The 54029-nt window shown below is 34.4% G+C and overlaps 3 protein-coding genes, 2 long non-coding RNA genes and 1 other non-coding gene across 7 annotated transcripts; 3 read left to right on the top strand and 3 right to left on the bottom strand.

Moving 5' to 3' along the window:
* The first annotated feature begins 3994 nt into the window (after positions 1-3994).
* Positions 3995-4519, top strand: LOC113728861 (uncharacterized). Its single transcript, XM_027253222.1, has one exon. The coding sequence runs from the start codon at positions 3995-3997 to the stop codon at positions 4517-4519; it is 525 nt and encodes a 174-aa protein (XP_027109023.1).
* A 6921-nt stretch (positions 4520-11440) lies between these two features.
* Positions 11441-13534, top strand: LOC113728860 (cytochrome P450 76T24-like). 2 transcript variants are annotated; one of them, XM_072081438.1, is made up of 3 exons: positions 11441-11931; positions 12175-12372; positions 12715-13534. In XM_072081438.1, the coding sequence occupies exons 1-3, from the start codon at positions 11488-11490 to the stop codon at positions 13336-13338; spliced, it is 1266 nt and encodes a 421-aa protein (XP_071937539.1). In that variant the 5' UTR covers positions 11441-11487; the 3' UTR covers positions 13339-13534. The 2 variants fall into 2 exon arrangements, with proteins under 2 accessions (XP_071937539.1, XP_027109021.1); XM_027253220.2 differs by having other exon boundaries at positions 11441-12372.
* Positions 13535-24073: 10539 nt separating this feature from the next.
* Positions 24074-28853, bottom strand: LOC140037253 (uncharacterized). Its single transcript, XR_011841172.1, has 2 exons — positions 28786-28853; positions 24074-24334 (listed from the first exon to the last, which is right to left on the bottom strand). It is a non-coding gene; the product is annotated as an uncharacterized lncRNA (long non-coding RNA).
* A 4474-nt stretch (positions 28854-33327) lies between these two features.
* LOC113728855 (uncharacterized) lies at positions 33328-35814 on the bottom strand. The gene is made up of 4 exons (XM_027253216.1): positions 34384-35814; positions 33966-34101; positions 33630-33851; positions 33328-33509 (listed from the first exon to the last, which is right to left on the bottom strand). The coding sequence occupies exons 1-4, from the start codon at positions 35812-35814 to the stop codon at positions 33328-33330; spliced, it is 1971 nt and encodes a 656-aa protein (XP_027109017.1).
* On the top strand, positions 35195-35301 carry LOC113733530 (small nucleolar RNA R71). Its single transcript, XR_003459042.1, has one exon. It is a non-coding gene; the product is annotated as a small nucleolar RNA R71 (small nucleolar RNA).
* A 997-nt stretch (positions 35815-36811) lies between the features above and the next one.
* LOC140037252 (uncharacterized) lies at positions 36812-40563 on the bottom strand. Its single transcript, XR_011841171.1, has 2 exons — positions 40274-40563; positions 36812-37304 (listed from the first exon to the last, which is right to left on the bottom strand). It is a non-coding gene; the product is annotated as an uncharacterized lncRNA (long non-coding RNA).
* Positions 40564-54029: the final 13466 nt, after the last annotated feature.

Below are 54029 nucleotides of genomic sequence, written 5' to 3'. Positions count from 1 at the left end.
AAAAAAGAAATCTAAACATAATAAAGAAAAGAAGGAGAACAAAACAGAAAAAATAACAAAAAGGACAATTTTCCTACAATGAAGGCATTATTGTCTTTTTTCTACCCCATAAATTTGACTTTTAATTATCAATGTTAATTTGTAAGTTCATAAATACAAGGGATTATTTATTACTAACCCATAATTAAAGGAGATATTTTGTATTTAAGCCAATAATTTTTTTTATGAATGATTAAGTCAATAAAAAATTAGTCCATACAAGCATGCAAATTACTCATGTATTTTAAGTTACTTTATACTAACACAGAATAAGTGTCAAGGGGTAAAGGGCAACCTTGGAAGGTGAAAAATGTTTCAACTAGGCCTACTATTCTTGAACTCATCTCTAAGTATTAAGTTGATATTAATTTTCTAAGTTTCATTTGCTTTAATTTGCTTTTATTAAATTCATCAACACAAAATTAAGAAATGAAAAGATCAAAATTACTAATTCAAAAGAGGGAAGAGAAAATCCAAGAGAATAGTAAGAAAATATTTGCATTTATAGTTATTTCAGTATGCTCCAAGTATTGTGGGTTTCTCCCCTAATTATCAATTGTCTTCTTTACATCCTTCTAATATCAAATTGTGGTAATTACTTAAAAATTCAATTAGAAAACATTAAAAATGATGTTTTATGTTGGTCAAAGAAATCAAACTCTTCAACATAGTGATTTCCTCTCCAAACATGTTCCCCATGGAAATGTCCATTAGTGCAGAGAAAAATATACCTATGTACAACTTGGGTTTTGCTTTCTTCCCGCCATTGTTATTACACTTGATTAGCTTAAACACTCGCACCTTTAGTTCTAAAGTACAGATTGCACATTCAACAATAGATTTGATCGTCAAAATAAATATTACTGCCAAGATGCAGTATCATCTAAATTAATTTGTTCCACCTTCCAAAGAATTCAAAATTGAGAAAGGACCACGTTCTTGGCAGTTATGTGCATTTTGAACACGGCGTAACTTTGTTTGCACATGATGTAACTTACTTTTAACCACGTGTAACTTTAGAACAAAATTTTGTAGGTCCCACACATGTTGTTAAAATCAAGATACAAGATGAAATCTGAGCCGTATAATTCTTTTTTGCCAAATCTTGGCCGTGAACTGTCCAGGGACGATCCTTCTAATGACCGTCCCTGCCCCGTATCCATTGAGAAACTACTATTATAATAGATTTGACAGCACTTGTAAGGATCAACCATTATCTATTGGTTATCTCTAATGTACTAACATTATCGGCAGGTGTCAGCTAAATGAATTTGCTTCAAACTGAATAATTGGTAAAGTTGCAGCTTTCTTCAACATGTACACGGCGGACTAGTTGATGTTATGGATTGTAAAGAGATAACACGTTAATGAAATATTTCCAAACTTCTCTTGCCAAAACAAACTTCAATAACTCAGGAAAATAATTACTCAATTTTCAATTTCATTAGTCTGCCAATATTTGACCCTATTCTTCAGTCTGTCAATTTTCAATTAAAGCCCCAAATTTGATTCTATTCTCCACCACTACATAATATTTTATCTATCGAAAGCAAGCAACTAAGCCCTCAAATTATTTATCAAAAACAAAAAGGTCGATTAGCTTCCAACAATTTTAATTCTACACTTTCAAAAGCTCAATTTTTCAAAAGCCCAATTTAGTAAATAATTTACTTCTACATGTTCTACATTTTTTTTAATTCTATTGAGCTGCGATGATAATCCCGATCACTTTGTTTAAGAGGATAAAAATAAGAGAAGACGAGGCATTGGTTAAATTATTTACTATTGATTGCAGAATATCTACAAAATAAATAAATCAAGTTGTCACCATTAGAGAATCAACAACAAATCTAGTTTTTATCTCTTAAAACCTAAAATAGTTGCTTTCACTTTTTTTCTTTTTTTTCTTCTTCAATTACGCCACTACTCCATCCCCCCTTATCTAACATTTTTCCCCCAACTTATATTATTTTTGCAACAACTAAATTTAATATCCCCAACTATCTTGTAATTAATTTTTTCGGCTCTTCCATTTCTGCATTCTTTATAGCATCTTGTACGACAGTAAATGAATGATTAAAATCAAGCAAACATTAGACAGGAATATGATTAACAAGCTCCAAAGAAATCTATACCTACTAGTATCTTTGTCTTGACGCCAAAACAGTTTGTTTGGATAGAGAATTATTAGTCAAAATTTATTTGCTTACATCATCATTACAATTTCCAACACACCTTTTTATTTTTTAAATTACCTTTTTATCTCACATACATCACATCACAAAAAGTGCTACAGTAAAAATATTTCAAATAATTTATAATCCAAACAGAGCTATATTACTTTCTTATCAACTGACCTTCTAAACTCTACTTAACCTGCAGAATTTTACATAAATAATTAAGTTCCTTACTGCCGTTCTCATATTCAATTATCATCCTCATGATATTGCGCATCCAAAAATAAAAAATAGAAAATAAATATAAACTGCCGAAAGTAAACTGTATTTGGTAAATGGAAAGTTGTAATAATAATTCATAAGCTTCTAGGACGTTTCTTGTTAAGTATAGTTTGATGGAAGTTAAAGCTTAAAACCATTAGTTAATAAGTAACTGTCTCTAATTTCCCCTTTTCAGCAAAATTCCTTTCAATTATCATTAGTTTAAAAGATGCCAATTATCAGGTTGCTTACTTTTTATGCAAACCATCCCTCTCTTCTTAGAATTTCAAAATGAGGAAAACACAACTTTCTCTAGTCTTCTCCTCTTCTCACTCCAAATTACAACCCCCAAAACCAGGCCCAAGACTTCTTTCTAGTTCAAGAAAGTATTAATTACCTGAACGCTTGCTAGAATGTTTATGTTAATTGAACAAATAAGCTAATGTTCTTTTTGGCTATTGTTTCTTCCAAGTTCTGTCATGCTGATTTTTGGAGTTATTTTATGCAATTTATTTTACTGATTAATTCTTGAATCAGAAGAAAATATGCTTGAACGTGGATTGATGATGATTTTATCTTGTTCATGAGTAGATTCCCAATCTTTGAAGTTAAGGAAAATGCACCAAAAGAAAAGAAAAGAACAGAAAAAGCATAGTACTTTGCTGGATCATGCATCGAGCGACCATTTACTTCATTAGCAATTTAAAAAGCTAATAGTACTTGGTATCCATATTTTTTTGGATTAATTTCATTTTGCACCCTTCACCTATATTCAAATTGACCCTCCGGAGAGTGGGGGAATTTAATGGAAGAATGGTGGGTTGCTTCCTCGGGCCTGAAGATTTGCTAATAAATTAATTTCATCCATGTTCTCCGGAAAAAAAAAAAGAATTATTAGAACACTGGCAAGCTAGCAATTATTGACATCATAGGATTCTTTGAGATATGTTCTGTTACCGTGTTGGCAAACAAAAGAAAAAAAAAAAAAGAGATTCTATGAGATATGAGATTTGAACTTGAGATACGAGATATGAGATATGAGATATGAGATATGAGATTCTATGAGAAAAAAAAGTCCATTTGGATTTGGCTGTTTTTAAGGGTGTTTTTAAAATATTTTATTATAAGCAATATAGGAGAATAACTTTTACTATATATGAGGTTATTTTTAGGTTATTTTTGTGTTTTTGGTGTTTTTTGAGGTTGTTTTTTATGTTTTTGGTGTTTTTAAAGTTGTTTTTTGTGTTTTTGAGATTTTTTTTGTGTTTTTGACATTTTTAAAGTTATTTTTGGTGTTTTTTAGATTGTTTTTGTTTGTATATAACAACAATATTATATATGAAAAATTTGTTTTTCAAAAAATGGCCAATCCAAACAGAGCAAAATCAAGAACATGGAATATGAGAAAATCACGTGGTTCTTGATTTGGGTATTGAGTCAAACTTCAACGACAAGATAAGCAAACAATAACCACCCAAGGGAACCACCCAAGGAAGGAGTGATAAGGATAAATACGGATGCGGCACTCTCAGCAGAAATGGGAACCACCCAAGGAAGGAGTGATAAGGATAAATACGGATGCGGCACTCTCAGCTACGATGATCCGGACAAGATTGGGGATCATTGCGCGAAATTGGCATAGAGAGATTGTGAAAGCTAAAGGCATCGTGGCGAGGAGGAGAGGAGAACCACCAATAGAGGAAGCATTGGCAATAAGGAGCGCGTTGGAAATGGCCACAATTGCAGGGTGGACTACAATAGAGGTCCAATCTGATTGCAAATTTGTAGTGAGCCTAATCAACTCAAGCAATGTACAGGATTGTATGATACAAACGGTCCTGGAAGACATTGAAGACTTGAAGAAGAACTTTGAATGCTGTTTGTTTTTGTTTAGTCCAAGGACTGCTAATAGGTGTAGCCATGCTTTGGCTCAATTTGCAGTTAAGTCAGTTAGGATAATTGAATGGGAGGGAACATTCCCATCTTGGTTATCAGAAATAGCTAGGAAGGATATGGGGGTAGTTACCCTGTTTTGTAATTAACTCTCATAATATCAAGTGTTAATATTTATAAAATTGGTATCGTTTGTCAAAAAAAAAAAATAGGAGTAGAGAAGAAGAAAAAAGAAATCTAAACATAAGAAAGAAAAGAAGGAGAACAAAACAGAAAAAATAACAAAAAGGACAATTTTCCTACAATGAAGGCATTATTGTCTTTTTTCTACCCCATAAATTTGACTTTTAATTATCAATGTTAATTTGTAAGTTCATAAATACAAGGGATGATTTATTACTAACCCATAATTAAAGGAGATATTTTGCATTTAAGCCAATAATTTTTTTTTATGATTGATTAAGTCAATAAAAAATTAGTCCATACAAGCATGCAAATTACTCATGTATTTTAAGTTACTTTATACTAACACAGAATAAGTGTCAGGGGGTAAAGGGCAACCTTGGAAGGTGAAAAATGTTTCAACTAGGCCTACTATTCTTGAACTCATCTCTAAGTATTAAGTTGATATTAATTTTCTAAGTTTCATTTGCTTTAATTTGTGATAAGTGAATATTTAACGTACATTTTGTATGAATTTGGCATTAATTTTTGGTATGTTCTGAGAAGATTAAGCCATATTTGAACTCTTTTGGTGATAATTGCTTAAATATTGATTAAGGTTTCAAAAAATTGATAAATGAGTGAATTAATGCGTTAATCTTGTGAATTTGTGAAGGTAATTGATGTATGAAATTCATGCACAAGTTCAAAGAAATGTAAGGGTCATCCAGAGGACAAAGTACACAAGAAATTAGGAGCAAAAATGTAGAAAAAAGAGAAGAAGTGAAAAACTGGAAATTGGTCAACACGGATCCGAGCTCGGATCCGTGTGCACAAGATGGATCCGAACCCTCGTCTGTACTTCTGGCGGAGAGCATCCGAGGTCAGGACGATCCGACCTCGGATCCATTACGAAATCCCTCGGATCCTGAAGATCCGAGCTCGGATCCATTTTCACTCCTCGGATCCGAGGCTCGGATCTGTCTCTCTCCTCAGCAAGTGCAACAGCCGTTTTTCTTTACCTTTTTCACAACTTTCCAGCTATTTTGAGGGACAGAAATCGGTGGCACATGCTTCTGCAACAAAAGAAAAGACCAAATGAGTATGGACAAAAGGAAATATCATATCTTTGACTTCTTTTTACAAAATCTGAGTGGAGGAAATTATGAAGTGAGAGGAATGGAATTTCTTCCACCTTTTATGCAGAAACACAGAGGAGAAGCAGGGGATGACCATACGTAGCTAGTTTTTCATTTTGTAACAAGTTTCTCTCTAGTTAGGAGTCTTGGAGAAGCATTTTGTCTTTGGAGTTTTTCACTTGTAATCAGATTGTGCAAGAGCATAGCAGGAATTAGAGAGCTTCACCTTCAGTTGGCTAAGCTTTCTTTCATCTTTCTTATACTTGTACTGTATGATGTTTTGCAGCAATAAACTTGTGATTCTGATTGTTGAATCATAAATGAGTAGCTAACTTTCTTCATCTAGGGAGTAGATGAAACTTATGGCTAAATAGTATAAATTGAATGTGATTTACACTTGTTATATCTTGTATTAACTTGTCTACTTGTGTAGCTGTGATTACTTGCTATTGATTGATCACCAATAGTTTGGTTATAGTTGTTATTGCTCAATGAGAATTGGTAATAACAATGGAAACACATGAGTAGAGCTTGAGTTGTATGTTCATGAAAATAGAGATACACGTAGGTGGATTACTTAGCATTTCATGAAATAAAACAGAGTAGTAGTAGTATTTCACCATGAAAATAGGGAAATCTATATTGCTTTAGGCCATTTCATCATGAAAATGAGTCTTGGAAACTTTGGAAATGAATCTGTGGTTAAGCAAGAATAATAGCAAGAAGTAAATCCATTCATTTGTATTGTTTATGCCATAAGTGGAATCTACATCCCTAGAATCTTCCTTAAGTGAAATTTCTCTATTTGCATTCAGCATTTGTTAAACTAGATTTGTATATCAGATTTGTAGATTACAGCATTAGATTTTCTCTGCTCAAATTAATTGTTAGTCTAAATAATAGAGAAAATAAGGGCTTAGTAATTGTTTGAATTGCTCCTCGTGGGATCGACCCGATATACATCTTGTACTACAATTGCGACCTGTATACTTGCAGTCCAACGGGTGTAAAATCGGAATTAAACTTGCATTGATACAAAATATCCCGTCAATTTGCTTTTATTAAATTCATCAACACAAAATTAAGAAATGAAAAGATCAAAATTACTAATTCAAAAGAGGGAAGAGAAAATCCAAGAGAATAGTAAGAAAATATTTGCATTTATAGTTATTTCAGTATGCTCCAAATATTGTGGGTTTCTCCCCTAATTGTCAATTGTCTTCTTTACATCCTTCTAATATCAAATTGTGGTAATTACTTAAAAATTCAATTAGACAACATTAAAAATGATGTTTTACCTTGGTCAAAGAAATCAACTCTTCAGCATAGTGATTTCCTCTCCAAACATGTTCCCCATGGAAATGTCCATTAGTGCAGAGAAAAATATACCTATGTACAACTTGGGTTTTGCTTTCTTCCCGCCATTGTTATTACACTTGATTAGCTTAAACACTCGCACCTTTAGTTCTAAAGTACAGATTGCACATTCAACAATAGATTTGATCGTCAAAATAAATATTACTGCCAAGATGCAGTATCATCTAAATTAATTTGTTCCACCTTCCAAAGAATTCAAAATTGAGAAAGGACCATGTTCTTGGCAATTATGTGCATTTTGTACACGGCGTAACTTTGTTTGCACATGATGTAACTTACTTTCAACAACGTGTAACTTTAGAACAAAATTTTGTAGGTTCCACACATGTTGTTAAAATCAAGATACAAGATGAAATCTGAACCGTATAATTCTTTTTTGCCAAATCTTGGCCGTGAACTGTCCAGGGACGATCCTTCTAATGACCGTCCCTGCCCCGTATCCATTGAGAAACTACTATTATAATAGATTTGACGGCACTTGTAAGGATCAACCATTATCTATTGGTTATCTCTAATGTACTAACATTATCTGCAGGTGTCAGCTAAATGAATTTGCTTCAAACTGAATAATTGGTGAAGTTGCAGCTTTCTTCAACATGTACAGGGCGGACTAGCTGATGTTATGGATTGTAAAGAGATAACACGTTAATGAAATATTTCCAAACTTCTCTTGCCAAAACAAACTTCAATAACTCAGGAAAATAATTACTCAATTTTCAAGTTCATTAGTCTGCCAATATTTGACTCTATTCTTTAGTCGGTCAATTTTCAATTAAAGCCCCAAATTTGATTCTATTCTCCACCACTACATAATATTTTATCTATCGAAAGCAAGCAACTAAGCCCTCAAATTATTTATCAAAAACAAAAAGGTCGATTAGCTTCCAACAATTTTAATTCTACACTTTCAAAAGCTCAATTTTTCAAAAGCCCAATTTAGTAAATAATTTACTTCTACATGTTCTACATTTTTTTTTTAATTCTATTCAGCTGCGATGATAATCCCGATCACATTGTTTAAGAGGATAAAAATAAGAGAAGACGATGGCATTTGTTAAATTATTTACTATTGATTGCAGAATATCTACAAAATAAATAAATCAAGTTGTCACCATTAGAGAATCAACAACAAATCTAGTTTTTATCTCTTAAAACCTAAAATAGTTGCTTTCACTTTTTTTCTTTTATTTCTTCTTCAATTACGCCACTACTCCATCCCCCCTTATCTAACATTTTCCCCCCAACTTATATTATTTTTGCAACAACTAAATTTAATATCCCCAACTATCTTGTAATTAATTTTTTTGGCTCTTCCATTTCTGCATTCTTTATAGCATCTTGTACGACAGTAAATGAATGATTAAAATCAAGCAAACATTAGACAGGAATATGATTAACAAGCTCCAAAGAAATCTATACCTACTAATATCTTTGTCTTGACGCCAAAACCCAAATGACATTACTTTCTTATCAACTGACCTTCTAAACTCTACTTAACCTGCACAATTTTACATAAATAATTAATTTCCTTACTGCCATTATCATATTCAATTATCATCCTCATGATATTGCGCATCCAAAAATAAAAAATAGAAAATAAATATAAACTGCTGAAAGTAAACTGTATTTGGTAAATGGAAAGTTGTAATAATAATTCATAAGCTTCTAGGACGTTTCTTGTTAAGTATAGTTTGATGGAAATTAAAGCTTAAAACCATCAGTTAATAAGTAACTGTCTCTAATTTCCCCTTTTCAGCAAAATTCCTTTCAATTTTCATTAGTTTAAAACATGCCAATTATCAGCTTGCTTACTTTTTATGCCAACCATCCCTCTCTTCTTAGAATTTCAAAATGAGAAAACACAACTTTCTCTAGTCTTCTCCTCTTCTCACTCCAAATTACAACCCCCAAAACCAGGCCCAAGACTTCTTTCTAGTTCAAGAAAGTATTGATTACCTGAACGCTTGCTAGAATGTTTATGTTAATTGAACAAATAAGCTAATGTTCTTTTTGGCTATTGTTTCTTCCAAGTTCTGTCATGCTGATTTTTGGAGTTATTTTATGCAATTTTATAATACTGATTAATTCTTGAATCAGAAGAAAATATGCTTGAACGCGGATTGATGATGATTTTATATTGTTCATGAGTAGATTCCCAATCATTGAAGTTAAGGAAAATACACCAAAAGAAAAGAAAAGAAAAAGCTTAGTGCTTTGCTGGATCATGCATCCAGCGACCATTTACTTCACTAGCAATTTAAAAAGCTAATAGTTCTCGGTTTCCACATTTTTTTGGGTTAATTCATTTTGCACCCTTCACCTATATTCAATGAGATATGTTCTGTTACCGTGTTGGCAAACAAAAGAAAAAAAAAGAAAAGAGATTCTATGAGATATGAGATTTGAACTCTTAAAAATATTTTGCAAGAACATGGAATATGAGAAAATCACGCAGTTCTTGATTTGGGTATTGTGTCAAACTTCAACGACAAGATAAGCAAACAATAACATGCTATCATTGGGTATCAAATATCATCCTTGTTTTTGCCAAGAACAATTTATTAAAACACAAAACTATCAACTACTGATATTATGATATCTAAAGAGATACCCTTGAAACTATTTTGCAAGAAGAAAGAAAGAGAGAAGATGATGGGGTTCTGATTCAGTCTTAAATTAAACTTCCACGAAAAGTAAGCAAATAAACAAATAAATCGATTGAGATCACCAATGCTTGTTGACTCACGTGAAACGAACCACTTGCTCCCAAAAAATTGTACCAAAACAAGGGTAAATTACATATAATCTCCTATGATTTTATCTATTGTTACATAATCCCTTAACATTTCAAAATAATCACTTCACTCCTCTATAATTTTATGTAAAGTGAAAATTTTGACAAAAAATAATCTATGTAACGTCATTAGTTGAAATATCAATAGTGCCCTTATTTAAATGATAAATCAATCGGTAGTATAACCACCTTGTAGAAAAATATGAAGAGATTACGTGAATAAATGCAAAAATCACAAGAAGATAAAATGAATACTTATACAAATCATAAGGAAGTTATATGAATATAAAATTTTATCATATGAGCTTTTAAAATACGTTTGGTATAAACACCATAATCAATTGTGCATTCTGCTCATTTTTTACTTTACATAAAACAGCAAGAGGGATATGTAGCTATTTTAAAACTATAGGGGGATCATCTGGCATTATATAAAATTATAGGGGTAATAAGTAATTTACCAAAAAAGGGGATAGAGATCAATTTGCCACCTTCCGAGTTCCAACGTAAGTTGTTGGACTTGAATTTAATTGGAGAGTACGGTGTAAGCAATGAACGTTTTATTTGTTTAATTTGATGCTCACGTTCATCCATAAATGCGTATACGCTAAAGTGTTACTATATTCAAACTACTACAAGTTACACTTCAACAGCGGAACAAGTAAACACAGATGCAATTCGATTGCGATCAGTTTGTCATCATCGAGTTCCCCTCAAGTTGACTTCCATCTAGTTTAAATCGGTTGATGTAATTCTTACCATTTTTAGGGTAAACTTGTATATACAATTTGAGTGTAATTTTGAATTTTTCAATTCATACTACTAGATTAGTCTATCCAGAATTATCTCAAAAGCATACAAATTTACACCAAATGTAGTTGAATTATACAAAATGAATTGAATTGGATGGAAGTCAACAGATGAGGATAGAATCCGTTTGTAAGTTGCCAGAGGGACAATTCGTCAATTTGGTGTAATACTATTCATCCCGAAACAGGTGCACCAGCAAAACTTTTGCAAGTATAATAACTTTCTTGTTGGGCTTGTAATTGGATGGACAACTATTCTTGTGATAACAAAAATGTATGTTTGGATTGCAATTTTTTGGAGTTTTTGTAGAAAATATACTGTAGCGGTTTGATATATGTGAGGTAAAAAAGTTATTAAAAAATGTGTTCACGAAAAATATAGAAATTTTTTGGGTGAAAAATCTCTTTCCAAACAAGGTTGGATCTGAAACTTTCCTCATTTGCTGTATTTGGCTTACTGCACTAATGATTTGATATATATAAGGTAAAAAAATTATTAAAAAATATGTTAACAAAAAAAGTAAAATTTTTTTTTTATGAAAAATCCTTTTTCAAACAAGGCTGGATTCAAAACTTTCCTCATTTGTCGTGCTTGGCTCACTGCACTAGCACATGGGCAAATATTTTTTTTTTTGGGGGTTCTAAAGAATATCTTGAGTCCTTCAAAAAAAAAAAAAAAGAATATCTTAAGGTCTTCTTTACCGAAAGAATCTATATTAAAAGTTTGGTACGTACAATCTTGTATATATAGGGATTGAATATGTTGCATTGTACGTCGAATATCCCACTTCCTTTCCTAGTATAGCTAAAGAAGAAATAGAGAGGAAATATCAATAATGCCTACTATCCTCTGCTTTTGGCTGATAGCAATCGCAGTTTTTCTGGTTTGCGGCCGGGGTCACAAACCAAGAAAGCTTCCTCCGGGGCCTTCTCCATTACCAATCCTCGGTAATCTCTTCCAGCTTGGTAGAGAGAAACTGTACCACAAAGCAGTAACAAAACTCTCTAAAGTTTATGGACCTTTGATGTCAGTGAAGCTGGGAAACCAAATGATAGTTGTTGTGTCATCGCCAAATCTTGTCCGTGAAATATGTCAAAAATATGATCATACTTTCTATAGAAGACTCGATTTAGATGCGTCCCGAGCACTCGACCACCATAAGTTCTCCATTGCGTGGATACCAACAGGCAAAAAATGGAATGATATTCGCAGACTGTTCAAAGAACAAATTTTCTCCTCAGAGCGACTCAATGCAAGCCAAGGGATACGTCAAGAAAAGGTGAAACAACTTTGTGATTACGCGCATGAACATAGCATTAGTGGGCAACCATTGAACGTATGTGCTGCTGCCTTCACAACATCTCTCAATTTCCTCTCCAACACTTTATTTTCCATTGATTTTGCTCATTATGACTCTAATTCATGCAAAAATCTCGAAGAAATCATATGTGGTTTGACGAATACTATGGGTAGACCAAATTTGGCGGACTTCTTTCCGGGACTCAAATTCTTTGATCCCCAGGGTATTAGGCACGAGACTGAGGTTTATTTTGTGAAACTGCTTGAAGCTTTTGAAGATATCATTACTCAAAGATTACAAGCAAGAGGCGCATCCCCCACTTCTGGTTCGGGGAAAAGTGACCTGTTAGAAGTTTTCCTTGATCTCTGTCAGCATCGTGAAGCAGGGTGGAGTTACAACGACGTGAAACATTTCCTTTTGGTCAGTATCTGCACTTAAATTTTCAGCAACATTAGGGTTTTGAATTCTTACAAGTATACATAATTTATCTTTCCAGTAAACTAATGATTTTGATACTCCCAAAAATATTCTAGGCAATCAACTATGACTTTTGCTATAATCAAAATGACTGAAACAGCCATTTTTATGTTACAAGATTGATCTTCTATATACAAGTTCTTTTGCTTAGTCCCAAAGAACTGACAACGGAAAGTTGACATGAAAAAGAATGTCCATATTCCACCAAAATGTTCATATTAAATTCAAAAGGGTAGTAGGAAGCAGAAAATAAAATGTTGATTGATAGTTCGATCTTTGCTTTAGGATTTGTTTCTTGGAGCAACAGATACAACTTCATCCACTGTGGAATGGGCAATGGTAGAATTACTAAGAAGCCCTGACAAAAAGGAAAAAGCTAGAGCAGAAATCAGGGAAGTCATTGGGCAAGGCAGATCTGTTAAAGAATCAGACATCTCAAGACTCCCTTACTTGCAGGCAGTTGTTAAAGAGACTCTACGGTTGCACCCTCCTGCCCCCATAGTACCTCGCAAAGCTGATACAGATATTGAAGTTGACAGCTACATCTTGCCAAAAGATTCTCTAATAGTGTTCAACCTTTGGGGCATGGGTAGGGATTCAAACCTGTGGCTTAATCCTGATTCCTTTGTGCCCGAACGATTCCTGAACTCCGAAAGTGATGATAAAGGCCAGCATTTTAAGCTCACTCCTTTTGGTACGGGAAGGAGAATTTGTGTTGGATACGCGCTGGCTCAGCGAATGCTGCATCTTATGCTGGCTTCTCTTCTTCATAACTTTGATTGGAAGCTTGAAGATGGAATTAAACCAGAAGATGTGGACATGAGCGAAAGGCCTGGATTGACAGTGCAGAAGGCAGTGCCTCTCATGGCTATTCCAATAAGAACATCAATTTGGAAAAGTCTGAAGTAACGATCGTTATGGTAGCGAAACTGTTTTTACCTGATATAGCAGGTAAAAACACTTTTAGCGACCATTTGATTACCTGTTGTACTGGTCATCTAAATAAAATAGTACCTAAAAATATGGTTAGTAAGTTTTACATTAAAAATAGTAAGTTAACTCAATAAATTAGTAACTTTTATGTCTCAAAAAGTAAATTTGAATAAATATGGAACTTACTTTTTTTTTGAAGTAACTTGCTACTCTATATCCGAAACTTACTTTTTGGAGAGTAAGTTTAGTTCAAGTAATAGTAAGTTTTTATAGATTAATAGTAAATATTGTTGATAGAATAGTAAATTTGGTTAATCATCAAAACTTACTAGTTTGTGGCATAAATTTACTATTTTACTTAAAGAAACTTATATGAAACAAGTATTAGGAAGTTTATTTGAAATAATGCTAAGATTTTTTTATTAATAATTGAAGCTTAGTATTATATTTAGTAATTACTCGCAATGTAAATATATGATACACAATTGTACGTATCATTTATAAATCTTATATGTTTGAAGCATTTTAAATATGCTATGAATTTTTTTTTATTTTTTGCATATGACCTTATAAAATATGTAAGAATAATTTGTCATATTTTAAATTTTTAATTATGGGAAAATAAACAACTAAGTTCCCAAAATATTTCACTTTTATTGTTTAAAAAATCTCAACTTGTTGGTTAAATTCAAAATAATTCTAGTGTCAAAAATATTTTTTCTCAAATTAACTTTCATGATTAGATGTGAGATACAAATATGGTAAAATATCCCTCATACATATGTCATGGATATTTTAGACTTTTAGTAAAAAAAAATTTTGTTGTTAAAATAACATATATCATAGTGTACTAATTATTTTAGGACCATTTTATAGGTGAACTAAATTTAATATAAATTATACAATAGATTATATATGCATGTGATTTTCATTTATAATTATTGGATCCTATTCTTATGAACAATCTCCCAAGGGAAAAAATCCAAATCATACTGATTTTCTTATATTAATTATTATACTAATTTTGTCATTTTTATTATTTTATTATTTTTCATTTTGTTTAGACTTTTACGCTTATTATTTCTTGTGTCTCAGAGTTAAATTTATTAAAACTTTATCATCTTATTATATTCATAGGTGTTAAATTATAAAAATTTTGATATATAAACAAGTAATATTCTATATATAACTAGGAAGATTTGTTGTTATTGTTATTCAAACTTTCAAACTTTTCAAAATTTAAAAATGATTAAAAGTTTATAATACAACAAAATTTTATTACATATTTTACCAGATTATGTGAAAAGTCAAACTAATTTTCATAGTAATTTAAAATATATAAGTAAATTTTTTAAATTATACCTATAATCATGTATTATACAGGTATATTATGCGTACTTACTAACTAAGGTACTAAGAATTAATCATTAATAAAACATCTTATCGTTATTTCAAATAAATTTCCTAATACTAGTTTGAAATATGTTTTAAAATAAAATAGTACATGTGTCCCATAAATCAGTAAGTTTTGATTATTAATCAATTTACCATGTTATTAATAAGAATTACTATTTATGTATAAAAACTTACTATTACCTAAATTAAACTTACTCGCTAAAAAGTAAGTTTGGGATATAAAGTAGTAATTTATTTATTTAAAAAGTAAGTTTAATATTTATTCCAACTTACCTTTTGAAGTATAAAAGTTACTAATTTATTACTGTTAACTTATTATTTTAGATAGAAAACTTACTTTCTTATTTTTAAGTGTTATCCTATTTAGGTGGATAGGCCTATCAAATAATCAAATGGCTACTAAAAGTAAATAAAAAATAAATAAAAAATGGTCATATAAGTGTTATCCTATTTATGTCTTAAAAAGTAAATTGAAAGAAAAATGAAAGTTACTTTTTAAAAAAAATAAATTAGTACTCTGTATTCGAAACTTACTTTTTGGAGAGTAAGTTTAGTTCAAGTAATAGTAAGTTTTTATAGATTAATAGTAAATCTTGTTGATAGAATAGTAAATTTGGTTAATCATCAAAAGTTACTAGTTTGTGGCATAAATTTACTATTTTACTTAAAGAAACTTATATGAAACAAGTATTAGGAGGTTTATTTAAAATAATGCTAAGATTTTTTTATTAATGATTGAAACTTAATATTATAGTTAGTAATTGTTGGTAACGTAAATGTATAATATATGATTGTATGGATCATTCATAAATGTTATGTGTTTAAGCATTTTAATAAATGTATGTATCATTTATAAATGTTACATGTTCTAATAAATTTATTTTCTAGGTCACAAGTATAAAAGTTAAATTTGTACTAATGCAGCATAATCTTTGAAAACTATAGTAAATTTACCCATATATTAAGTTTCGTGAGTTTCAAACATATTTTGTATCATTTACAATATGGATTTATATGCACATTTTTTTATCAAACTTACTTTTAATTGGCAAATAGTATGTAAATTATTATAAAATGTCATTTTATAATAATCATAATTTTTTATAGGTGAATGGTATATAAACTGCTAAAATTGCCAATTTATAAATGATCAAATCTTACTACTTTATGGCATATATTAGTTTGATCAACTAAAAAAATTATCGTAATTAAGTGTACGTTGGTTGTTGATTTGAAATTTGCACCCCTGTCACTATTTCGTTATTACTACCACAAGTATTTCTAATCAAAGTAAAACAAAGTCAAATATCTTTTCCTTTTGTATGTAGTATTTATATTTATTAAAAAATTAATGAACCATGATTACATTTCATAATTTCTAATGAAATTAGTAACATTTCCTAAATAAATTGGAATAATTTGTAAAATATGTTATTTTTTTTACCAATATAATTAGGGGTGGCAATCGTGTCCAAATCAGATTGGCGGGTCGGGTTGAGACCCAGGTATAATAGAAAACTCGCATACCCGAACCTAACCTGCCAACCCGAAACGGGTCAGGATATCTGACCCGAATATGAAAATTTCAGGTTGTCGGGTTGACGGGACGATCCGAATGACCCAAAACTTAATTTTAATTTATTAATTCACCACTGTAATTTCTAATTCGCACAAGACTAATTACATAATCAAGTAATAAAAATTTAAATAAATAATCCCAAACCAAATCTAAAATAAATTAAAAACAGCATAAAAGTGTTTTATTCCAAACCAAATATAAAATAAATTAAAGCAGTATAAAAGTAAAAAAATACTATAATACATTATTTGTCCAAATATAATAATTTCAACTTCAAATAAGTTAAATAAATTCATTTAGGATTAAGTGATTAATGCATTTGGAACAAAAGAATAACTTAGTTTAGTTTGATAAAATAATTTTTAATTCATAAACAGGGTATCGGGTCGTATCGGATCACCCACGGTTTGACCCGAATTTGACCCGTTGTCTTTTCGGGTTCGTCGGATTCGATTCGATTCTGATCCGAACCCGCGAAACCTCAATCTGAATCCATTAATTTCGTGTTAGGTTCATATCGTGTTTTTAGGTCGTATCGGAAATTACCACCCCTAAATATAATCAAAAGAAATTTGCACTATTAAAAAGCAAGTGGAAGAAAGGATGATTGCATAAGTATAAATGTGAGCAACTATATACATATCACACCATAAGTCTAGGTTTGATTTGTTCAAAACATAGGTAATTTATTCGTTAGTAGATATAAAATGCATATTATTTTTCTACAAATGGAAACTACAATTTCATATATACTAACCATTAACAGAATATGTAGTTTGAACACGATCAATTGAACTCATATTTCGTTTGTTTAGCTATCATTTATTTTGTTACTTAGGTTGAATATTTACATTTGAATGTTCTATTGATATGGGAACTTCAATTATTCTTAATGAACTTCAATTAAGTGTCAATGACAACAATTGCTAAAATATAGGTTTCTTAAAATTTTTTGAAAAATGACAAAAAAAATTACACTTTTTTGTGAACATATCAAATTGTTAATTCAATTCAAATTAATTTTATAATAAAAAATATTATTCCTCAAACTAGTTGCTTAATCCGTATCTATGCCCGTACTAGTGTCGAATGGATAACTAAAATAGGAAATTGCAACAAAAAAATAATTTTTACAGGAAAAGTGCAAATAAGTAGAACTTTTGCTAATTTTAACCCAAAATTAGAAAAAAAAGGATAGGCTTTCTTGTAGTTTTGAATTCAAAAGTGTCGTGGTTGTGATAGAATTCTTTATTAAAATTTGAAACGGTTAAGAATTCAAGAGATAAGAAACAAGGTGACTTTTATTAGCCATTAGTTCCAGTTAGAATAGGAAAGGTCGATGCACTAGTAATGCTTGAATTTCTTTATGCCAAAGAATTCATAGTACCTAAAGCTGGTAACTTTTTTCCAGATTCATTGAAGGTATTTATGAGACCCCCACCATTATTGTTTCCTCAGTTACGATAATGGACAAAAAAAGTTGAAACTAGTTCCCACCAACTAATCCAAAATTCTAATTCCCCCGCTGCTCTCTCCTTGTTTATTAATCAAGCACAAAAATTAGGTTCAATCTATATTTTTTTCCCCTCAGCCTATAACGAAGACAATAAATTGAATAGGAGCTAGCTAGCCAATTAACCACTTTCAGTCTCTGTTTGGTCCATCATCCTAGCTGCTGCCTCATCCGATGTGCTGTTTGACCCTTGCCTCTAGGATGTTGAAAGTACATCAGACGAAAGTCTCCTCCTCCACCACCACCACTAGTACTTGCTTGGGATAAGAATTTGTGAATTATGGATGAGCGGCAAATAAATGATGTAAGTAAATTATGGTGTGAGATTTTATGCTTGTAAGATCTTTTGTATATTTTATTCCCTCTCATAGGCATGTTCTATTATAGGTATTTTTTTATATTCACCATATTTTGTGAATATTTATTGCTAGATTTGCTAAAAGTTATTTCCGTTCTATTTCTTTTGGAAGCAAGGTGAAGCAAACAAACTCCTTTAAAGATAGAATTTTTTTTTTTTTTTTTGTAATGGAACACTGAGGTTAGAATTGTAGCATAATTGATGTCATTCATGGTAATGCACCCCATAATTGCAATAGGAGGTTAATATTGATTGGCTTAGAATATAATATGGTAACGCCCCCCATAAAGAGTTTAATAATTGTTGTCGTATCCGCATGTTTCCTTAATTTGCTGATAATATTATTGTGATTACTTTTCCTTATTCAATTGTAGTATGGAATGTTTTGACAATGGTAATATGATAATATTAATTTATGGATGAAATGTAAACAGAAAGGCAGAAAGACTTAGCACTACTTATAATAAATATATAATCAGCAGCACTTCTCGTGGCCAAGTACCCATAGTTATGGTATCACATGATTAAGTAGATTTTATTTCTGGGTTTTGGGGGAAGTTGGTAAAAATATTGCCATGGACTTTAATAACTGCAGTTTCCACGATAAATTTAAGTTACCTTGCTTAAGTTTTGTTAATAATGATATGGACACAATCTATGTTAAGTTTTGTTAATAGCATGGATTTTAAACGATATATGGACACTTGAAAATGATATAATTCATAAAAACAAAAAAGGAAATCCCATGTTCCAAGATGAAGTACTATATATAATATCAGCTGTGCATCTTTGTTTGCGTTTACTCCTGTGTTGCCTCGGTGACTCAGTGCACCGACCATGGTCTATTATCTAGTCAATGTTAAAATGATTAACCAACTTCTATGTCTGCTCCTTTATATTTTACGCACCCTGCCAGTTTCTTTTGTTTTGAAATAGTCATGAGAAATCCTCTTTTACTACGGAACACACCCATCACTCACATATGTGGAAAAATCCTGTGTTGAATGTGAATACAAGATCGCCCTAACTTTTTCACTTTTCTCATCATTTTTATGTGCGTGTACAACCAAAAAAGTGCCTAAATAGTATAAGTGTTTCAATAATATTTTCTTACATAAAATTATGTATAAGTGCCTCAATAGTATCATCAAACTTTTTATTTCTCGTAGCGTCTATTGTTTAATATGGAACTATGTTGATAATTATTATTGTTTTTTATGTAGGCTAAAGTTCTACGAGTTAAGTGGAACTCACTATCCGCTACAAAGAAATCAATGTACAAAGAGCGTCATCGAAAAACTAAAGTTGAATACATCGCAAACAATAGAGATGACAATGCCAAGGTAATGTAAAGATATAAATTATAAAATTACTTATTATTCTAGAAATTTGTAATACAATCTGCTAAAATATGTTATTAATCTTTCTTTGAAATATGTGGCATTGGTGATGGAATTTAGAGATATCACTTATTACTATGTTTCCATAATATCTTATGTTAGAGATTAATCATAGTTGTGCTATGTATTTTCAGTTAACTATTCCAGCTAGAACATCACTCCGAGGTGTACATGACATCATACAAAATCTAGTTCCGGAACAAAGAACCTTAATCATGGGAATTGGCATGGGAAGCTTACTTGAAATCAAGTGCAAGAACATTCATAATGCTTTATGTGAATGGTTAATAAATAGATTTGATTATAAAAATTGTACACTGAATGTTCATGAAAAGGTCATTCCAATAACTACAAAAGATGTTGAGATAGTCTTGGGTTTAAGTTGTACTGGGGTTGACTTGAGTACAAATCGATTTATAGCAGACGATGTTAAAAAATTGTCAATAGACCTTGGTTTTCAAGAGTCTGGTTTAACGCTTTGCAATTTGAAGGCAAGGTTGATGTCAAGTAATGGTAGTTGTGATGATAATTTTAAAACATGTTTTATTTTGTACATGTTGGGAGCTATCCTATGTCCAACTACCGGACTCAGTGTTAAGCGCGGTTTTCTTCGAGTTGTGCAAGATGTTTCCAATCTTAGCAATATCAATTGGAGTAAAATGATTCTTCAAGAGTTGATCACATCTGTGAAGAAGAAGCGTGAAAAGAATCAGCTTGGGTTGCGTGGCTGTATTTATTTTCTTATGGTGAGCATTTTTCAACTTATCTCATGTGCAATCGTATTACTACATGTTCTTAATGTTATTTTGCATTTTTTCACTTGTGAAGCTCTTTTATTTGGATCGTGTCACTCCGCAAGGATTGATATTTGAACCCTTTGCAAACAAGTCACGTCCTCGTGTTAAATTTTGGAGTGATGAAGATGTAAAACTGAAGGTTTATTCACTTGCTTCGTACTACGGAATTTATGGCCTAGATAAGGTACAAATTAAGTGTATATATACTTAAATAACTTTACATATGTTTGATTATGTAGTTTTCCTGCTAAAATTAATTATAAAATGCTGAATTTATAGTTCCCCATATCCTTATATTTTTTGTTTGTTCATTCTTGTTTTATGTTTTCATGCCTATATTAGCATTTGCTAGAAATGATAATTTCATAAATGAATAAGTTGGTAATGATAATCTGCTTTAATTTAACATGTATAGATTCAAGTTATGGTCGATGACAGCAACACATCTATTCCATCTCCAATGGATTACATAGCAGATATTATGCCCATTTTGGATAAACATTATTCTAAAAAATTTGATAAGGTTGCTGACACATTGGAGAAGATTAACGACAAACTTGATAGTCTTGCAACGGTGGTATATGATTTGTCTACTATGATTGCGATGCAAAATGACTCGCATGTGCAATCTGGTCAATTTAAGAAGGAGACATCATTGCATAATAAGGATGACTTGCAAAATATAGAATATTGCAATGAAAGGCAGACTTGTGCTAGTCACTCTAGCATTAAAAAAAAAAAGGCGATCCTGAGGATGAAGAAATTGATCCGAAAATCCATCGCTCACCTGTTGCACATAAAGAAGAATCGCTTGACACACTATTTGGTCCTAATCATTATAAGGTGCCACCTTTAGGGTTCCCTCCAGATAAATATGGTGTGTTAAAAGACTTTCGAAAAGGAGTGATGCGAATGGTTAGGAAAAATCACAACACCCTTGTTGACTCGCAGATTGTGCAAAGCAATAAAAACCTCCGACTTGATGACTTGTTTGATCATTTGAGGGATTATTCTGATGGCGATAAAAAGGAACTAGTTGATATGGGAGACTCTTCCACTACGTGTGAAGAATAGGAAATAAGAGCAGATTCAAGTTTTGCCTCTCTTATGGAACTAAGTGATGATATAGGTATCAAACATAATGCCAATGATATGGAGAACACAGATTCAAGTCTTAGCAATAACAGAACTAAGAAAAGGAAACTCAATAAACAGTCAGAGTTCAAAAATTATTTGCCGATTGAAGACAAGGTATGCAATATGGTTGTTTCATTTCAAATGATACATTTAACATATTACATCTTTATGATACATATTTGACATAAATTTTACGTTTCATATGGTTCATTAAACAGCTTGCAGGGCAAGAAAGAATGTTAGACGAAGAGTATATATTGCAGCAGTTTTCCAATGATAAAGCGCGAATCCTGGACTACATATTTAATGAAAAATATAATCAGCAGTAATATATTTAAGGATAATAATGGATTTTTCATAACAACTATTCATACATATATCATTGTTATTAATTGTAGACTCAATTAACAATTATTTGCAGCGAACCAATTGTGCATATTGGACAAGAGTTTGCCTCAAGAAGGGATCTGGCATGCTTGAAATCGAGAACCTGGCTTACTGAAAGTGTGAGTTTTGTAATACTTAAAAACCTGATTTTTTAAGGTAGATATACTATCCAACATATGTTGATTGTACGGGGTAAAGGTGAATGGTAATATGCTTGCAGCCAATCAATCTTGTTGCAAACATGCTTCGGATAGACTTTGAAGAGGACCATCACGATCAAACATATAACACATGGTACATGCCAACTTTCTTCACGGTAGGTTGACATATCATTAATGGATTATATTTGTCATTAATTCATATGTTTTTGATAATTTTGTAATTTAACATGTAAAATTGTGCAATGCAAATTACAAAATGCCGAACCTGACCTTACAACTATTTCAATATATTTTGATGCTGATAGATATGGAGGAAACATTGAGATGTGTGAGAAGGTTCGTAAAATAATGTTTAAAATCTTAGCATTTTTTTTGGCGTTTAAACTAATTTTTATTAAGTAATTACACGTTCTTGCAGATATTTGTGCCAATAAATGAAGATAACCCACATTGGTATTGCACACTAGTTGACTTTGTTAAAAAGAAAGTGTACATACTGGATTCGTTGCCTAATTCAACAAAGCAATGAGGTGTTGTGGTTAGGAAATTAGTAAGTATCCTTTTAAGTTGTGTAGCAAATAATGATATGGACATTTTGTGTTACAATTGGGCTTTTATTTTTGGATAATAGGTGCAAGAGCTTGATACTATACTACGACATAAATTTGGGGATAAGTACAAGTTTCAGGCATCGTTATTTGAATTTGGCGAATCTCCTAACATTCCTAAACAACCGAATGGGTAACTTTCATTAATTATGCTATTGTGCAGTGCATTGGAATCTCTTCTTTCTTTATTGTGATGATTGATTTACATGCAGCTATGATTGTGGTGTATATGTTTTTAATTTCGTGAAGTCATCTGAAGTGGAACAAATGAGTTCAATCATGGTACAGTTTTGTAATTTAATATGAGTTTTTTGTGGTGAATAATTTTAAATGTCATTGTAACTGTTATCTTTACTTGCATGGTTAACTCAGTAATTCTATTATGGTGTCATGAATTTTCAGTTTCAATCCGAGACTGAATGTTTTGACATTGCAATGGAATTGGTCCTACACCGTAAGAATGCATGGGGATTTCTTCTACAAGATCATTTGCAGAGAAGATGAGCAATAAAAGCATTCATAGTTGGCAAAAATTCTAAGTTATCTTTGCTATGTTTAGTTGAATAACAAGTACTTTATAAGGCAGAAAAACGTTTCAAGTCTTGTTGTCACTTTATTTTATGGTCCCTTAATCTTGACGTGTACGCAAAGTTGCCATGGACTTCAGTCAAAGAACTACTACTTGGTTGTAAGCTCAAAATGCTCAAAACCCTGTAGCGCTTGGGTGGACTATTGGGAACGAGCCGTGTGAAATTGCTCATCTACAATTTGGATACCTATGCCTGCCAGAATTTCAGCAAGTGCATAGACGGAGCAGTATCTTATTGAGCTGTTTGTTTGAATTAATCCTTATTCATAAGAAAAATAATAAACTTCAAGCTGGGAATCAGAAGATAGAATATTCTCCTAACTTACTAAATGTGATTTATATTTGAAGAGAGAAGCGGTATTCTCCTGAGTGCATATGACAAACATTAATTTGCTGCGAGACTAACACGATTAGTTGTCTATTCGTAGATGAAGTTGGAAGATACTATTTGTTTGGACTTTTGCTAATGGCGCACTGAGGAAATCGCGGCACTTAAATTCACAAAGGCCGATGCTCTCTCATAAAAGTGCCGTTAGCATATATAGGAAAGCACCACACTTTTTTTTTTGGGTCAAAAAGTTACACTCGTTTAGGAGTAAAAACTTCTAATGCTCGCAGAAATAAATAAGCGTACGTGCTCCTACAACAGAATGGATGTTACACCGCCATTAATGTGGTAAGGGCATCCACTTGAACAGGAACACAAAAAGCATCCAAACCATATGCTTGGTTTCAAACTCCAAAACTCATTTCGAAAGCTGCAGAGTTTCGAAAGTTCCTGCTTTATGGAGACAAGCAAAGCACATAAACGCACAGGCACTTGGTTAACAGAGCAAAAAACGAATCGCAGCACTTCATGTCATGCTTATTTCTTAGAATTTCACCTCCTTACAGTGAAATGCAATGCTGGATTTAAAGTTTCGTATGCAACGTGTTCTTCCACCTAAGACCTTAAACATCGGAATTCCAGCCTAATTATAATGAACCTCATTTGCAGCAACTAGATTAATCTGGAAGAAGCAACGGCCTGCAAAGAATCAGAGCATATCATCATCAGGAAAATCAATCATTTGATGCTTACATTGGCTTATGTCGCTATTGCTTGTCCAGGTTCATGCATACAGTTTGAATGTTTAACCACTAACAAAAATAGCAACCTGAGATTTAATATCATTTACCGACCTTTAATAACTGATACTTACGCACCAAAATTAAGCTAGCAGGAGACTAGATATAGATATCTAAGCATGACAAGATTACATGGAGTAGAACTGAATTTAGAGCACAAAGACTTTGGGTTCAAAAAACTGAACCAATCAAAAGGCTAGTAACTTAATTTGAGAACATGATCACCAGTGTCAAGAGCTCTGATATCACAATAAAAGCATTAATTGTTGAATTGAAATTTCTAAATTACAAACCCAAGAGCACTTGGATGCTAACAATATCTGAGGTGACTAAAATGATGGAAACTATGAAAGTATCAGAATTTGATCAAGTGATTTATTTCATTTTAGGTTTTTCTCTGTATCTTGATATCATTTGTGTGCAATACATCAAAATGCCTTTTCAACATAAACAGCAAGTGCTCATAATTGTGTTATTTAGTAAGTAAGCATAACAGTTTTGAAAAGAAAATAACATACTTCAACAATTATGAGCAGAACTCCCATCAACAATGTTTAACTTCCAATTGAAACTTAGAAAAATTGAATGTTCTGAAATGCCAATTCTTGAAATTGAACGCCATTATTCACCAAACTTTTTTCCAAGAAAGCTGAAATTATTCACATTAAAATTAGTAAATACCAGAAATTGCAAGCTAAGGAGATTATGTTCAGATGTACAATCAAAACGCATTAAACTACCTTCGAAGAAACTTAAATCATCCAAAAATTTTTGAGCAAAGACGAACTCAAAAATTTGTACCTTCTCAAGAATAAAATTCCTTAATTGTCTTGGCTGAAATCTGGTTCATTCACTACAAAACCATCACAAGATTTGTATTAAAAAGGCCATAACAACACATAATCATAGCAAATAAGTAACATAAAACTTAGGGGTGAAGAAGGAAAAATGTACCTGAACATTTTCGTCACCTAACAAGCTAGTGTTTCGTACATGACTTTGGATTAATGAAGGATTGCATGCCCACATTAATGCCTATACAAATGCAAATACAGCACAATTATATTTCATGTCTTCACACAAAAATAAAAGCAAGCTATACATTACCTGACCAGGAGGAATGATCTGAAACCAATTACTATCCATTAACCCCTTATTGCATCCACGCTGTGAATCTGATTGCAAATAGCCATAGGATGATCCTATCCGGTTCGAATTTACATTGTCAACATAATTGGGGGCTCCAACATGATCATAATTGTGAGTTTCGTATGCATCTGTGCACACTTTAGTACACTTTCGTCTATCATGTCCAAATGACCTGCAAAAAAGAAAAATTGCCAAGCACAAGCCATAAATATAAAGATTGAATTTATAAAGGAGTATATGAAGTGTACATATATAGCTAACATTTTTGGCCTTCTAACATCAAGCCAATGAGTATATGAAGTGTACATATATAACTATTGTAACCATAGAATAAGTCAAATTTATGAGTAGATGATTACTTGCAATTTTTGCATTGTCGTCGCTTTCGCTTGTGAGTGGAATGTTTTGCCTTTTGTCCCTTTGTAGCAACAACAATTGGATCACGAACATCAAAATCACTCCTCTTTGTGGACCCATCCATCATATTATCCTTTTTTTTAACTTTATGCACTAGAGGCGCATCATTCACCCAAAGATTTTTGAAACGAGATGCTGAATTTATAATGCACTCTCTAGCTTCATCATATCCTTGCTTTGTCTTAACTGCATAAAAACACATCTGATTACTTAATGCACATAAAGCACCAAAACGTGCTGCTTGAATTGCTGAATCTTCAAGTTGAATAGAATATATGTTTTTTTCGCCTGGCTTTGCTTGCTGAGTCCATCTAAACAGAATGCATGATTTAGGAATCTCGTCCATATCCTCATTTTTCATAACTGCAAACGCATGGGAACAAGGAATTCCATCTGACTCAAGTTTCTTACATGAACAAATAATAGTCCGTTCAGCTTTATCCAATTCCACTTGCCAAGAGGAAATTTGATGCAAGTACTCAGTGAATGTATATAACTTTACCTTATCTTGATCAACAACTGAAACGAGGCGGAGTGAGGCTTCAGCAGAAATTTCATCACGAACCTTTAAAAAAATCTTTCTAGTGAAAATGCTTGCAGCATTTCCTTCCAATTCTCTCAAATGAGTAATTAGAACAGGAGATGACTGACCCGTGATACATTCTTCCTTGTGTTCATTCTGTCTCACTTTTGATAAAAATAGCTCAAATCGTTGAGCAAACGGATAAAGTAGCATTTTGAATTGAAGGTACTTGTGCGCCGTAGCATTCAATTGCTCTGATCTTTGGGTTGATTTCAACCAGCAAAAAAGTGTCCTCTCAAAAATGCAGCGGCCCATTTTTCCCTTTTGTTGTATAAATCCACAACCCATTGGTTATCTCTCAAATTGTGTTTCTCAACTAGCAAATGCCACCTTCTCTCAAACTCCTCATGGCTGCAAATCATGTCCATAGCCACACCAAAATCAAGAACGAACCCCTTATTTGTATTGGTAACAACATTTCTTTTTAAATGCCAAGCACATAATCGGTGACGGGCATAAGGAATGACTGCCTTTATTGCATTTCTCATTGCACCATCCCCATCAGTGACAACTGAGATAGGTGCCTTTTTTTCCATGGCCTCCAAAAATGTTTCTAATACCCACTTATATGTGTCCTCGGTCTCATCAGCAATTAATGCACAGCCAAAAATTGTGGTAACAGAGTGATGATTTACACCGGCCAAAATTACTAGTGGCTTCCTATAAGCATTAGTGCGGTATGTGGAGTAAAAAACAAGAACATCACCAAAATATTGGTAATCCAAACGAGATTGAGAATTTGTCCAAAACAGTCGTATCAATCGCTTCTCCACGTCAACAGCATACTTGTAAAAGAAATTCGGCTCACCATTTGCTCGACCATCCAAATATGCCAACACCTGAGAGGCATCACCAACTTCAAGAGCATTCCTATGGAATTGGTCAACAGCATTTCGTAGATCCTTTTCTGTGTATCCCATCTTGTTGTGGCCCCCAGCTTGGTAAGCTTGAAGGTCCACTATTTGAGGAATTCGAATACCAACTCCATGCATCAAAATAACATGCTCCAAGTCTGCTGGGTTGACACTCCTATGTGATCGAAGAAATTGTACAAATTCTTGATTTGCCAATTGGTGATTGTGATCCATATTAAACCGTTTAATTGTAAACTTCTGAATATCCTTGTTCCATTGCACAATTATAGTTGCCAGACAACCAACTCTCGTAAGACGTTTTGCCTTTTTCTTACGGTCTACTAAATTTAACCATTTGCTATTTCTAAAGCCCTCTCTGTTGCATACCCACCGTTTGTATGTCACAATACCTTTCTGATCTTTCTTTTCATCACGTTCTCTTAGACCAAAACCGACCATTTTGCTATGACATAGGTAAAATTCTCTGGCATCTTCAATGGAATCAAATGTTAATAGTTGAATTTCATAAGAAGATAATTTGTCAAGCCGATCAACAATGGTTCTCCAACTTATACCACCACCAAGCTTGGCCGATTTGTTAGATAACTCTACTAGCTCATTTATATGAACTGTCATTTCTTCCATTTTCAACGTGATCCTGGAAGCTATCATGTCAAAGAAGCTATCGTGTTAGTCAAAGAAACTATCATGTCAATGTTTGTGTTGATGTATGTTTTATGAGATTTTTACTTAAATTCTTTGCAGTACATATGAAAATATTACAACTTTGGACACCTACGCAATCTATACTCAAGTTGATCATACCCAAAGATTGGAATCCTACGCAACCCGTACTCAAAGATTGCTGAAAGTAATGTTAAATTGCATAATTGCTTTAGAACGACTAGAATTTAAGAGGGGAAGGAGAAAAATACTATCTAGATTCAAAAATAATTGAGTGAGTATAGTAACAGTCCATTTGGCAATTAGAACTTTTAATTTTCTCACCCGCACAGAGTAGCAATCATAACACACAGATTTCTCTTTGACATTTCACCAAACATCTTATATGCATTCACAAATTAATCACATTTAACTTAAACGCCTAGTCTCAAGTCCTTTCCTAGATGTTTCATATGGCTATTAAGCATATTTCACCGGTAGACAATCAAAACTACAACCATTTCCTAGATGTTTCGGTGGACATTTTCAGCCCCAAAATTGCAATAAAATCTTCAAATTCTCAGCCCTGATTTCGCAAGAAAATCTTGACAAACAAAACAAATGAACTATAAATAAATTACAGCAATATAATCAAACGATTTCAAGAAGACATGATGGTCTAACCTCGTCACTGCTATTTTTCATATGCTCTTTGGTTGGCTACCACCGTCGCTAACCCTTTTATTGTGTCTGCATATGGCCGATCGATGAGAAAGGATAGAGGGAAAGTGTGAACTAAAGATGAAAATATTGAAGTGAGAAAATTTATTCAATTGTAACCAAGAGAAAGTGTGGACCAAAGTGGAAACCTTTGCCTGGGAATTCAATCGTATCATTGGAACTGAGAACTAAGTAAGAAGAAAGCAGATGACTTTAAAGAGATGATACCCGAAAGTGTTTCAGGAACCCAAAACCGTTTTTAGAATTTGGTAACTTTTTTACTTAAATATGAACATTTTTTACAGGTGCCGAACCTGTACAATAATAAATACCTACTCAAGAAAATTACAAATTTTGTATATAGCGATGAGTAGGGTCGAATCCACAGGGAGCAGGTAGGAAATTATTTCCTTCCAAATCAGTAGAACAGAATTGGGGGATTTTCAATGGGAGGCACACAAATAAAATAAAATAAAACAAACAAAATCCAAAACTAACTCACAAAGCACAATTCACTTAAAATAGCAATTAACAAAAGTTCTACCCAAAGGATCAACTGTTCAGGCACGGTCCAATTAAATGCTCATCGATGCAAAGATATTTCACCCATTTATCACTAGGTTGGTTATAGCCATCAATAAGCTCTGACAACCAGCTCTTCCTTACTTTTTCGACAGTCAAGGTACGACCATTGACTGCTTCTCTAACCGGATAACAACCCTAGGTACGACCGTAGGAATTTAATTACCCAATTGCATTAAAGCTAGAAAAACCCAATCCTAACCAATAAACACGCTAAGAGGGTTTATTTAAATTAGATCTTGCATTTCCCCATCATAAAACCAATTATGGTGGTTGCCACGAGGTGTTAACTAAATGAACAATTACGGATTCTATTTAATTAACGTGGCAGTAGGCTATTAAATTAAATCAAATACCCGGCCGTTGATATTCAATTAATCAAATACCCATGAACAATTAATTCAGGAAACGCACGAATAGCAATTAATTGGAGGAAATAATGAAGATTCGGTTAGATCTCACAGATATTATGGACCGCGCCTTCGCGTCAACCTTTGGGTAGAGGAGGAAATTAGCCGCTCCTCATCGTTTCAATCCCGCGTGATTTAATTGAATTCATTCAATTATTTGCCAAGGAATTGGGAAAGGGAAATTAACTGCAATAACAACCGAAAAGGCCCTGCCTTCGTCCCTGCTTCGGAGTCCCAATTACAAAGCCAAAGCTACGAATGAATTGTCCAGCGGAAGAGTTGAAAGTCAGAAGAGGAAAGCGACGTCTAGCGCCTGGGAAAGAGAAAACTAAAGCTACTGTTTTATTCAATGTCAATCTAACTATCTAATTTGCTGCCGAAGAAAAAACCAAAAAGAAACGACGGAAAGCGTCTGACAAAAAGTAGAAAAAGAAGAACTAAAAACTCCCGTCTTGATGATTTGTGAATCCTCCTTTATAGCCGCCGCCCACAATAAGTCAAAAGAAGAGATGTCTGGAGCAATTCAAAAAGCTATCCCCTTTGGAGTTTTGATCCCCCGCTTCGGGTTCACGTGGACCACGGTCCGTCTTTCGGTTTCGTCCACCTTCCAAGGCGTGGCCATGCTTTGGAACGGGAAGTCTTCTGGAAATTCACCCCGCGAGATCATTTTTCATGCGTACCACCTACAATGCACACACATATCAAATATGAGTGAAATTCCCTTTCTTAGCACCATGAATAGCCAAAATTAGGACAGAATGACAATGCAAAACGTGCCAAATAACGACTCTATCAAATCCCCCCACACCTAGACAATGCTTGCCCTCAAGCATTTCGGAGCTCAGAAGTACAACCAAGAGAGCAGAGGTCATGTAGCAGTCTATACTAACACAAGCATCTAGGGTCCCTGACAATATCACCAAAAGTAGAACACACCGGACATGTTGTAATTCAAAGAGTATATACGAATACTAAGAACGCTCAATTCAACATCACGGAATGCCATTACCATAGGCTTGCACATTTATCACATCTCCACCCCTTAAAAGTGAACTAAACACATAAATCAAAGGGACTTTAATAGGGTTGTAATGAGGCTCAGGTGAAAGGCGGGTTTAGAAAGTATAGATAGGGGGTAAAGTGTCAAGAGAATGTCCGAAACTCACCAATAACCACAGTGCCTTACAAGAGGGGTTTCACAAACAAGGCAGTTTTCATTTGCTGTGCCCATTGTACAAGTGCCTCCAATTTTTCTCTTTCTCTCTTTTTTTTTTTTTTTTTTTAATACTGCTCGCAAGGCGTGGGCACGCCTCGTAGCCCATGAGGTCTCTTCAGGGAAATTTTTTTTTTTTTTTTTTTTTAGGAGAAAGTCCTGTAAGGCGTGGGCACGCCTTGTAAGCCAAAGTCTTCTGGTCAGTGGCCTTTTTCCCAATTTCCCCTTCTTTACACAAGGGTAGCGTCATATAGCTCCTAATCTATCAGCACTTGCAATCCTATTTCTGTTTGCTTTGCACAAATGATGGAATTCAGGCATCCCTTGACAACACAGGGGTAAACAAGAAAGTTTAAAGAGGTCTTGGGTTAACAAACACGGATATCAACCAGAAACGAAGGACAAAAGCTCAAGTTGGTTCACTATTGGGATATAAAATGAGGGCTTGATTTTTTTAGATAGCTGAAGAGGGTTAAATCCTAAATGCCCTTATCATTTCAAATGTATCCAGTTCATCAAAATGCGGTCTTGACATGTACAAAATAGCAAGTTCTAGAATGTTCAAACCATGTACGATACCCACTTAATCAAACAAAATAGAGCAAACAAGAATAATATGCTCAAGTAAGGCTCAAAAGCTCCCCAAGAGTTACAAAAATGGGTGAATTCCAGTATACTCAACATTCGATGACATTGCCAAGGGAAACAAAATGCACGGCTAGCATATACGACCACATACCCACTCACTTTGATTATGTCATTCATCACAGCAATATGCCCCAACACTAACAAGCATAAAAATAACCAAAAAGACGACTAACTACAATAATTTTTTCATTTTTTTTTTCATTCATCCCATGTTATATTTTTTTTTTTTTGAGTAATCAAAGCAAAAAGAACTAATGAAAAAAACAGAACTAATGGAAGCCACTCCCCCCACACCTAAGACCTACATTGTCCTCAATGTAGAAGAGACAAAATAAAGTAATAGGAGGAAAGAAGAGAAACTTCCCTGGCTCCGGGGGGGGGGGGGGAAAATGAGATACTAAGGCGGAGGGGGGGTGAGGCGGGGTGAATCCAATGTGAGTGAAGAAGGCCGCCTGATTCTCTGTTGGAATACGGGCAAAAACCTGGAGCGCCGTAAGACGGCCATCTATCCTTGACAGTTGGGTGTTAAGCTCATGGACAGCCTCTTGGAGATCCGGGTAGCGGGGGTCCCCAGCAGGAGGAGGATGAGAGGAGGACGGACCCCAAATTCAAAGACTAGTGGCAGCAATAAAATAGGACAGAGGTACCAATTTCTGCTCTCAACAAAGGAGAGGGACGCACGACGGGAGGGTGGCTGGGCGTGCGGGTAGGCAGCAGGCAAAAGGCGTGCGGGCTGCTGGTGCTTGACTGGAGATGCGATGTGCGAGCCTGCGCACTGCAGGATGCTGGCAGATATGCTGCTGGGTCGCGCGCAGGCTGCCAGGAGGAGCAGGAGCGCGGGCTACTTGCAAGACCTGGGCGCGCCTGTCGCGCCCGCGGATGCGAGATGGGGCAAGCGGTGGGGCGCGGGCGGAGTCGCGCGCTGGGTTCTGCTGCTGGATGCTGCGCGCGCACGACAAGGTTCGCACGCGGTGGGCAGCTGGTAGGCCTGCTGGGCGTCGCGTGAGCTGATGGCGCGCCTGAGGAGAAAGGCTGCGCGCAGAGCTGGTAGCCGCGCGCGCTGAGTGGTGCTGGCGAGGCGCGCTGGAGCGCGCGGTGCTAGTCGCGTGAGCTGCTGGTGCCGCGAGGTTGCGCGAGTAGCAGAAGGGGTCGCGCGCGGTGCTGCTAAGCCGTGGGCGACCAGATCTGGTGGGTCGCGCAAGGTTGATTTGAGCGGCGGCGGCGGGCTTGACCAAAACAAAGGAGAAAAGTCTGGAAACGTAGGTAATAGAAATTTGGAGAAGATTGTCCAAGACTAGTCAAAGAAGAAGGGAAAGTGGAAGGAGTAGGGTCTTGGTCAAACTTTTTTTTTTTTTTTTTTTTCGCTATCTGAGGGTTTGGAAGGCGTGGGCACGCCTTGGAGAGCATACTCTTCTGCCCACAACATCCAAATGATGTCCACACGAAATTTTTTTTTTTTTTTCTTTCTAAAGCGTGGGCACGCCTTGGAACCCCTACTCTTCTGTCCAACACTACAAAAACCATCAAAACATTAAAATAAAACTGAAAAATCATAAAGTAAGGAAAAATGATCACAACTAATATTGTAATCCTTGGGTTGCCTCCCAAGCAGCGCCTTTCTTTAACGTCTTTGGCTAGACACAGCACCACTCTTCAGTCTGGATGTAATTGAATTTTCCTTGTAATTGGTGGCCCTCCTCCAGGATCCACATGGCCATTGAGTGCAACTTTTTTCCTAAATTTTCTCTCCATTTTTACCTCATGAATTGCTTTCACCCTATAGGACTTGTTCGCAGCAACCTTGGATTTACCCCTATAAGCAAATTTAGAAAATTCTTGCACAGAGGGATTAGTGGTATACATAGCAAACACAGAATGAGAGTTAACAGGATGTTTCATTGTATCAAAAATATTAAAGTGGACTATTTCTCCATCAAATTCCATCGTGAGAGTACCCTTACTAACGTCAATTTTAGTCTGGGCAGTACTCAAAAATGGTCTTCCTAATATAATGGGTGATGGATTTGAGGCACTTCTATCATCCATGTAAAGTACATAAAAATCAGCAGGAAAAATTAATCCATCTACTTGCACTAAAACATCCTCAACTATCCCATCCGGATAAGCACATGTACGATCAGCCAATTGAATTATTATCCCTGTTTCTTTTAAAGGTCCTAAATTTAGGGAATCATAGATTGATTTAGGCATCACATTAATAGAAGCTCCTAAATCTATCATGGCATTTTTTATACTAGAATGACCAATCTTACAGGGGATAGCAAACATACCTGGATCTCCGCATTTGGGTGGGAGTTTCCTTTGAAGTACAGCTGATACATTCTCTCCCACCATCACTCTTTCATCACCCCTTAGCTTTCTTTTGTTAACGCACAAGTCTTTCAAGAACTTTGCATACTTGAGTACCTGCTTGATCGCGTCCAATAAGGGGATGTTTACTTGAACTTTGCGGAACACATCCAGGATTTCTTTTTCCTTCTCTGCCCTCTTTGTCTTTTCCAACCTGCAAGGAAAAGGAGGTAAGTTAGATTTAATAGTGGGCGGAGAAGTGAAGGTTACCTTAGGATCCTTGCGAATACGCCCTTCCTCTTCAATTTCCTTCTCTATCTCCTCTTCACTTTTGCTTTTTGAACTTTCCACTTTAGGCCCTTCCAGTTCCTTGCCACTCCTCAGCGTCATGGCACTTACATTCCTGGGATTTACTTCAGGTTGTGAGGGTAACTTTCCATAAGCGTGGGACTCCAAGCGATTGATGGCAGTTGCCATTTGGCTTATTCGAGCCTCCATATCCTTCATGCCTGCTTTTGTGTCCTGCTGGAACTGAGTGGTGCTCATGGTTAAGGCTCTAGTTTCTTGCTGGAGTTGAGCCATATTTGTGGTCAATGACCTGGTCTCTTGCTGGAGCTGGGCGGTAGTCGTAGCCAGACTCTTGACAATATCCTCCAAGGAACTTCCCGAGTTGGAGGATGAGGGTTGCGGTTTCGGTTGCCATGGTTGCTGAAATCCTGGTGGACGATTGGAGAGTGCATTTTGTGGCCTATTTCCATAGCTGAAATTGGGATGATCTCTCCAACCCGGATTGTACGTGTTGGAGTATGTATCGTATTGCCTATGAGGCGCGGGCACGCCTCCGGCCATGTTCACTTGTTCCGCCCCATTCTCTTGCAATATAGGGCATGAGTCAGTAGGGTGACCCATATTTGTACAGATTCCACAGGCCTTTACTTGGGGCACATTCCCCACAGCTAATTGTCGAACAACGGATGTGAGCTCCGACAACTGTTGCTGAATAGATGTCGACTCCACCTCATTAACCCTGCGGGTAGGGTTACTCTCACGGAAGCCAAACTGTTGAGAATTCTCTGCCATAGCTTCAATGAGCAGCCATGCTTCCCTCGGGGTCTTATTTGCCAGTGCTCCCCCACTCGCAGCGTCGATGATACTCCTATCAGTTGATTGGAGTCCTTCATAGAAATATTGGATTAACAGTTGTTCACTAATTTGATGCTGTGGGCATCTAGTGCACAATTTGTTAAACCTTTCCCAATAGTCATACAAGGACTCCCCGGGATACTGTTTAATGCTGCAGATTTCCTTTCTCAAACTCGCAGCCCTGGATGCAGGGAAGAATTTCTCCAAAAACTTCTTTTTCAACTGTGCCCATGTGGTAATGCTACCTGCTGGTAGGTAATACAGCCAATCTTTAGCTGCATCCTTGAGAGAGAACGGAAAGGCTCTCAGTCTAATTTGCTCTTCAGTGACCCCAGGAGGTTTCATACTAGAGCAAACCACCTCGAACTCCTTAACGTGCTTGTGGGGTTCTTCACCAGAGAGACCATGGAAAGAAGGTAAGAGGTGAATCAGCCCCGACTTCAGTTCGAAAGCAGTATTCTCAGCCAGAGTGGGGAATGTGATGCATAAGGGCTGGTGAGTCAGCTCCGGGGCAGCCAGCTCCCTTAATGTTTGAGTGTTGGCCATGCTTACTTCGTCTTCTACCGACTCGTTTGCAATAAATAAGGGCCCTTCTTTTCGCTTCTTGGTCTCTTGCCTCCGCCTACGCGCTGCCTTCTCAACCTCAGGATCGTATACTAATTCACCTGTGCGAGAAGAACGGGGCATAAACTAGCAAAAATACCAAGAAGAACAGAATAAAATAAAAATAAAACAAAAACTGAATTTGAAAAGAAACAAATAATCCAAATGCCAGCTCCCCGGCAACGGCGCCAAAAATTGACAGGTGCCGAACCTGTACAATAATAAATACCTACTCAAGAAAATTACAAATTTTGTATATAGCGGTGAGTAGGGTCGAATCCACAGGGAGCAGGTAGGAAATTATTTCCTTCCAAATCAGTAGAACAGAATTGGGGGATTTTCAATGGGAGGCACACAAATAAAATAAAATAAAACAAACAAAATCCAAAACTAACTCACAAAGCACAATTCACTTAAAATAGCAATTAACAAAAGTTCTACCCAAAGGATCAACTGCTCAGGCACGGTCCAATTAAATGCTCATCGATGCAAAGATATTTCACCCATTTATCACTAGGTTGGTTATAGCCATCAATAAGCTCTGACAACCAGCTCTTCCTTACTTTTTCGACAGTCAAGGTACGACCATTGACTGCTTCTCTAACCGGATAACAACCCTAGGTACGACCGTAGGAATTTAATTACCCAATTGCATTAAAGCTAGAAAAACCCAATCCTAACCAATAAACACGCTAAGAGGGTTTATTTAAATTAGATCTTGCATTTCCCCATCATAAAACCAATTATGGTGGTTGCCACGAGGTGTTAACTAAATGAACAATTACGGATTCTATTTAATTAACGTGGCAGTAGGCTATTAAATTAAATCAAATACCCGGCCGTTGATATTCAATTAATCAAATACCCATGAACAATTAATTCAGGAAACGCACGAATAGCAATTAATTGGAGGAAATAATGAAGATTCGGTTAGATCTCACAGATATTATGGACCGCGCCTTCGCGTCAACCTTTGGGTAGAGGAGGAAATTAGCCGCTCCTCATCGTTTCAATCCCGCGTGATTTAATTGAATTCATTCAATTATTTGCCAAGGAATTGGGAAAGGGAAATTAACTGCAATAACAACCGAAAAGGCCCTGCATTCGTCCCTGCTTCGGAGTCCCAATTACAAAGCCAAAGCTACGAATGAATTGTCCAGCGGAAGAGTTGAAAGTCAGAAGAGGAAAGCGACGTCTAGCGCCTGGGAAAGAGAAAACTAAAGCTACTGTTTTTGATTCAATGTCAATCTAGCTATCTAATTTGCTGCCGAAGAAAAAACCAAAAAGAAACGACGGAAAGCGTCTGACAAAAAGTAGAAAAAGAAGAACTAAAAACTCCCGTCTTGATGATTTGTGAATCCTCCTTTATAGCCGCCGCCCACAATAAGTCAAAAGAAGAGACGTCTGGAGCAATTCAAAAAGCTATCCCCTTTGGAGTTTTGATCCCCCGCTTCGGGTTCACGTGGACCACGGTCCGTCTTTCGGTTTCGTCCACCTTCCAAGGCGTGGCCATGCCTTGGAACGGGAAGTCTTCTGGAAATTCACCCCGCGAGATCATTTTTCATGCGTACCACCTACAATGCACACACATATCAAATATGAGTGAAATTCCCTTTCTTAGCACTATGAATAGCCAAAATTAGGACAGAATGACAATGCAAAACGTGCCAAATAACGACTCTATCAGAAAGTGTGAACTAAAGATGAAAATATTGAAGTGAGAAAATTTATTCAATTGTAACCAAGAGAAAGTGTGGACCAAAGTGGAAACCTTTGCCTGGGAATTCAATCGTATCATTGGAACTGAGAACTAAGTAAGAAGAAAGCAGATGACTTTAAAGAGATGATACCCGAAAGTGTTTCAGGAACCCAAAACCGTTTTTAGAATTTGGTAACTTTTTTACTTAAATATGAACATTTTTTACTTTTAGTATTAGTAAGTTTAATTTAAACATAAGTAAATTTTGTCAAATAATAAGTAAATTAAATTACTCAAAGTGTAAATTTCTATTTCTGACTAAAACTTATCTTTTAGGCATATACTTACTAGTTTTAATTAAAAACTTACTAAAGTTAATATTAATTACTTTAATATAATATTTAAAAAGGTCGCTAAAAAATTTGATCTGTCATTAAAGGTAATAGAAACCTATAATAGCAGGTTTCCCTAATATCGTTACCATAACTATAGGCACTGTAGCATTGTCAAGATCAAATGCTAAACTTCACAAAATGATGAATGGAAACTGATTTATTAGGATTAAATGACAAAATTAGCTAAAATATTAATCAAATGAAAATCAAAACTATAAATTCTTCAAAATTATTAAACCTTCCCTATTTCATCCTAAAATTCACGAAAAATCTGTCCAAAAAACATATTAAAGCATGCCAACAACAATTCAGATTTTGAAGGGACAAAATTGATTGTATTTTCCTAATTGTTATGGGCCTTAGTAACATTAAGCCAAAATTCGAGGGTTAAACATGCAATTTCTGAAATTTGTTGCATGCATGTTACGAAGCTTTCTTATGCTTCTGCAATTTCTTATCCGCAAGGTTCTGCAACTTTCCATACCGCAACTTTCTTTCCATTTCAGCATGCAGACATGTTCACCAACTACCAGGATCTTAACTCTCAATTATCAACTAAATCAAAAGCTACATTTTGTTGCAGGATTAAAGCAAAAATCTGAGCTGACCGTCAAGGACAAAGGGAACTAATCAGCAAAAGAAAAAAAATGCAGCAGGAGCTTTCTCTGCAAAATCACATTTACAAGCTTTCCGTAGCTCTCGGCTATTCATCACCTAAATCTATCGCACAACAATGAACGAAAAGGGAACTACAACATGCCATTTTGATAAGAAAAACAATTCCATCCCTCTAGCATCAAGAACATGAGCTAAACTACCCAACCTGATAAACAAAGTTTCTGAAACAAGAACATGCAGGAGCAAAGAATCTGGCTTGACTGAGATAGAAAGAGGGAGGCCTCAACAACTCGAGCGGATAAAACACAAAAGAAAGACCAAGGCAACATCAAAACCTTAGGTTTCCTTTTAAAATTCTGGTTTAAGACTTTTTGCGAGAAAATTATTTCAATCAGTACCAACCTACCCCATTACCGATCACTGGATTGAGAGCAAGAGGATAGGAAAGAGGATATACAAACGGATACTTATGCATATTTTAATAGAAAATAAGTACAGAATTCATTCATCAAAAATGTTAACGGATACTTATGCATATTTTAATAGAAAATAATTGCGGTAATTTTTATACATATCGAAAATTAATAGAAATAAGAAACAATCAAAGTCTGCTTTATGACTTCTAATTTTTAAAATTTAAGCACCAGCCAACCAGGGACAATATGATAACTAACAATTAATGTGTTTCATTTTTCAAGTGGGAATAAAAAATGAAAGATCAAAAAATATCCAGAGAAAAAGGACAAAACTGTTTTCCAGGAAATGGGTAGTCATTGTCTGCAAATCATTTCTACTGATTTTCATTTCTTAGTATTGAATTGCACCGGCCAAACCCACCCTTGAGGGGGCCTTAACTTCCACGTTTTGCAAAACAGCCACAACAATAAAGGACAAAAAAAATAAAAACAAAGAAAACATCAAGGACCTCTGTTTTGTCGGTTGGAGGAAGAATCAGGACGCAGCAAAATCACATCCTTAGATTCAAGAACTTAAAGCTTAAAAAAATATATATATATATTGGAACACCAGAAATTAAAAAGGCAAAAAAGGCAGAATCAAGCAAAAAAGGAAGATAGGAAAACACCCCTTTATGCAAAATTGAAGGAGGTATATTAATATCTTATCCCTCTCTGCAAAATTTCAAGTTATATTATAAGAAACTGATGAAGCTGCACTCATCCCATCACCACAAACAAGACTGGAAAGAAAGTATTAGTGCTTCTCATCTAAATATGTACATCTGATTAACCCCAACAACAAAAACAAAAAGAAAAGCTAGAAAAACCCATAAGACAAAAGGGGGGGTGGAAACAGAAGAAGAAGAAGAGGAAGAAAGCAGGTACAAGGAAGATGAAATCACTGTCTCTAATATGATTATTTAGTTTCCAATAGAAATAGGTCTATTTTCAGCCAATCCCAAGGGTGATCTTGAGCGCTGTTGTCGACTGACGAGGTGATTTCTTTAAGAGCTGGTCTCATCTCTGGCTGCTGAAGAGCACAGAGTAGCAATCATAACACACAGATTTCTCTTTGACATTTCACCAAACATCTTATATGCATTCTCAAATTAATCACATTTAACTTAAACGCCTAGTCTCAAGTCCTTTCCTAGATGTTTCATATGGCTATTAAGCATATTTTACCGTAGACAATCAAAACTACAACCATTTCCTAGATGTTTCAGTGGACATTTTCAGCCCCAAAATTGCAATAAAATCTTCAAATTCTCAGCCTTGATTTCGCAAGAAAATCTTGACAAACAAAACAAATGAACTATAAATAAATTACAGCAATATAATCAAACGATTTCAAGAGGACATGATGGTCTAACCTCGTCACTGCTATTTTTCATACGCTCTTTGGTGGCTACCACCGTCGCTAACCCTTTTATTGTGTCTGCATATGGCAGCACCCAAAAACAACCGATCGATGAGAAAGGATAGAGGGAAAGTGGGAATTGAAGATGAAATTTTGAAGTGAGAAAATTTATTCAATTGTAACCAAGAGAAAGTGTGGACCAAAGTGGAAACCTTTGCCTGGGAATTCAATCGTATGTTGGAACTGAGAAATAAGTAATAAGAAGGCAGATGACTTTAAAGAGATGATATCCGAAAGTGTTTCAGGAACCCAAAACTGTTTTCAGAAACTGGTAACTTTTTTACTTAAATATGAACATTTTTTACTTGTAGTATTAGTAAGTTTAATTCAAAAATAAGTAATTTTCGTCAAATAATAAGTAAATTAAATTACTCAAAGTATAAATTTTTATTTCTGACTAAAACTTATCTTTCAGGCATAAACTTACTAGTTTTAATTAAAAACTTACTAAATTTAATATTAATTATTTTAATATAATATTTAAAAAGTCGCTAAAAATTTGGATCTGTCACTAAAGGTAATAGAAACCTATAATATCAGGTTTTCCTAATATCGTTACCATAACTACAGGCACTGTAGCATTGTCCCATCAATTTAATAATTTTGCTGAAGTTGTATTTTCCATCCTCTCTTGTCTAACCGTGGGGCAATCCGTTTGGACAGAATAGGGATACCTTCAATCAGAAAAATGAGGATTATGTAAGAGGAATATTTGGTTATATTTTTCATGAATAAATAAAAAGAATTTCTATAAAAAAAAAAAAATCCTCTCTTGTCTAACAATCAAGTATAATTATTTTCTATACCAGGGGAGTGATGGGATTTAAGCATTGACAGTGGCAATGATATGTCTTTCTAGAAAGAACAAAAATATTGTGCTTTCCTTGAAAACCTTGTGCAAAATACACTTTACCCCCAGTGTTTTAGTATTCATTTACATAACTCCCCTATAGTTTCAAAAGCTATACATAATTCTCTCATGATTTGGATTAAAATATCAAAATGACGGAATTTGCAATCCATAACAATGCCAAATAAAATGTCAAAAATACCCCTATGTAAAGTTAAAAATTATTTATTAACCACAGAGGGGTTATATATATATTTTGAAAATCATAAGACGGTTATATGATAAAATACTAAATCATAAAGGGGTTATATGATAAAACAAAAAACTATATGGGATTAAAGTGTCATACAAATTATGTTTATATATTTTGGTCACTTCAACCATTTCAGTTTTTAAACACGGATAATTTCGACATTTTTATAAGTTCCATCGCTTTGATTATTTAATCCAAACTATGAAGGAGTTATATATAGTTTTTAAAACTATTGGGGGATTATATGAAAAATAGCCATACCATAGGGGAATAAAGTGTATTTTGCCCAATTTTTAATTTTGCTAAGTATTTTTGTATTTCTTGAAACTTTGATGTAGTTTTTAAGAATTGAAACTTGAAATGTTTTGTGTCTAGGGTCTAATATCCATGAATCCTTGAACAGCAGGGTTACACAATATTTGTGATATCTCAATTAAAAAAAATTGTGACAATTAATACAATTTTTGGGGTTATTTTAAGAGACTTAGAAAGTCTGTGCAAAAAAAAAATTAAGGAAATTTTTTATATCAAATAAACGTGAAAAGAGTGTTAAGCCCTAATTAGCTCTTACTGTTAGCCTTTTTTTTTTTTACTGAATTTAGAGAGATGGGGAGCACACGCTTTACAGGAGGAGGGCTATGAGGTTTTGGGAGATTCAATTGGAGATTGAATCATTTCAATTCAAGGTAAGCTCTTCTAGTTTTCAGGTTCAAGGAAAAGAAGCAATACTTCTTTTATGTTGTGGTCTTTGGGTCATGTTCAGTGGAGTTCTTGGTGATGAATTTCGCTAGCTTCTAAGGATAGTAACAGCGACTTTACAGTTTTTCTTCCACTCCAAATCATTAGCTAATATATTGGGTGATTATTCCCAATTTCTATGCCATTGTTTGGCATCTCTACCATCTTATAAGCAATTGTTGCTTGAGACGCTACCTCCCTCTCCCTCTGCGGAAAAAGTAAATTCAGAAAATCGAAGAATGTACTCAGCAACCAATTAGACCATCTTAGCTTCCATCACATATAACTATGCGAGTATGAAATAAAAATAATAAAAAGGAGCAGAGAGGTCAGTCCAACCACCGAAGATCATCAGGAAACTTCATACTCTAAATTCCATTTATAACTATTGAAAAGCACGAAATGCACAAGGAAAGATGCTCTGAAATTTCCGTTTAATGCCAGATTTTCCACAATTTAAAGGCTGCTGAATTGCAACTGGACTTGTCTTCAGTGCCCCATCTGAATGAGATTGAGGCGTTTGTACATAGAGATCTAAGTTTGATGCATGCCAGGTGATCCCACAGCCTTCACAAAAGCAGTAATATGAGGTGGTGACGGTTCAAGGTTCACATGCTCAATCAACACTGACTTTAATTATCTCAACATAACTTACACAATGTAGATTACATTACCAAGAAACAAATGAATCGCTAGCATTATCTAGGAAAACATTCAACTCATTCCTTGCTTCATCTTTGCGCCTTCCATTTCTCAGCAAGACTATAATGTATTCCTCCAAATTGTAGCAGTGAAAGTAATGAATCTGAAGAACAAACACAGACACAGTTTACCAGCAGGAAACTTATCCTATATATGGTATGACTACTAGTGAATAAACTCCTTCCAAGAAACAATGACAAAGAAAAGCTGACAAATAACCAAAGATGCAATGAAACCAGGAAAGACAAAACAAAAGCAAGTGCCAAGGGAGAAGGAAACATATCAGATCAAAAGTGAACATGTAATTAAGGGATTTCTACGACAATCTTATAGTAAGTGCTAGAAAGCAATTGTCAAAAGTTACCTACATATGTTTTGCAATTAAAAAAATGGCTGTTACCGTCTGAGCAAGGCATTCAGATTATCCTTCCTCTCCAAGTATACTAGTCCAACACAGTCCACTATTGATTTGGCTATATAATCCTCAAGAACCCTAGCAGTCAGCTCCTAATTTCATGTAATGAGTTAACACCTGTCACTGAAGATTTATTCTGCTTTAATTCGGGACATTTTATTCGAGAGCTGCCCTTGAATCTAGCATTTAATCCTAATGAGAAGATCTGGGACCTGTTAATTTGGATAAATATGACAAGTTTGTCTTCCTTTTTTATTTCTGCTTGCCCCAGTCAGAGATGCCAGGGGCCACCATAGAAACAAACCTGCGTACTCAATTTTGTATTATCAAGCAGGGTCTGGTTATCTTGTGCTTGCTGAACAATAATTACTACTCCAACAGGATTTGAAAATAGCAGATAAAATAATTGAATCCAATCAAGATCAATCCAACGCTCAGACAAATGTCACTAAATTACTTAGGACTTTTTCTTTTCAATCACTAAACCTTTTTATTTAGTTAAAATGGTCAATCAATATATTAGTACACACTTTTGTGACCAAAAAGTGTATGTATTCATTAGTTGACTGACTAGAAGTGAAAGTTTTTTTTTATTGAGTTAAAAAAAACTATACTTTTTTATACATTAAATGACGACTCCGTTTGGATTAGCTGTTTTTGGAGGTGTTTTTTAAAAACTTTACTGTAGTTGTGTATATGAAAAACACAATTTTGGCGAAACAAAAACTTCAATGATCAAAATATGAAATTTTAAATAGTTTATTAAGTATTTTAGTCGTTTAATCTGAATTACTATTAAAAAAACTAATCGTGCCAAATAACTTACCAAAATAACTCAAAGAAAATGTGATATATTGATCATGGCAATCAAACCCAAAGAAATATATTTTTTTTTATTATCCTTTCTTAGCATCTTATTAATTTTTTTCCTGTTTTAACTTTTCCATTTTCCAATTTTCCCTGTCTACAAAAATAATCTAGAGAAGTAAATATATTACTCAATTTTCACTACAGTATAATCTAGAAATATGATGGCTTATGACTTATGATGTGGCTTATGACTTATGATGTGGCTTATGTCTTTCTAGATAAGTAAAGGCGTTAGCGTTCAATGTGGTTATAAGATTCCACGTTGATTTCTAAAAGCAATTTACTAAATACAACAAAAAAAATAGACATTCTATTTTGACTCTAATAACAAGAAAGAACACTATACATTTCGCAGCAATCGTTCAGGCTGCAATAAGTTATGAACAGCTCTAAACCATGAGGCAGAGCAAACAAAGAGTTTGGATGGTTAAATTTTTTCACATAATATTTCATTTGCATCATAAATATATTTTTCAACCTATCTTTTTATATTTGCAACTATTTTTTATCTCACATACATCATATCACAAAAAGTGTTATAATAATTATTCCAACTAATATGTCAAATAATACTCAATTGAAACACACTCTGGTCAACCTTTGGATTTTGGGTCATTAACGATACCTTTTAAGCCTTTTCTTTGCTTCTAATTAAAAATTTTAAGCCTAGCTACTTGAGGCTGGGCTTTCTCCCTTTTTGTTCTGTCAACGTAGCGCAACTCCAAATGGTACCTACATGATCTACCCTAATATGTGGTAATCGGGCTTGTTGAATAGTGTGTCAGTATGTGGTAGTGGTAAATAGGAATTAGCTTGCAGCATAATGAAGGGGGGGAGGTTTACATTGTGCTTTTGCAATGAGCAATACATATAATATTTCAATATGGACAACTGACCAAAAGAACAATTAAAAAAAGAAGAAGAAAAGGAGCTATCCAAAATGCAAGAGGGCGCATGAATCAATCATCTCTGAAAACTTTGGTTGTCCTAATGATAAATGTGTTCAATATTTCTCTTGGTACCGTGAACTTGTGGTGCCAAATTTTAAGGGATAATTGCAGAAACCTCCCCTGAGGTTTCTGACATTTGTACTGACCTCCCCTGTAGTTTGAAAAATTACACTGACCTCCCCTGAAGTTACTAATCCTTTGCAAATTCAGTCCAAATGATTAAAATATTGTTTTAAGGAGTGAAATTAGAATTTTTTACCAAATTTGTCCTTTGTACTACATGTTCAATGAATGATAAAATACTACAAATCAATTAACAATTAATAAACTTTAAAGAGTATAGTTTATAGGCAAATATGTATTACCTATTTAAAGTACCGGCTCTTTATGGGTATTTTACTTTCAAACATTTAATTTAATACAAATATTTACGCTTAAATACATATTTGTATTTACTTTCAAATATTTAATTTTTGTTAAATATAAAAACTACCAATCTCTCTTCCGTAAAAATATTAATATAACACTTTTTCAATTTTAGTTACAAACATTGGGCCTGTTTGGAAGCCTAGTTTTTTACCAAGTTTTTAGCTACTAGTTTTTAACAACTTTTGTTACAGGAACCCAAAAAAACTTATCAAATTTTTTAACCTACACACTTCAAAATATCTAATATACAAAAAACTTCCTCTTTTCTTTTTCTTTCTCCCTCACCCCAATCCACCACACCATCATCGCCGGCCACCACCTCCACCTCCGGCCATCGCCGCCACCACCTATTCTGGTGCCGGCATTCCTCTTCTTTTTTTTTTCCTTCCTTTCTCCCTCTCCCTCTCCCCCCTCTTCCTCTCCTTCCCTCCCCTCTCCCCCTCTTCTCCCCCTACCCTCCTTGGCCACCCTCCCCACCAAAGTTGAACAGTCGCCGCCAACCCTCGGCCACCAACGCTCGCTGTCCAACCCTCGCCACGTGCCACCCACCGCTTCCTCTCTCTCGCAATCCACAGTAGCCACGACTGCCGACGCAACCCGCGGCAACTAACTTTCGCCGACAGTCCCGAACCCAATCTAATAACCCATTGCATAAAAAGGGAGACGAAGAAGATGGGGAGAGGGAGATGGAGAAGATGGGGAAAGAAAAAGCAAAAAATAAAATAAAATTTGTGCACGCCATGGCTGTTGGTTCTCTGACTTCGAGAGGGAGAGGGGGAAGGTGAAGGGGAGTAGAGGAGGAGAGGGGAGCAGAAAGGGAGAAGAGGGGAAGAGAAAAAGAAAAAAAAATTTTGAACAAGGCTGCTGGTTCGTCGGAGGCAGAGGTATCGGGGGAGGGAAGGGCCAGGGGGAAGGAAGAAGAAAAAGAAGAAGAAGAAGAGGAAAGAAAAGAAAAAGGAAAGAAAGAAAAAGAAAAAGAAAGAAAAAAAATGGTAGGACCATGGTTGTTGGTTCGTCAGAGGCAGAGGTTAACGGGGGAGGAAAGGGGCAGGGGGAAGGAAGAAGAAGAAGAAGAGGAAAGAAAAAAAAAGTTTTTCAAAAAAGTTTTTCATCTTAAAAAATTTTTTCAAAAACTTCTACAGTGCATTACAGTAAAGTTTTAGACAAACTTTTAAAAAACTCAGGTTCCAAATGGGGCCATTTATGTATTTAATATAAATTAAATAATTCAAAATAAAATACCCATAAAGAGCCAATACTTTACTCATGTAATGGATGAAAGTTATAAAGAATTAATACTTTATGGGTCTTTTTTTAAAAGAAAATATTTAATTTATATTAAATAAATAACCTACCGATTTCCTTTTTGCAAGAATATTACTGTAACACTTTTTGAATTTTACTAACAAATATTGATATATTTATCATAAATTAAATGTTTGAAAGTAAAATATCCGTAAAAAACCGGTACTTTAAATAAGTAATGCGTGTTTGTCTATAAAGAGCCGGTAACTATTCAAAGTACCGGTTCTTTAAGGGTATTTTACTTTCAAACATTTAATTTAATACAAATATTTACGCTCAAATACAGATTTGTATTTACTTTCAAATATTTAATTTTTGTTAAATACAAAACCTACTAATCTCACTTTCGTAAAAATATTAATATAACATTTTTTTAATTTTAGTTACAAACATTTATGTATTTAACATAAATTAAATGATTCAGAATAAAATGCACATAAAGAGCGAATACTTTACTCGTGTAATAGATGAAAGCCATAAAAAATTAATACTTTATGGGCCATTTATTTTTTAAAAAAAATATTTAATTTATATTAAATAAATAACCTGTCGATTTCGTTTTTGCAAGAATATTACTATAACAATTTTTGAACTTTACTTACAAATATTGATATATTTATCATAAATTAAATATTTGAAAGTAAAATACTCGTAAAGAGTTGGTATTTTAAATGAGTAATGCGTGTTTATCCATAAATTATACTCCTTAAAATTTATTAATTGTTAATTGATATATAGTGCTTTGTCATTCATTGGATATGTAGCACAAAGGGCAAATCTAGTACAAAATTCTAATTTCACTCCCTAAAATAATATTTTAATCGTTTGGACTAAATTTGCAAAGGATTAATAACCTCAGGGGAGGTCAGTGCAAATATCAAAAACCTCAGTGCGAATAGTGTGTCAGTATGTGGTAGTGGTAAATAGGAATTAGCTTGCAGCATAATGAAGGGGGGGAGGTTTACATTTTGCTTTTGCTATGAGCAATACATATAATATTTCAATATGGACAACTGACCAAAAGAATAATTAAAAAAAGAAGAAGAAAAGGAGCTATCCAAAATGCAAGAGGGCGCATGAATCAATCATCTCTGAAAACTTTGGTTGTCCTAATGATAAATGTGTTCAATATTTCTCTTGGTACCGTGAACTTGTGGTGCCAAATTTTAAAGTCAATCTGCAGCTTGTTTATTAGTAATACATAAATATGTTTTCAAAGGCCATTGTGATTGGTAAAGGTATTAAACAAGTACCTTTAAAGTTTCTTGATTTAACTCTTAAACTCTCCTTTTTTCTCATCCTCTCTCGTACAGTTTAGAATCTCACGCGAATAAAAAAAAAAAGACAATAATACTAGGGTTGCATAGATGTTTCGCATTCATACACAATCTGTCTATCAAGATGAGCTCATGAACGATATTTATCTTAATATTGGTGATCAAGATGAGTCCGTTTACTTGTATGCTAATCACGTGCTTGAGGTCCATCTATTAATGTATGTGCTTAATTATTGGATTTTCATGTAAAGCATTCTTTATCGCGGAGCAATTTTTTGTGCATGAAATGATTAATTAGGAATAATACTTCATGCAATTAATGGCCCTTGAGACACTATTGTAGAAAAAGGAAAAAAATCTCATTTTAGCCTTTAATTTTAAGTATTTTGATTCCCCATGTTTTATAAGTTTGGCAGTAATCATATAGTACTCTCTCTCTCTCTCTCTCTCTCTCTCTCTCTCTCTCTAGGTGTTTTACATTGAAATGGCAACAAAAGCTTTGTAAGAAAAGCATGTCTTATTTTGATTGCTATTTTTTGAAATTTTGGGAAAAAAAAGTACTATAACAAATTGATATATATGAAATAAAAAGGTGATTAAAAAATATTTTCACGAAAAGTATAAATTTTTTTCTTTAAAAAACTACAATCCGAACAAAATTGTTTTTATCAAATTACATAGTGCAAGAACATTTATGTCTACTAAACTATTTGCATCTTCCATTTTTCTTCATTATACTAGTTTCGCTTTTATATTGCCCTTTCAACTTTTAAAATGGTGTTTTTCCAATTATATATGATAACTACCAACAAAACTAAACATGTATGACATATATGCAAATATTAGTTCAATCCTATGCTTTTCCTTTTTGTTTTTGGGTTAACCTGCTTTTTAATAGAAGGAATTGTGATATAATCTCGTAACAAGTTTGGCATATGTAAAATATTTGAGCTACTTTACTTTATTTTGAACTTTGATGACCAAATTGAAACTTTTTAACTAGTTAAAGCGTCAATTTATTAAATTAGTCAAGAATTTCAGCATTTTACCCATAAAGTATTAAAATTGTCCCATTTTAGTACAATCATTGACGGAATCGTCAAACTTAATGGAATATTTTTTTTCCCACTTTGAATATCACTTGTTTACTATTCCGTTAATTTTGACGATTCTGTCAATGATCATACTCAAGTGGGATAATTTTGATACTTTAAGGGATGTAATGTCCAAAATTGAAGTTTAAAAATTAAAGTAGGAACATGTTTATAGTTTAAGGTCCGAGATAGAGTTTTCCCATAGTTATGGTGCAAAGAGAATTTCAATTTGTTCTTACATAAGAGTTTTATTATGATGTCGAATTTGGTACAATAAAGGTGTAATAGAGGGTGTAATACCTTTATTACACTCGATCATTATACCCTTTCCTACAGTGAAAATATAATGGTCATGATGCGTATCATGGCTATTACATGTATAATAAATGTAGACACCAAAATTTTATTATCTTCTTTATTCCATTTTATTTTATTTTATTGCTATTTCTTTTTTTCTAAGAAAATCATTTTTTACCTTATTTGATTTTTTTTATTATTTGCTTGGCTTTGTGGGAAAAAGCAGAAAAGAAAACAAAATGAAAAATATAATTTTTTTTTTAAAAAAATTTCTACCCTACACGCATGCGCGCATCACTTTCTTCATCAACACATATGTACTAAATGTGTAGTGGTGTGCCAAGACAGTTCCGTTTTTTGTGATGTGGCAAAACGTTATTGGACAATTTGTGGTCATCCTTGCACGTGAGAATTGCACATGTTTGTGCGAAAAAAAATCTAAATGGGAATGTTATTATTATATTTTTTAAATGAATGCTACACTTTTTTATTTCTTATTCTTATTATTATAACTATTTGCCTTCACTTTCGTTGTATCCGATTGGACCCCTTTAGCATTTGTGTTTCGCCTTTTCCCAGATGTATTGGGACTTGATTGTGATCATCGTAATAATTGAGTTCAGTTGACTATAAGGACAATTGTATTACAATTTTGCCTTCCCATCGCATTTTTCTTACCGATGACAAGAAATTGGTTTTGGTTTTATCGTTTTCTTCATCTTCTTTGTGCTCATGTCATGAGATAAAATTCTATTTACCCTTGGGTTGTATTTGTAAAAAAATATAATTCCATTACTGTTGACGGCTATTGAAACTTGAAAGAAGCTGCTTGATCTGACTGTAGCACTTTCTTTGTTCTGTCCAACCCATCGCTGCAGGTAAAGCCATGCATTGTTGCCCAGATTTTCTGCTTATACTAATGGTTAATGATGTGTTTAGTTTTTGCATTCCTTTTTTGTATCATTGTTTATATCACGACATCCTATCTTCTCTCTTACATGATTGTGTTTGGCAGTTGCTTTGGTCAGTTCTTATTTTCTCTTTTACTGCTCTGTTCCTTCGAAGCCTCTTCTTCGTTTTGCTCTTCTTGATACAGATTGGTCAGGTGAGCTTTTTCTTTTACTCAACTATCTCGTCTATAATCCTGTTTATTCCAATATGTGTTTTTTGGTCGGTCATTCGTGGACTAACTCAGCTTTACTTACTTTGTTTATGGGTGTTTTGTATTTTGTCGTTGCATTAAGGTAAGCCTATTTTAAATTTCCTATCTTCTTTGATTCTTTATTCTATCTTTCATTTGTCCATTATTTGTTCTTATTTGTGTTCTCCCTTTTTCCCCTGTTTTCCCTTTACATTTTGCATGCAGCTTTTTTCGCCTGTGGTTGCTGTAAGGAGCTTTCTTTCTTCGTCATCTTTGTCATCTTCTCTTATATATCTGCAGCTTGTATTGGTTCAGGTTAGCTAATCATTCTCTCTTTTTTTTATAGCTTTTTGTTCTACCAGTTTTTTCTTTCTTCACCATTTTCTATTATATACTCTGCAACCTCCTTTTTTTTTTGCTGTAGGTTACACGTTCGTTCTTTTTTCCCTCTTTTTACTTTTTGTTCTGGCAGTTTTTGTTTCTTCGTAAACTCCTGGAAAAGGATATGAGTTTGTCCGAGAATTATTCCACAGGCCTTTTGTATTTTGATGTTGTTTATTTATTAGTTTTCACATACTTCTTTATTTTCCTGTTGCATTCAATATATATATGAATCTCTACATCTGTTTATGTTGTATATCTATTTCTTTCCTGGTTCTATTAGTTGAGTTTTATTGTTCATTGTTGTGCTGGTTCAGGTTATTGTTGTCAACGAATGATGTCTGCTTTATTTTTTTCTTACATACTATTTTTCTATCTTCTGTCTCCTTTTTCCTTTGTCTGTGCTTTTGTAAATTATTTTCTGTTCCTTGTTCCTTGGTTAATTAAGTTAGATGGATAGAAATGCAATACGCCGAAAACGATACGCAGAAATGCCCCAAAGTGAGAAGGCTACGCTTTTACGCCGTCGAAGTGAAGCTAGGGCTGCAAAAAAAAGAAAGGAATCATCGCGTTCTTTTGTTCATAGTGTTCCACTTGGTTATGTAGAAATAGGTGTATTTTTTAATGATCTTTGTTCACGTGGAGACAGTAACATTCAGGATAGTGGAAATGACAATGTTACACTTAATGAAATGCTACGACATAGCTCGCTTGGTTTTGCTGATGATCAAGGTGTTCTGATTAGAGAGGGATTGGACTACATGGCCAGCAGTGGATCTGCTGCCACTAATGTTTCCAGTCCTGCTCCTTCTTCTGTTGTTCCCATTGAATCAAGTCCATTTCTTATTATTCCTGAAGGTATATCCAGCCTGATTTTTCGCCACACATCAGCCATGTCTTTGTCACTCTATTGTTATACTAGTATCTTCCCCTATTTTTAGTTAGGCATCCCATCCTGATACAAGTCCAGCCTTTAATTTATGTACATTATAGAAACTTCACTCATTGGTGAGCTAGGGAGTGGAAGAGGTAGGAAAAAAACATGTGCGGTCATGCAAAGAGAAGAACAATGTGGATCTTCTCATCATTATCCTGCAGTACAATCTTCTAGGAAAAGGTACATGAATTCCATATCCACAAAACCATCTCATGTTTCAAAAAACACTGCTATTCTTTCTGCCAAGAATAAGCAAGTCTTCAATCTTCAGAGAGATAAATTAGATAATGTTTTCCAAGTTATGAAAAAGTCAAATTCTGATGTTGAAACATGTATCAGCTCTGAATCTTTAAGTCGTTCTTTGAGAAACTCTATTCCTTCCTCTGTTACATTGGATCCTCAGATAAGAAATACACTCTGACAAGCAAAAAGAAGCATGCTTTCCAATTTCCAATCTTTGGTCTACTGTTCAACCTTCTAGGCAGCAATGCAGGAACACCTTGTCAAGAACATTGACTTGGGGTCCTCGAAACAGTACAATCCTACCTAATGAGATTAACCAAAGGTTTAATATACAGAATGAGAATTCGGATAATGCTTTTCATCATATGAATGAGCCAAATTCTGAAATCAATAATGTTATCAACTACAAATCTTTGGATAATTTTTCAACAGACCTTGCGTCTTCTTCTACTCAAGTTGATTCTGAGCCTAGATGTCTCTCTGAAGGTACAATATTGGTCTTTTAAATTGTCACATTTGCCAATATCTTTTGCTACTTGTCTGATTTCTTCTGATCATGGAAGAAAAAAAACAAAATGCTCTATTCACCATACATGTAAGATACTATGGCAAGATAATCTGCAATGGACATCTTATTAAGATTTACTATTGCAGTTATCCAGCCTTGTGACCAAAATTTAGCTCTGCAGCATCAAGCAAAGGCTGATGTTGCCAAGAGAAGAAAAAGACATAGAAACCCTTCTAATCTTGCTGCTGCTATTACTCCTCCTAGGCCAACACGTAGCCATCTTGTTCGTAGTAGAACCCGCGCAGCAGGTTGCATTTCGTTTATTAGTGACCCTAATACCGTTTAAGTCATTTTTTTACTATTCTCCCCCTCTCGCAGAACTGGACTTTGTTATTCCATCAGCTATATTGACCCATCTGCAGAGGCAAATGGTACAGGTGCTAAGACATATTTTTCAAGGATTGATCATATTCCTGATGCACCTTTGCTCCTTCCTGATGCTCCTGACTGTCAATATTGTGGGGCTAAGAGGTTCTATTTAGAACCTCCTACTTTTTGTTGTTCCAAAGGGGAAATCTTTATTGTCGCTCCTCGCATGCCTTATGCTCTCAAACGTCTTTTCACAAGAAACGATGAAGAGAGTGAGCATTTTAGAAAATTAGCTTGCACCTATAATAATAACTTGGCTTTCACAGCTTTTGCTGCAAAATATGATTCAAAATTAACAAAGAATACAAAGGGCATTTATACTTTTCATGTTCAATGCCAAGTTTACCATTTTCTCAATAGCTTATCACAATCAGCTGATAGGTCTTCTGGAATTTATCTATATATTTTTGATACTGATGAGCAGCTCAAAAGAAAAGTAGCTAGCTGTGACAAGTTGCGTGAGAGCACTTTGAGGTTGATGATGGATATCCTTTCTAAGAATCCTTATGCTAGATTTTTCAAGGATCTCAGAGATGTGCCAAATATTAACAACTTCAACATTGCTCTTAACTGCTACCCTGGTCTAGACCAACATGTATATAATCTCCCTTCTACTTTCCAGGTTGCTGCAACATGGACTGAAAGTGATGATGAATCTCTTGATAAACAGGCACATATTTTGGTCTATAGTCATTCAAATACAAGTCAAAGGATCCAGCATTACTACGGTTGTTATGACCCTTTACAATACCCTTTATTATTTGCTCGATGTGAATCTGAATGGCATCATGGAATTAAATGAGTCTATAAGAGAAAGAGAGGTGATGATTTATGTGAGGATGAAATTAATATTGATCCATCTTCTATTGAACGCTCCACTGATTTGATTG

Source organism: Coffea arabica, chromosome 2e, assembly GCF_036785885.1.
Source record: "Coffea arabica cultivar ET-39 chromosome 2e, Coffea Arabica ET-39 HiFi, whole genome shotgun sequence".
In the NCBI taxonomy this organism is placed as follows: Eukaryota; Viridiplantae; Streptophyta; class Magnoliopsida; order Gentianales; family Rubiaceae; genus Coffea; species Coffea arabica.
This window is presented reverse-complemented; position numbering and strand designations above follow the sequence as displayed.

What these genes read in the sequence shown, in the direction of transcription:
- LOC113728861 (XM_027253222.1), top strand. Translation starts at nt 3,995, where the DNA reads ATGCGGCACTCTCAGCAGAAATGGGAACCACCCAAGGAAGGAGTGATA.
- LOC113728860 (XM_027253220.2), top strand. Translation starts at nt 11,488, where the DNA reads ATGCCTACTATCCTCTGCTTTTGGCTGATAGCAATCGCAGTTTTTCTG. An exon ending in ACGTGAAACATTTCCTTTTG is followed by an intron (nt 12,373 to 12,714) that starts GTCAGTATCTGC and finishes TCTTTGCTTTAG; the next exon opens with GATTTGTTTCTTGGAGCAAC.
- LOC113728855 (XM_027253216.1), bottom strand. Translation starts at nt 35,814, where the DNA reads ATGCCCCGTTCTTCTCGCACAGGTGAATTAGTATACGATCCTGAGGTT. An exon ending in ACCCAAATGCGGAGATCCAG is followed by an intron (nt 33,852 to 33,965) that starts GTATGTTTGCTA and finishes CCCTAAATTTAG; the next exon opens with GACCTTTAAAAGAAACAGGG. An exon ending in TAAAATTGACGTTAGTAAGG is followed by an intron (nt 33,510 to 33,629) that starts GTACTCTCACGA and finishes CCTCTGTGCAAG; the next exon opens with AATTTTCTAAATTTGCTTAT.